Source organism: Trifolium pratense, linkage group LG4 (genome assembly GCF_020283565.1).
Source record: "Trifolium pratense cultivar HEN17-A07 linkage group LG4, ARS_RC_1.1, whole genome shotgun sequence".
Lineage (NCBI taxonomy): Eukaryota > Viridiplantae > Streptophyta > Magnoliopsida > Fabales > Fabaceae > Trifolium > Trifolium pratense.
This window is the reverse complement of record NC_060062.1, coordinates 17317099-17388266: the sequence shown is the minus strand read 5'-3', so window position 1 is coordinate 17388266 and position 71168 is coordinate 17317099. Positions and strand designations below refer to the sequence as shown.

Here is a 71168-nt window from a genome sequence, read left to right as displayed (position 1 = left end):
CAGCTGGTTGATTTGATAGGCATTACATCCATCATGGAGGTAAACATCTATCTAATAGCTATAATATAATTCAAAGATCTTGCTTATGTGCTTGAATGGGTTCTGAGGTCAGTTATTTGCACAGGTTTTGGTTCGATTAGTCGGTGCTGATGACCATGCATATCCCAACTTTATAGATGTCATGCAATGGTTGGCTGAGAGCAACCTGCTAGAGATGATTGTTGATAAATTAAGCCCCTCGGTAAGCAAAACATTTATATTCTGGGTTTATATTCCTCCAACCAGATATTCATGATTAGATATATGTTGTATATGCACCTAGCTGCATACAAAAACATCATAATGTTGATCACATTTTGTGGATGCTTAGTTTATTAACTTATGCGTAGATGATCCTCAGGATGGTTAATAAAATTTGATTGCACTGTTGTTCATTTAGCTCACATGAAGCCATACCCTTCCGTTGATGGAAACATATGGTGCAAAAAATCCTATGGGATACTGAAAAATGGAGTGTTTGAATTTTATGGGATCTTGGCTTTCATATTATATTTTTTTTTATAAATAATAATCTGACAGCTGCTTCCTTTTTGTTCGAACCAGAGTCCTCCTGAAGTTCATGTCAATGTAGCTGAAACATTATGTACAATAACTCGAATTCCATCATCCACTTTAGCAATTAAGCTTTCAAGTCCAAGGTTTGCGTTGCAAAGTCTTTACTTTCCGCTTTCTTAGTATATAACTGCAAATTGTTGGTAAGTTTTTAATTTTATTTACCTTGCAGTTTTGTTGCAAAAATTTTGGATTACGCATTGGAAGTTCATTCACAGTCGAAGTCTAGTCTTGTCAACTCACTTTGTGTGTGTATTTCTTTGCTGGATCCCAAAAAATCTGCTGTTTCATCTTCACTTTTTCATTCATTTCGAAGTCAAAACATGTATGAGCCAACAATTCCTGTAAACCCAGATACTATTGGTGCAATGCTCCCTAAACTTGGTAAGATAAAAATGGTGTTATCCCCATGTGCGGAATAGTTTATATGCCCAACAATAAGATTTTCCATTTATTTATGTTACATGTTCCTTGTTGAGAGAGAGAGAGAGAGAAAAGAGAGACATGTTTTTTTTTTTGATAAGCAGAGAGACATATGTTTAATACTGGGTGTTTAAGCTACACACTGGAGTCAATTTTATATAGGCTCAAGGAAATAAATACAAGATAAATATAGGAGATATCATTCGTGTTTACCTGATATGATACAGTATGATATGCCTACACAATAATCCTAAACAATAAATACAAAATCATACTATATTTTCAACATTTTTTAAGGAAATTATAGTTATTTACATGGTAGGTTTTTTCAATTATGTTATGAGATGCATAGTCGTTTTGATGAATAATAACATTTTGAAGAAAAAAACACTAAGAGGGTGAAGTCCCTCATATACATGAGGTGTATTAAGCGGATTCCTGAAGAACTTTCCTGCGTTTTTCTTGGTTTGAGACTGAAATTAAGATTTCCATTTACCATTTTTTGGTACTGGTAAATAAAATCACCGGAGAGGAGAGCAATGCTCTAAAAGAGTAAGAGAATAATCTGGAGTTTACCAATCGAAAGCTCTATAGCGAGTTAGGATCCTCTCCATTTTCTCTCCATTACCATAGTTTTAAAGAGTTTTATTCCCAAAACTTTATTAATGGCAAAAATGGAGAGGATCTTGACTCCTCTATAGCACCGACACATCTGATCGAAAGGCGTGTTAGGTGTCTGACACGTGTGATTACATTCTTTTAATTCTTATAATTAAGGCCGGAGGGAGTACCTTGTTTTGTACATTTGATTATTTTTGAAGAATGGTATGAAAACTTTTTACTTCTATTTTGTACTCAATCTGGCACATCTTGTTCGAGCAGCCTTGTCACATAAGGTTGTCTATTTTGTCTACAGGTGATTTGCTTGTGCTTTTGGATGTGTCATCTGACGACAAGGTCTTGCCTACAACTTACGGTGAATTGAGACCTCCACTTGGCAAGCATCGATTGAAGGTTTGTTATATTTTATCACAAATTTGACGTGGCTTCCCCTTTTGGAACTAGGTAGTTGTTGGTCGGTTGAAATTTAATTTTATTCCAACACATAACCTTCATTGTGTATCTCGAGGCTCGAGCACTCTTAAATTCCTAAGCAAAGTTAGCTCTAATATCATTTGTTAATACATTTTCTTTCTCTGATCAATTTCCTATTTATTTCAGATAGTGGAATTTATTGCAGAACTTTTAAAAACTAGAAATGAAGTAGCGGAAAAAGAATTAGTTAACTCAGGAACCATTGGACGAATTGTTGACCTTTTTTTTGAGTAAGCAACTTTTAAATTTCAGTTCTGCAGAGTTGCATAGATGTCTAAAGTAAACTTGATGCATTGTGCATAGTTATTTCTCACTCTTGACACATAATCTACTAATACAGGTATCCGTACCATAATTCATTACACCATCACATAGAAAGTATCATATTATCATGTTTGGAGAGCAAAGCTGATGCTATTGTTGATCATCTTCTCCAAGATTGCGATTTAATCAGGAGGTTTCTCCAAGTAGATAAACAATGCGTTCTATCTGCTGAAGGAAATCAGGTAAATGGATGTCTCGAAGTAATACATGAGAGATTGTATGTATTTGGTCACTGATATACATGATGCTGAGAAAAATGTTGTACTTGGAATTTTTTTGATAGTATGTGAAATTCAGTTATCTTGATTTTCTTCATGTTTTATTGAAGTAAAAGAGAAAAGAAAGATAGATCAAACACGAGTTCATGTGATATATCCTCTATGCACTGTTTTAGGTCTACAAGAACATCTTTTAACTGAATTTATGTGATCTTGCAGCGAACAGTACCTGCGGCGGGAAAACAGGCGACACGGGTAGGAAACATTGGACATATTACTCGAATTGCTAATAAACTCATTCACTTGGCGCATAACCAAAGCCACATTCTGGCACATCTTCAGGTTAGTTTTCTATACATTTGTGGAACAAGGTTCATGATCATCATTTACATAACAGTAGCATCAAAGGTGTTTAGGCTTTTAGATCTCTAAGCAAGGTCGTTTCTTCTAAAGAACTGTCATTATTTTGTACTTGTTTGTTCCTTTGGACTTCCTTGTTCTCTTACCTTCTCAGTTGAGTAGTTCTCTTGTGGCTTAAAACAATGAGGTTGAACTTACATCTGGAAATTATGTTTGGATGAACACTCTTTATATACTATAACTTCATTTATTCAACATTTGTAGGAGAACCATGAGTGGAATGAGTGGCAAGCTACAGTTCTTCAGGAGCGAAATGTGGTTGAGAATGTTAACCGCTGGGCTTGTGGGTAAGCTCTGATTTTAATTATCAAGCTCTAAGGTTCATATGATGACACATGCGATTATCTTGAGTAATAGGCGTTTCGTGGGCCCCAGTTTCTGTGTTTGACATTAAAAACATATGGTAGTGGATGTTGCGAATCCTTCATTATTTTGGTTGATATTTATTTTCCTTGTTATATGTACAGGCGTCCAACTGCATTACAGGATAGGATGAGGGATAGTGATGACGATGATATACATGACAGAGACTATGATGTTACAGCATTAGCAAATAATTTGAGCCAGGCTTTTGGATATAAAATTTATGGAAATGAGGAGAACGAAGAGGTTTGTTTGTAGTTGGTTGTCTCCCCCTCCCCCTTTATAGCTTCCTATTTTTGTCTTTCATGGACACTGCAACCTACATATGCCGAACTAATGTGATGATGATCTTACTTATAGGAACACGGTGGTGTTGAGCGAGATGATGAGGTAATAGTATTGTTTATTTATGGTATCTAAAGTAATTGTATTTGATTGATTTCACAGTTTTTGAGAACCACTTTGGCTCTTTAAAATGTCTTTCCTCACTTCAAAATTTTGGTGACTATTCCATGCTCAATATGGCCCTGTGTACTTCATACAAATATGAAGCAACCATTTGGCATGTTCTGTGGCTTCTAGTTTTAGCTTTACTAATTTGAACATTGATTGCTTTACTTTTTGCCTGTCTAATTGTCAAGCAGTAATCACCCAAACTATAATGAAGGAAAATATGGATAAACCCTAATTATAGAGATCAGAATTGTCTCATCACTCTGACACACCATTGAAACAGAAAACCAAAGACAAACATATCAGAGAACTTTGAGGTTTTAGAGACCTTTCTGCCTGAAGGCCCGAATATTCATAATAAATTGATTGGATGCCTTCTTCCCTAAATTTACTACTACCACTACCACTACCACTACTACCACCCCAATCTCTCGTTTGCCCTTATTCATGATTCCCATGCGGTTTGGTTTAGTGGTACCGATCATATAGTCTAAATTTGGGCTACGCCAAATTCAATCCAAAAGCTAGCTCAAGGGTTGAGGATTACCCAAGCATCAAAAGGACTACCCTGACAATACCATATTTCAAATTGACATGTGATATCATAGTTCACCATCGTAGTACGAAGCAGACAACTCAGGTAGTGAGGTGAGAAATGCTGAAGTAGTTCTAACATCTTACCAAGAGGTCTAGGGTTCAAATCCTGGAAACTAACTTGATCACTAATTTACCATCATTTGCCATAAAAAAGAATCCCTCTCACACCCAGTGTAATGAAGACAGCCCAAGATGGCTGCAATGAGAATGACTAGGGTTTCCAACACCGATGTCATGCCTAGGATTAGACATTTAAAGCATGGACAAATGATGATGGCCCAATAACAAATTTAAGATATGCTCTGATGGCATATTAGAATATGGGTTGAGTCTAACTAAAATCCCAAAGTTAGCTGCAATGAAGGCAACCCAAGGTGGCTTCAATGGAGGCGGCTAGCGTTTCCAACACATAGTAATCTTGTAGTTTTTGATAACTGATTTGATTGTATAAGCGTTCTATCATATAGTTATCTTACATTCTTAACTATATATTATTTTGGTTTGATCAAATGTAGGATGTCTACTTCGATGATGATTCTGCTGAGGTAGTCATATCATCACTTAGACTTGGTGATGATCAAGGGAGGTGAGTATTTATTTTGTCATATTCTTGTAGCCAGTAATTTTGTTAGGGGAAATATGATCTTGTTTTAACTTGCAGTATGATATTTTTATGCAAAATTATATACACTAAGAAATCACTTAGGTTTACACATAAAACATGCTATATATTGTCAGCTACTGTTATAAATTTTTTACCCCATTTCTTTTCTTCTGCTCTGGACATGTTTCTGCTTCATTTTTATGGTTGACTTGTCTGTGGTTTTGTATTATCCTTTCTCACATCCAGAAATTAGTACTAGAGGTGGCTAAGTGATAGAAGTGGGAAAAGTATGAAAGCTAAGTAGCATTTAACAGTTTGGACTGTGACCAGAAAATTACTGCAGTTTAGTTAATCTGAACAGTGTGCTTAAGTATATATTTCGAATTTGATAGATTTAAACAATTGATAACTATTGTTAATAAAAATCCTCCGAAGGAAACACGAATGATACTTAACCACAAATGATCGTCATATCATATATCTGTTTTTACAGTTTTAAACCCAATTTTCTACAAGTTCCTGCTTAATTTTTGTTTTCTCTTTTACCCTTTACTTGATTGCTGGATTTACATGATTGCGTTTGTGTTTTGATCTTCATTTTACCCAGTTAAGGTGCATTGCTATATGATTTTATTCCCCTTCATTTATATGGATGATTACTTAATATGGCAGCTAAGCTTTGGATGTCCAAGGTGTTTTCTATTTGACTCAATAGTAAATGTTGATATAAGTTGGCATTTTTTATTTTATGCAGCAGTCTGTTTACGAACTCCAACTGGTTTGCATTCCAAGATGACAGAATTGGTGATGCAAACGGGGGTACATCATCCTCTGAGATGATGGATGAGATAAACTTGAGCGGGGCCATAAATGGTGGTAGCAACAGTAGTACTGATGATGATGATGACGACGACGAGGTAGTTGTTGGAGAGGATGAAGAATTGACTGACAGCAGAAATACTGTGAATGGTACGTCCAGTTCAAGCACACACATACTTGGTGGATTAACTGGCAGTGATTCCATGAATGAAGGCACTTTAGATTTTGAAAGTGAGAAGGCAAGCACTTCGCACGACATGGGATTCTACAAGTTTGAGGCAACAGACAATGAGGACTTGTTTGGGGACAGGCCTTTACCAGATTGGGTGGGATGGAGTGAACCATCAGATATGCAAGTAGCTGGCTCAAGTATGAATCCTTTTCTGGATCATAGTGAATCAGGTAGTAATTTGTCTAGTAAGTCTCAATTAGGCGATCAGAATCCAAATTCTTCAAATGGGGAATGTGTACCATCAAATGGATCACCAACAACTAGAGGTTCGACTGATGCGGGTATCGGTTCAAGTCAAAGATCGGTAGCTGTACCCTCTTTATTTGAAGAGGATGTGGAGTTTGTAGGTGTAGAGTTAGAAGGTACGGGTAAGGCAATGGAACAGGCTCTCAAAGAAGGGATAGTTGGGGAAGCAGGGCCATTAAAAAGAAATGGATCCCCTAAAGTGCCAGAAAAGGAAAATTCTGAAGAGGGTAGTCCTGCTGTGAAGGAGTTCAATGATGCAAATTACTGGAGGGTTGACCAAGAGGTTGCTGTTCTAGATTGATGGACATGGTGGTAAATATTGATTTTATTGTCTGTATGAAAATTTTTACCAACACCGGTGGACCTTATTATCGGTTTACAAGGTTATGCAACATATTAGTGTACAGTATATTTTTGTCTCAATTAGGTTGTGATTGTTTCAGCTTATGAGATATTACATGTTTATCAATTTGAAGTTTCGACTTCTGCAAGTGATTTAAGGGAATTCCTGCATTTATTGAATACATGGTTTTCATTTTTTTTGTCCGTCTAATTTGGTATCCTTTGGCGCAATTGCAGAGAGACAAATCCTTCAAACTTTGTGAGACCCAAATGAGTGGCACCAAAGTCTTAGGATTTTGGTTAAACTAGAAGAGATTTGCGCCATCTCATTTAAGCACTCTCGGTTATCTGGTTTTCAATTTAGATTGCATGTTTGGCCAAATAATATATTTAAGCTGATATATTATTAAACACGGGGTTTTTAAACATTTATGTCAAATTTATTTTTTTTAATATTGTCAATTGACAATCTCAGTCACAATAAATTAATTAATAATGCACTTTAGCTTTGAAGAGTCTTATAAAAAAGGGACAATAATTTTTTTTAGAAAGGGTCTTTTGTATATATGGACATGGACAGAGGTAGTTCATTCACATAATATATATGTAAGAACAAATATAATATGTGTGGAAACCCTAAACCTTCTCTGCTCTGTTATTCCGATATTTTAAAGACTTTTTGTGTTTTTTTTTAAATAAGTTTCATGGGAAGATGTAAATATTTTTATTGATTATTGATTATAGGATAAGAAAAGAGAGAGTAAATTAAATGTAATTTACATTTAATTTAATGAAAATAAGTAAAAGTAAATTTTGATTTCAAGAAATCTGAACCATCCATTAAATTCAACGGTATTTTTTAAATGCCTCACCGGTGAGGGACTTGATAGAGCCCTCACCTTAGACGCCACCTTATAAAAATTGGTCTTGTTTGTTTATAATTTGAGACAAGAAAAAATAATTTTTTTTGCTTATAAATTGAAATGGAGGGAGTTCATTGTATGACATTTAAGGTGTCAAACTCATTAAGAATAAAAATTGTGTAGATTACATAAAAATGTTGTATAATGTATTATTATTTGTCTTGAAAAATTAGTTTATCAATTACTCAATGTACAAACTCACAAAAATATAAGGTTTTAATTGTAAAATAATGCTGCTTCATGATGTAAAATGATAATCAAATTGGGATAAATGAGTTTTGCTGCTTCATGATTTAAATTTTTAAAGTGTCGACTACGCAATTTTAAAATAATATTCAAAATTTAAATTTTTTATGAGGATCTTTGCTGGATAGGGGCGGAGCTCTTAAAGGGCTAGGGACGACCATGACCTGCCTCAATTTTTTGTTTTTTTTTATTATATATACATATTTTTAATTTAAGATTATATTATATATTTTCTCTGAAGAACCTATCTTATGAGTAGGATTGATATACCTTAACTTTCTCACAAATGATGATAAATGGTCCATTGACTTGACTCGTAGATTCGACTTATAGACTTATACGAATCTATGAAAAATAAAAAGTGACTTTTACATACACACGTGCGAACATGCACTCGCACACACGCACACGCGTGCATGCGCACAAACACACAATTGCTCATAAAATTTTATGCAAATTAAAAAAAAATGATGTTCATGTTAGATGTAAACAAAACAGGCCTTGCCTTGCCAAGCCTATAGGCGTGCGCACGCACGAGGCTTAAGACAAGAGATTGCTTGGAGCTTAAGCTAGTTGTGAACTCCCTTGTAACATGTCTATATAAGGCACATTGCCTTGTGTGAATAATAGAGAACACCATTTTTACCTAACAATTGGTATCAGTGAGCCCTCAAGGGTCCTGATAACTGCAAAACGCAGTTTTGCAACAAGATTCAGTTACAAACCGTTACAATCTGTTCTTCCCAAACTTCATCTTCCTCCTTGATTCATCTCTTTCATTCTTTCACCTCAATTACTTCTCTAATGGCTGATTCCTCCAATTACTTACATCCATCAATTCCAAAATTCGATGGACATTATGATCACTGGGCAATGCTTATGGAAAATTTGCTTCGATCAAAAGAATATTGGTCCCTAATTGAAGATGGCATCATCGTTGCTCCTGCAAACGCAACTCCAGAGCAAAGAAAGCTTGCAGAAGAAAGCAAACTCAAAGATCTGAAGGCCAAAAACTTTCTGTTTCAATCGATTGAAAGATCAATCTTGGAAACAATTCTTGATCGCAACACAGCTCGTGATATTTGGGAATCAATGCGCAAGAAATATCAAGGTTCCACCAAGGTTAAGAGAGCTCAACTTCAAGCTCTGCGAAAGGAATTTGAGATCTTGCAGATGAAAGATAATGAAACTGTAAGTGATTTCTTCTCAAGAACTTTAGCAATTGCGAACAAGATGACTGCATCAGGTGAAACTATGACTCAGACTATAGTTGTAGAAAAGGTTTTGAGGTCCATGAGTGAGAAATTCAATTACGTTGTGTGTTCCATAGAAGAGTCTAATGATGTAACTACTCTTACAATTGATGAATTGCAAAGTAGTTTATTAGTTCATGAGAAAAGAATGAAACCAACACAAGTAAAAGATGAAGAACAGGCCTTGAAAGTTTCATATGGCAGAGGTGGGGGAAGAGGGAGAGGAAGAAATAGTTCAAAAGGTGGAAGAGGCAGAGGTAGACAACAAAATAGAGATCTTGTTGAGTGCTATAGATGCCACAAGCTTGGGCACTATCAGAGTGAATGTCCAACATGGGAAGAAGCAAACTATGCAGAGTTTGATGAACATGGGGAAGTCTTGCTTATGGCGCATGAAAAGCTTAAAGAACTAGTCAAAAGTGAATTGAAAGATGAGATCTGGTTCCTTGATTCTGGTTGCAACAACCATATGGTTGTAAAGAAAGAATGGCTATTTGAATTTGATTCATAATTCAGAGAAACTGTGAAATTAGGTGACAATTCAAGAATGCAAGTCATGATAAAAGGCAATTTGAGATTGCAGATTGAAGGAATAGTACAGGTTATAACTAGTGTGTATTATCTTCCTGACTTGAAGAATAACTTGCTGAGTATTGGTCAATTACAACAGAAGAATTTGACAATTGTCTTTTCAAAGAACAATTGCAAGGTGTATCATGAAAGCAGGGGTTTGTTCATGTCTACAGAGATGTCAGCCAATAAAATGTACATGATACATGCTTCAGTAATCACTCCAATGTGTTTCAAAACTACAGGTTCAAATCAAACACAACTGTGGCACTGCAGATATGGCCACTTGAATCTTAAAGGTTTGAACATTATGGCAAAGAAATCCATGGTTAAGGGATTGCATGCTTTACAAGAAACTGCAGAAACTTGTGAAAGCTGCATCATAGGCAAGCAACACAGAGATTCTATCCCTAAAACCTCAAATTGGAGCTACAGAAAGACTCCAATTGATTCATTCAGACATATGTGGCCATATCAACCCTACATCAAATGGAGGGAGCAGGTACTTCATTACCTTCACTGATGATTTTAGCAGAAAAACATGGACCTATCCTCTCATAGAAAAATCTAGTGCTCTATCTACTTTCAAAAAATTCAAAGCAATTGTAGAAAAAGAGTCAAATTGTCAAATTGAATGCCTAAGAACTGATAGAGGAGGTGAATTCACTTCAAATGAATTTAATGATTTTTGCAGCCAACATGGAATCAAAAGGCAACTTACTGCAGCATATACTCCACAACAGAATGGAGTCTCTGAGAGAAAGAACAGGACAATTCTGAATATGGTTAGAAGTATGTTAACAGAGAAAAATGTACTTAAGAAATTCTGGCCAGAAGCAGTCATTTGGGCTACATATGTGTTTAATAGAAGCCCGACTATGTCAGTGAAAGAAGTAACACCAGAAGAGGCTTGGAGTAAAGTGAAACCAGCAGTTCACTACTTCAAAATCTTTGGATGTGTAGCCTATGCACATGTCTCTGACACTCAGAGGAAGAAACTAGATTCAAAAAGCATCAAGTGTATTCACCTTGGTGTAAGTGAAGAATCAAAAGCATATAAGCTTTATGATCCTGTCAACAAAAGGATAATAGTAAGCAGAGATGTAATCTTTGATGAGTCAAAAGGGTGGGAATTGAAACAAAATAAATCTACAAAGGCTCAGATAAGTGATCTAGATGATATTGAAGCATTAAGCAACAATGATGAAAATGATCAAGTGACTAATGATGAATCAATTGAAGTTGGAGAAAGCAGCCAACAGGCGCTTGGTGATGAACATGTTAGTGATACTGAAAGCTCTGATGAAGATCTACATGGTAATCCCATCATCTCTCCTAGACCAAGAAGACCACCTGGTTGGATGAGAGACTGTGTAACAGGACAAGAGCAAATTGAAAACAATGAATTGCACAATCTAGCTGTTTTCTGCAACAATGATCCAGACACATATGAAGAGGCTGCAAAACATGAGGTATGGAGAAAAGCAATGGATCAAGAAATTAAAGCCATAGAAAAGAATGGAACCTCGGAATTAACCGAGTTACCAGAAGGAAACAAAAGAATTGGAGTTAAATGGATCTTCAAAACCAAATACAATGAGAATGGAAAGTTGAGAAGTATAAAGCTAGACTAGTAGCTAAAGGTTACAGTCAACAGCATGGTGTTGATTACAGAGAAGTGTTTGCACCTGTTGCTAGATGGGGTACAATAAGATGCATATTGGCCTTATTTGCTAGCAAGGGATGAAATGTGTATCAGCTTGATGTAAAGAGTGCCTTCTTACATGGTGAATTGACTGAAGATGTATATGTTGAACAACCATGTGGCTATCAGACAAATGATAAAAATAAAGTATACAAGCTCAGAAAAGCTCTATATGGGTTGAAGCAAGCTCCCAGAGCTTGGTATAGCAAGATTGAATCATACTTTGTGCAGGATTCATTCACCAAGTGTCCATATGAACACACTCTCTTCATAAAGCATGACAAAGAAGGAAAAATTCTGATAGTAAGCCTATATGTTGATGATCTGATATACACAGGTAATGATGAAAATATGTTTGAAAGTTTCAAAAGATCAATGAAAAGCAAATTTGCCATGACAGGTTTAGGGAAGATGAGATACTTCTTAGGTGTTGAAATCAAACAAGCAGGCAAAGGCATATTCATATATCAACAAAAGTATGCTCAAGATATACTATCAAGGTTTGGTATGGAAGATTGTAAAAAGGTGTGTAGTCCAATTGTCACTGGCTGCAAATTGACAAAGAATGAAGGAGGAAAGCTTGTTGATGCTACTGAATACAGGCAAATGATAGGTTGTCTGATGTATCTCTTGGCTACAAGGCCTGATCTTGCCTTCTCTGTATGTTTAGTAGCAAGGTATATGGATAGACCTACTGAACTACATTTGGCTGCTGTGAAAAGAATTTTGAGGTATCTAAAGGGTACAATCAATTTAGGCATATTGTACCAGAGAAATCAAGGTGAATTGAAATTGCAAGGCTAGACAAATTCTGATTATGCAGGGTATCTAGATGACAGAAAATCCACATCTGGATATGTGTTCATGTATGGCAATGGACCAATCTCCTGGTCCTCAAAGAAGCAAGCTATAGTGACTCTTTCCACCACTGAAGCTGAGTTTGTAGCTGCAACATCTAGTGCATGTCAAGCAGTTTGGCTTAGAAGGATACTTGATCAACTTGGTCAGACACAGGTGGGAGAAACTGTGATACTATGTGACAACAGTTCCTCTATCAAATTGTCAAAGAATCCAGTGTTACATGGTAGGTGCAAGCATATAGATGTTAGATACCATTTTCTGAGAGATCTCACCAAGGAAAAGACTGCTGAATTGGAGCACTGCAACACTCAAGATCAAGTTGCAGATATCATGACCAAGGCATTAAAGCTTGAGAGCTTTTGCAAATTGAGAGACAAACTGAGCATATGTGATGCTACTACTATTTTTTAGTGTTCTGTAATTCTTACTTGTAGCATGTAAAAGGTGTCTTGTAATAGAAGTTTAGTTTAAGGGAGTGTTTGTTAGATGTAAACAAAACAGGCCTTGCCTTGCCAAGCCTATAGGCGTGCGCGCGCACGAGGCTTAAGCCAAGAGATTGCTTGGAGCTTAAGCTAGTTGTGAACTCCCTTATAACTTGTCTATATAAGGCACATTGCCTTGTGTGAATAATAGAGAATACCATTTTTACCTAACAGTTCACTCCTGACAAGTAATCATAATATGGAAAGGAGTCTGTTTTCGCTAAGATGTTGAATGTGTTGGATTAATAGCTTGCTTCCTTTGTGAAGGTGTTGAAGGTGTTGGATTAAGAGATAATGGCAAAAATCATAGCTACAATAATTATATTAGTTCTCCATTTTGTTGAACGTGTTGGATTAAGAGATAATATGTGATAGAGTGTTGAAGCTCTATCAAGCTACACTAAGCTAAACCTAGGAAAGCAATAAAGAAATGCAAATAAATAAAGATAAATAAAAGACTTCATTTTCATTCATTATGTTAAAATGCATAAGGCACTACATATATATAATACTCCTAATGGGCCTAAGGGCATAAAGCCCATTTAACAACCCAATAACATAAATGACCAACTAATAATATAAATAATATATATCATTAATATCTAAATTACTTAATTAAATACTACCTAATAATTAATTAATTAACTACTACCTAATCTTCTATCAATATGGAGGATGATGTGTCTGAAGCTACGCTTGGGACATATTGTAACATTTTGTTAGACTATGTGTGAATGTTAATATTAAAAATGCCATAGCCTTGACTCCATTCTCCGTTTCTTATTATTACTAATCGCTTTAATATAATTTTTTGTTCCTGTATATGCACTTTAAAATTTCAATGTATAAAATCAACACAAGTTAATCACTTTTTAAGAACCGCACATTCAAATCAGGCACATGACAATGAGGCGAGATGAGATGCTCTCTCAAATTTAAACCCATAAAGTTCGAGTATCCCCATATCCGGGCATGAAAAATATAATCCTAAACTCACATTAAATTGGAATATAATTTTAATATTTTTTATTAAAAAAAAATTGAAAGTCTAAGAATTTTTCTCTTCCCACCCTGACGTTTCTTTTCTACCCCAAAACACGCAGAAAAATTTGGAAAACGTTTTTTATTTTTTTTTTAGTTTAACATATGAATGTAATTTACGAGTTTGTTTAAGAGTTTTTAATTTAAGTGAGGTAAAATATGATTTTGATATATACAGAAACGAATTCAGGGTGAATATCAATGTCTCCAATATCCGCCTCATTCCCGTTTGAATTGAAACTCAGTCAACTCGAGTTTTTCCCGTTAAAATCAGACCAGGGCAGGCGGATACCCACGAATATGAGTATTATTGATATCCCTAATCCAAATAATATTTTTTATGAGAGAGAGTAATAAAAAAGGTAGGTCTAAAAGAAAAGAATATGTGAAATTAATGAGAGAAATTAAAATCACCTAAATTTTGTACTCCCTCCAGCCTTATTTATAAGCAAAAATCAACAAAATATTTTGGCCTCAAATATAAGCAAAAGTTACAAAAATCAACCTCATTTAATGCTATTCTTCCAAAAGTACCCTAATTAATTGTTCTACTTTTTAACATGATTGTAGAGTCTCGATGCATATTTAATATATTGTAAGGTCATTTTAGGAATTTCACTAGAAATATCACATAAAATCTAATCTATATAAGAAAGTTAATTGCTTAAACTTCTGCCATGTGTCCCAAATAAGGGTAATTGGTGTCCCAAAATTTAATAACTGGACTAAAAGTACACACCATTTCTAATGGAACCAAGCCATATGAGCTATTTTCTTAGTTTGTGAGTGAAAAAGTGTTTTATCAAACCAGTTTTTACATTGTAACTAAGCCACTTGAGCCATTTTACACTTTTTGAGTGAAAATTCAGTTTGGGAAACTAAACCATCTAAGAGCACCATTATCGGTGCTTTTTGAAAGTAAAGAAACGGCTTTTGTCAGATGTGGATGGATAATCCAAATAAATGAAACGTTGCTACAGTGCCCTTCATTGTTTTGTTTGCCAACGGTCTTTATCTGACACATGATAAATGCAAGTTATGCAACGGCTATATTGTGTGTATTTAAAAAATTTCAATTATTTTTTGTATAAATAGATATCTCACTTCATTATTTTTTTCATTCACATCTAGTCTTAACTATTTATTCTATCTCTTTTAAATTATTTTTTTCACATTTAATTTGACAATGAACCCCAATCACCATAATTCTTGGTCAAATTATATACAAAATAATGCCAATTCTTCTCATATTCCAAATCTACAAAATAGTGGCAATTCTTCTCATATCTCAAATCAACAAAACTCATATTTTGGAAATGCACCTTTTAACCCAAATCCAACTTTTAACCCGAATTTTCAAAATTCTCCTTTTATTCCAAATCTACAAATTAACCCACACTTTGGAAATTATCCATATCAATTAACTAACCCCACTATGTTTCATGGGATTCAAATGAGTAGTAGTGGCATGCAATCAAATGATCAAGTGCCTGAAACACCACAGTTTTGCACTCAAGGTGGGTTGGAAACTATTAACCTTGGTGAAGAAGTTGGATCAACGGTTGTTAAGACGCCAAAAACAAGATTCCAACCAAAGGAAGATGAAGTTCTCATTCAATCATGGCTCAACAGTTCAAAGAATGCAATTATTGGGATTGATCAAAAAGGAGAAAGTTTTTGGAAGAGGATTGGTGAAGCTTATAACAAGTATCGCGACAAAAAGTATATAGAAAGAAAACCAATGGCACTAAAAGGTCGATGGCACAAAATAAATCATGCAGTTCAAAAATTTGTTGGGTGCTACAAACAAGCTGTGACTACACAAAAAAGCGGGAGCTGTGAGAGCGACATTATTTCAGCCGCAAAAGAAATATATTACCAAGATGAACATGAAAAATTCATATTTGAAGATGCATGGAGACTATTAAAGAATGAAGACAAATGGCTTGGGGGTGAAACAGAACCTTCTACAAAACGAACGAAGAATTCAGCTTCAGGAGCATATTCATCATCTTCTAACCCACAGACACCAACGAGTAGCGAATATAATCCACCATCACCTACTTTGTTACGTCGTCCAATGGGTCAAAAGGCGGCCAAAAGGAAGGAGAAAGAAAAGCTTGTGGAAAAGTCTATGCCTTTGGAAAAAATTGATGATTTGCAAGATGACTTAAAAAAAAAAGTTGGCATAATGTCGGAGTTTTCGCGTAATTGGACACGTCTTGAGGAAGAAAGACTTGATATGGAGAGGGAAAGGTTGAAGATCAATGATTTGCAAATACTCTCAAAGGATACATCAAATATGAATCAAAGACAACTACAAGCGCATGAAATGTTGTGCGACATAATTTCAAAATAATATGGACTTAATTGATATGATTTTGTATTTTGAATATTTTTTAGATTCTCATAATTAATCGTTATTTAACTAGCCATTAAAATATGTACTTCATTTTTATTTTGTTAAAAAATATGGACTTAATTGATATAATTATGTATGTTGGATATTTTTTAAATTCTCATAATTAGTCGTTATATTTAATTAGTTATTACTATATTTAATTAAAAAATGAAACTAATTAGCCGTTAGAAGATAAAATTCTAAGATAAACTAATTATGAGATGAAATTAATTTTTTTTAGCCATTAAAAAGATTAGTCGTGAAACTAGCTAATTATGAGATGTTAAATTAATTTTTTTTAACAAAAAGCTTCACATTATATTTAATTAGCCATTAAAAAAATTAGTTGTTATTAAAACTAGCTGTTATTCAAACTAGCCGTTAGTCAAACTAGCCGTTAAAAACTAGCCGTTAGTCAAACTAGCCGTTATTCAAACTAGCCGTTAAAAACTAGCCGTTAGTCAAACTAGCCGTTATTCAAACTAGCCGTTATTCCAAAATCCCTATAAATAACATCTTATATTCAAAATAACCATCACATCCCCTCTCTACAATTTCTTAACCTCTTATATTCAATATCAAACTTCTCTTCACCATGGATCCTTCCAATCCTTCCCACATAGCAAAAATGTTCATGGAATTTATGAATGATGATACTGATGAACAAATTGTGAGGCTTTTGTATGAATATCAAGCGCAAGAAGAAGTTACAAGGTGATAAGAGAAAATTGTTTGCCCAACACCAAGAAGGCGCAAGAAAGGATATTGAACGAGCATTTGGAGTTCTCCAGTCCCGATTTGCAATCATACGTAACCCGGCTCGATCTTGGCACTTGGATGCACTTAAGCGTATAATGGATACATGCATCATACTACACAACATGATTGTTGAAGATGAACGCGCCACATACGGTGGCAATTTTGATTATTCTTATGATCAACTACAAGGCAATGACTCGAGTGCACCACCGAATAATTCTAATATTGATTTTCAAGAGTTCATGCGTAGAAGATTTGATGTTCGTGATAAGCAAATTCATCGACAACTTCAACAAGACTTGATAGAACATATATGGGAACGTTTTGGGCACGACAACAACAATTGAAAAACATTTTAAATCTATCTTTTTTCATGTATTTTATTTTTATGTTTATGAATTTCTTCTAATGTATTTTTTTATAATTAAGTTATTTGTATCATGTATTGTGTTATTTAATATATTTTTATATGTTTTTAATTTTACTTTGTTTCAAATTCATCAAAGAATTTTAATTCAAATACATTTTTATATATTATTGTAAAATACAAATGAGTAAAACATGTGGGACCCAATAGGACTCATTTAAGAGTTTTTGATGAGTTGTATGGATATTTGAGAAATGTGGTTGAGTTGCTTAAATAATTGAAAAGTGTAAAATAATATAAAGAATGAAATATAACCCACTTAAAGAACTCATATTGAGTTTTGGGATAATGGTGCTCTAAGCCATGTGAAGAAGTCACTTTTCAAATTTTTTTGGGTTCCCAATGTCTCAAATCAAATTTGAAATATTTTTTATTCAAATTTCTATTTTCCCTCTCAAACTCATATGGTGATAAGTAAAAAATATTTTACACGGATAAATTTTAACTATCGTATACGGGATAAATTATCACCGATAAAAAATTCAAAATAAATATCATTTGTGAGACAAGTTATAACTAATAAAAATTCCAAAAAAACTAATTGACACGGGATACATTTTAATTGATATATAAATTTAACTATCGTATACGAGATAAATTATCACTGATCAAAAATTCAAAATACTTATCATATGTGACACAAGTTATCACTAATAAATTTTTTTTAGAAAAAAAACTATTTTATATGGGATAATTAAGTTCTAACTAATATATGGGACAAATTGTACTATAACTCATAAAACTAATTAAATAATTTTTTTTTTCAATTTTAATTAGCAAAGTATAACTATTAAAAATATCGTCGTAACGTTACGACCTGTGCGATAGCACATATCTATTACTAGCTAGTTAAGATAAAAATTATACATTCCTTAATAAGTGTGAAAAAAAGAATTTTTGCTTACAAAAGAGGAGTATACGAAGGAGAGGCAAATCCCAAAAAAGCCCGAGCGTCAAAACGGCGACATAGGTGGCGTTTGCATGTGAATGAATGAATGGTGGAATTCAGCTCCTCCACGTAATACTATAATTTGGTCTTGTCTCCCTTCTCACGTGTGCTCAGCTTAGTTAGTTATGACTTGTTTGGTTCCTACTCAATAAAACAAAACAATATTTTAATTAAGGGTTATGTTAACGTGGCCCTAAGAGCACATGAGAATGTATCATAATATAGAAATATTGTATTTAATAATGTAAGAAATTTAATGCATAAAAGTAAAAATGCACAAATTTCCAAAAATAATTTTTATATTTGCTTCTTTAACATGTGCCTTTAAGGGCACAAGTTAACCTTCTTCTTTAATTAATTTGTTTGTGTAGTTAACTACTACGTCACATTATGGAGAATTGATAATTAAAGTGACAAAACCCAGGCATGCATGCAAAGTGATTACTCCTAATTAGAGTGTGGTTTGAACAACATAGTCATAGTCATAGATAATAATGGGGTGTATGTGTGTCCGTCAAACAAAAACAACTGCCCTCAACACCCATACCATGTTTTCTGGATTTGTAGATCCAAAACCTATATAGCTAATTAATTAATTAATCAAACACCCTCAATTTCAGGTATGTGCGCACGGGCTGTCTTCCGTATTTAATACAGTATTCATACTCCATCCTATCCCAAAAAGTCTCTCCCTAATAAAATACTTCCTTCAATATTTTAAAAGTATCTTACCAATCCTTAGAAATCGATAATTGGGTCTAACCGGCTTATAAGATGAGAATTGTTTCTGACTTATAAATTTTTGTTCAGACCAACTCCAATGCATGCTTTGTATTTATATTACTTATAAACTCGTTGAGACCAACTCAATTTGATGTATGCTTTGTATTTATATATAATATCATAATAAAAAAAAAAAATACTAGGTAATCAAATACTTTAATACTCATTTGATACAAAGTTGTGCAATATATTCTTTAAAAGTTTAAAAAAATGTTATTTTCAAAAGAAGTTATGTAGCATGACTAGACTAATATTTAAGACTAAGGTATGTGATGGAAAAATGTAATATCATATTAATTGGAATGGTTTTCATTAATATTTAATGATTTATTTAGTATATATAATAGCAATTTTAAAATTTTTATAAGTTATAATTTATTCTGTATGCGAAAGCATATTTTTTTACCAATGTATATATTTTGTACTTATAAATACTTTTTTTCGTATTTGAATCAATATTGTATTTTGTCTCGCGTATGATTTAATTAGTAAATATGATAATTATTTTGAATTTTTTATCAGTTATAATTTGTCCTGTATCTGATAGCATATTTTATCCAGTTTTTGATTTTTTTTTGGTACAACAGTGTTTGATTTATTTAGTACATTATAATTATTTAAGTATAGATTAATGTAAATTTTCATATTAAAGTTATCCAGTATATGGTAGTTAAAATTTATGTCAGTTATAACTTATCCCGTGTAAAATAGTTTTTTTTTTTTAAAAAAAAAATTAGTTAATATTTGTCTCACATATTTGTACCGTATATGATGGTTATATGGAAATTTATGTCAGTTATAACTTATCCCGTGTAAAATAGTTTTTTTGAAATTTTTATCAGTTATAACTTGTCTCACATTTGATAATTATTTTTAAATTTTTATCAGTGATGGTTTAAACCTTATATGATATATAAAATTTATGTCAGTTATAAGTTATCCCGTGTAAAATAGTTTTTTGAAAAAACAAATAGTTAAAATTAGTCTCATATATGACAATTTTTTTGAAATTTTTATCAGTGATAAATTTATATCAGTTAGAATTTATCCCATGTAAAATGTATAGATTATATTCCAAAAAAAGAAATGTATAAAATGAGAGAGAAATGAGAAGTAATAAAGAATATAATTCATGAAATTTGTTATTCAAATTTCAAATTATTCTTTGGTGGAAAAATAAAGAGTTGAATATGAGTATGATCCATTGGATAAATGTATGACAAAGTTGAAAAGATGACAATGACATGTGACAATTGCATTTCATTTTTGGCATAAAAATGGCTTTGTTGGCTTGGTTTCAAAAGCAACCAAATTTGTTTCCATGTAACCATGACTTGCCAAAAAGTAATTTTTTCTCTCACAGGTTTACAAAATGGCTTGGTTGGCTCACAATAGGGCTCGGTTTGCAGCAATATTAGCTTAGTTACACAAATTTTGGACACCAAATACTCTTACTTTAGACACATGTCAGCATTTGAAGCAAGATTATTTGTGAGTTTTCCAGAACAATCAACTTTTTTATATAGATTAGATAAGAATTGGGTCTTGCAAACATTATTAGAAAAGGAATGAATATTTTATTTTTATTTTTTATATTCTTTTTTGACAAATTTTTTTATTTTTATATTCTAAAGTGATTCTAAAGTGATAAATAATTGAAGAAAATTTCCAAATATACATATAGTATTAATTAGAGATATCCGATTGTAAGAGTAATGTGGTTTTTTTTTTCCTTTCATAAATATTTTTTGGCTAATAAAAATTTAGAGTAAAGGATTGATCTAGTCTAACAAGAAAACCTAAAGTTCAAAGAACACTTCTAAAAATATTTGTCTATTTTTTTTCATAAATATCACAACGAAACAAAGGTAAAAAAGAAATGGAAAGGACAAGCAACAAAAGAAATGGGGCAATGGCTAATCCTAATATGGTCCCCCACCACTATAGTGAGTCTATAGGTGATCCTCATAGGCCATAAATATTTTTGGTCCCCATTTGTATATCTTCACATGTCTAACCGATGTAACAGTGCACCTTCTATACCAAATCATCTCTCATTGTTGGTGTAAATAATAGATCATGAGTTGCCAATAAAGAGAAGCTCTCAAACAATTTAAAAAATGATTGCGCCAACGATTGTTCTGTAAGTATAATTCAGTTGGTAGCTAATAAGAACTAAGAATGTTGATATACAAGAGCCTAATTTCAAATACGAGATTCTTCACGTCTCCTCACCTAAAAATGTGACTCAGAATCCACTCACTAGGTTACTTCTAAGATCATAGGAAGAAACAAATGGAGGAAAAATATTACAAAATTTGTTGTGAATATGAATCTCATGATAATACGTTTGGTGTATTAGACCTAGTGACGTGGAGACAGCAAGCAGGCAGAAAGTGGGTGATTAAGTGCACAATGAAAAAAATAAGCAAATAAGCAAATGTGGGGTCCAAATCTTGGTTAACATTATTACAATAATAGTTGACCATGATATATGCATCATTATTTCTTCACTTAAAATAAACATAAACAATCCCATCCTACTTCATAAGAGAATCTTCTTTTTTTGGGGTACAAACAGTAACCTCTATAAAATATTCTCTTGATTTTTCAGAGGTAATTAATATTTAAAACTGTCCATTAATTTCACATATCATAATTAAAAATATCTCATATGTTACACCACATTAAGCAAATTACAATATCTCAAATGTTACACCACATTAAGCAAATATGCTTAGAGGACCTGTTTTGTTTGAGGCATTCAATCCATGTTCACCCTTGTGAGTTCCTGTAATCCAAGCCCTGCAAAACAGATTTCAAATAAATACTATCGCTGTTTGGTCATAAGGATACTAGTTCTTATCTTATTAGGTCAGGGGACAAAGACTAATAAGACGGAATTTGATACTCCCTCTGGCCATAATTATAAGCAAAACATCACTTTTCAGATATATTGAATAACTGATGTATGTATCTGGTCTATAATATAAGCCAGGTAGATCAGTTATTCAATGTATTTGAAAATTTGAGTTTTGCTTATAATTATGGCTAGAGGGAGTACACTTTAAGGACTAATATTATTTTTATATACTTTAAGGACTAAGTAGCAAAGAAAATAAAAAGAACTAAATTGGGAGTAAATAAAATGTGGTGATAAATTCTTGTGAACATAATCATTTACACAGATGAATAAAACAAGACACAGCGCAATTTCTCTTACCCTCTGACATTTTTGCTGCCTGAATCTGTCAGAATTGTCAATCTTTTTGCTGTCTTCATGAATTCACTGCAATGAGATCACAAAACCTCGCATAAATACAAGACTAGGACTTTTTTTTTTTGGCGATAATACAAGACTAGGACTGTAATATGCATCTGACAAAAAGGCATGGTAAAAATGGGAAAAAAACAAACCAGGGAAATAGTAGTCATTTTGGTCTTCGAATGTGTTTGCGGTGTCATTTTGGTCTCTGAATGTATTAAAACTTCAAAATCATACCTTATCGATTTCTCTATTAGTAATTTCATTGATCAAAACACTTTGACAAACATAAGACACATTCGAGGACCAAAAAAACTAACAAAAGATACATTAAAGGATGTTTTTGTAATTTTGAAACATTCAAGGACTACAGCAACACTGTTTGACATATTCAAGGACCAAGACACTTGTTTACTCAAAGACAAGCATACCTGAAGGGTTCTTCACCAGTTTGCTTCACAGCACCTGTTGCATCACGGTAGAACACACGATTCAACATCTCAGATTTTTCTAAATCAAACATGTTAGCCAGTTTCTTGTAGAGTTCTTCATAAGAACCAAGAAGTGATAAATCAAGTGTCCTTCCAACATCTTCTGACTCCATGAAAACCTTACAATGACCAATATCCAAACCAAGTTGCCAACTAAACTCGGTAGCATCAGAACCTTTTCCTGCTGAAAATGCATCCAAAAACCACTTCTCTTTGTCCTTACTCTCATCTACTAAATCTTTTTCAGAACAATTTCTAGAAATTTGTTGTTCGGTGAGTATTGGTTGACCAAAAAGACAAAACTGATGTTTCTTAACAACATCATCATCAGATTGAGATTTCTCCAAACTCTTATCAGACTTTTTCCCTATGGTCAACAAGCATGATAAGCTTTCTTTATTCTTATCGTTGTCGGTCATCATGTTGTTACCATTTGAAATCCTATTACGCACATCAAGGTGCTGTATATTAGTAGGAAACAACCCTAACTGAAGTTTATTGTTGTTAAGGTTGAGATCTGAAAGAGATATTCCTCCAAATTGAGCATGCCTGGCTCCCTGTATACATGCAGGAGCATTATCAGATAAACCAAACAAAGGGCTGTTTAGCCCGAGCTGGTTGCCTGAAAACGTCGGTGATGGAAAATGAACGTCGAGGGGGAAGTCTAGGTTTTGTGGAAACCGCAGCTTCTTCCTCGGTGGAGTAAACGGTGAGAAATGAATGACTGGTACGTTTGAAACTAATTCAACCAACCACGGACTAACGCGCTTCACGTTTTGTAGTAAATCTGGCTCGTCCCATGTAACCTGTAGTTGGGATCAGAAAGTGGTTGATAATCAAGAATGCATGATTATTTCATCAAGAACACAGATTATTGTAGAACTAAGATATGAATGCAATCAAATCAAGCATACAAAAGCTTCTCCCTACTCAACATTGACTATTTTGCCAACATAACCACAGGAATCCCACAGGGTTTTAAATAAAAGTCCACAACTGCAATCAGGGTTGATATTGGGGTTACAATATCAACGATTTAATATCTCTGCGATCATAATGGAGACATATTAGCCACATTTGACTATGATTCTCCATAATATCACTGCTCGCAATGCGACTGCGATTTAAGCAGTTCAACAATTTCACTTGAATTAGTGCGCACAAATAAAACCTACGATTTCAGCTCAACAACTTGTTTTAACAGATATTTACATTACACAACCACAAACATCAGAGATGACCATAAAACTGAACATTGATTGACAAAGCAAGTATAGATAGATATCCATAGAAACATAAATATACATTTTCTCCAAATAAGAACCCATAAAAAATACCTGAAGAAGGCGCCACGGTGAATTAGGCCAGCGAATAGGATCAACAACCTGAACAGAAGCAACTGTTCCCATAAACCAACTAATCCTAGAAGAGTCCTCAGTTTCAAAAGGCATCTTGAACCTCATTCCAGAACACCACTGAATCCTCATAGCAGCCCTCACAGATGAAGCCTTGACACAAAACTCAGGAGTGCTTGCTCTTGGATAGTAAACAACTTCAAATGGTTGGTTATTAGCAGCCAATTTCACAGCTTCCATAACATCTTCATGTCTCACTCTCACTCTTCCACTCAAATTACCATCAACACCGACAAAACCATTTCTCGATGTCTTATTCTCCTCTTTCAAGAAAAAAGAAAAGGCCCCAAAAGGTCCAATTCCACAATTTCCATTGTTAGAACCTGAACCAGAAGTCCAACCACAAGATGAACCATCAAAACCACTACCAATTCCCTTTTTCGCCCTTCGAATTCCAACACACAATTCACCATTCTCAGCCCTCAGAAACACAACAGAATCACCAGCAACAAGCTTCTTCTGGTTCACAAAACTACTCCATCCTGTTGTAAGCAAGTGCCTCCGCGGCGTCCCTCTATAAATATGCCTAAACTTCCAAAGCTCGCCGTGAACATCCTTCGCAACCACAGTCTGAACAGGCGGCTCAGCCGCATAATCAAGCCGAGGAAAGATCGTCTCAGCACAGTATCTCGGAACAGAAAACCCCCCACCATTATTTGCATCAGACTGAGTCAAAGTCTTTGCAAAAGATGCAGGCTTTTCTGAATTTTCCAAACCATCACCACCACCACCACAACTTTCTTCACCATAACCAAATTCTGAATTTCTTAAAGGAAGAAGCTTTATGATAGCAAAAACTTCATCACTTTCTGGGTCAGCCAAGAATTTAACAGCAACAACTTTACAAAGAATCAGTGGTGGAACTGAAACCCTTAGATCAATGTTTGTGTTAGCATGTTCAGCATGACCTTGTGGAAAGTAGTAAACTTTGGAATTCACTTGTGGAATCTGAACCATTCCACCAGCACAAGCATGCCATAGTTGTGGATCCAAGTACCCTTTTTCAGTTTCCTTCATTGAAACACTTGTTCAGCTTTTTCAGATTGAATCTACACACCCCAACAAAGAAAGATACAAACTTTAGCACTCTTTCTTCTAGAATTAGAAACCCATATTCTTCCCTAAGAAGAAAAATAAGATTTTGAGTAAAGAGTGTGTTAGAAATGTTGAGTTTAATTTTTATTTTGGTTTTCTTGTGGTTTACTCAATAGAAAGAAAAAGGGTATTTTTAATTATTTTTATAATTTTTTTACAGAATCTGAAAATGGAAATAAGAATCAAAATGGAATCATCACAGTTGTTACTATTATTATATGGTGAAAAAGCTACATCAAGAAAATTGCAAAAACTTCACTAACCTGATTTTGTTGTTTTCTTCTATCTTTATCAGATCTCAACAAAAGAAAATGAAATGAAAAAACTCATTTTTCTCTCTCTGTGTGTGTCTCTGTCTATTTCTCTGTGTTCCAACAACAACAAAGACAGACACTCTCCGGAATCTATGTAGAAAACAAACGACCGAGCCAAGTTGTCATCAATTTTAATGAATATATTGAATTTATTTGTTTTTAAAATTGTAAATAAATAAGAATAAGAATAAAAAGAATGAGAAAGTAATTTTAATTTTTGTCTTATAATGATGATGATCATATGATGTGATAAAGATAGTAAAGCAATTAAAGTTTTGTGATGATATTCAATATGTCAGAATAATATCACGAGTCTTACTCTTGACTTCATTCAAAATACTACACTATTGACTTTATTCAACTGAGAATAAATTAAAGAAAGACTAGGAAATGTGAAGAGGTAGAATTAATTTTGACATCTTTGATTTTAGTTAAATATAAACTATTGGTAGTATGTTAGTCCGTTTCGTGCATCAGATTAATTTTTTTTTAAATATTATTTATGTGTTTATTTTAATATGTTATTTGAGTAATTTTGTTAAAAATTTTAAGATAAAATTGAGATAGATTTTGCATGATATATGTTTAACGATGTTATAGGATATAGCGAGATGAAGAATATTATTTCGCTTCTCGTTCTACATTATTAAAAGATAGTTTCTTTCTCTTATCTTTGTCTTCGAAACTATATAGTAATCCTATAAATATAAAATAATTATGAACTTCATTCTCAAATGAAAATTTAATTAGTCAAGGTGCATTTTTAATTGTGGGGTCGAAAGTGTTCCGCGTTTCTCATTCTACACCCGTGAGAGATTCTATCTCTCTCTCTCTCTCTCTCACTATTTCTACATCTCTCGCACAAGATAATTTTCATTTTTTTAATAATATTTATTTGCTTATGTTCTTTTTTCCAGTGTCATTATTTTTCTTTCAATTGTTTATGATTATGAGATTGATTTTATTTAATTTACTTTATGAAAATACGATATATGTTTTAAGATGTTACAGAGGCAAGTGGGGTAGAAAGTACTCCCTTATTCCCCGTTCAACAACACTAAGTGATTCTCTCACCCTCCCTCTCTCTCACGTCTCTATCTCTCAAAACTCTATAGAGACTCCATCAACAAAAATTAATTGTAAATTTTATACTATTTTTCAAGGGACGGCCTAATATGCACCCCTTTTTTAAGGTGCACCGGTGCACCCTGTATTTTACCTGCTTATAGCAGGTTGCCCTCTTTTATTGATGAGTGGGCCCCACAAAATCTGTAAATAAAGGAAAACAAATCTTAACCATTAAATATAATATTAATCAAGGGTCATCATTAATTACTAACAATCCTTATGGTGAGGTTATTGTGCTTAAAAAATACTCACGCTTGCATAAACATACCACTTTTTCTCATTCTGAATCTCCCAATGATACCAAAGAATCATGCTTTCAATTACTACAAGAGTTCTTTTAACAAAAATATATCAGTACAAGTTAATTGATAGGTTCATCTGTTGTTTTTCAATACTACCTTATATATTACTGCCTATGCCCATAACTTTGAAATAAAAAAGGATTTGAAGACATTTGCAATTCTCTACTACCCACTGTATTTGACATAATAAAAATGGGTTTAAGATTATTCATCGGGATGTGAAGGCAGTTAATGTATTCCTAGACGACAGTTGTGGGAGATTTTGGTTTAGCAAAGTTAGTAGTAATTGGAAAGACTCATGTGACAACTGCTTTTAAACCAAAGTCTACTAACTTTGCCAATTTCTACTAACTTTGCCAAACCAAAGTCTCCGACAACTGCTTTTAAACTGTCATCTAGGAATACATTAGCCGCCTTCACATCCCCATGAATAATCTTAGGATCACAATGCTCGTGAAGTTATTCTAAGCCCTGTGCAGTTTCCAGAGCTACTCGTTTTCTAGTAGGTCAATCCAAAAAAAATTCCCCAGGTTTGAGTTCAGCATCAACATTCACACAGTAAACATAAGCAACATTATTATCCTAATAGGCCCAATAGCATAAGCCTAATAATTTATTATCTAATAGGGATGGGTATAGGGATACATGAACTTTATGGGATTAGGTTTGGAGAGGGCAAAATCGGTCTCCGCCCTGCCCCATTGCCATGCTTAACTTCACGCTTATTGCCCTTCCACCAATATAACAGAAGACTGCCGATAACAAAGACAGTCACAAATGCTATGCCAACTCCAATTATGAGGACAGTTGGTTTATCTGATGAACCTGCCAAGAGAAGCAAAACTAGTATTCAGCTTGTAGCAAAGGGAATGGAGAAAATTGTCGATATTTCAAAATATTCACATCAAATTACCTTGTTCTACATTATTAGGTTCACAAGGTTGACTATAATTCACACCACAATTCAAATTATTTCCGCCAAAACTGCAATAATGAGCACAGTTAAAAAAAGTGGAATGTAATTGGGGGTTGCTGCAGACAAGGAAAAACATTTTGTTCACCCTGACATAAATTAATCTATCCAAGGACTCTGTAGGCATATATGTTAGTAACACTGTAACATACACCTAATTCTTTGGGAACATGATAGAAAGATATGTTTTAATAGTGCTTTAAATAATCGTTTAAATACTAATCTACCAATACCATCCATACTTGTATTTAAAAACATCGAATAACTTGTGCGGAATTTGGCCGGTAAGATTATTTGAATCTAGCATACTGCAAAAGAAAAGTTTTGACAATCAGTCAGATACTAAATTGGTGGAATATAATTAGAAGTAGCCTGTAAACTTCCAGAAACCATTATTTCACATACATTTCATTCAAGCTTGAAATATTGGCAAGTGATTCAGGAATAGTCCCAGTGAGATTGTTTCGACTCAATTCCCTGTTAGAAGACAAAAGATAACACTTTTAAAATGTAAGACGCATTATATATATGTGTGAAACCTATGAAAAGAAAATGAAAATGCCATACTTACAAGAATTTGAGCTTTTTAAGATTACCAAGGGAAAACGTTATTTCACCAATTAATCTATTGTTTCTCAAATCCAACGAGACCAAACTAGTCAGGTTTCCAAACTCTTTTGGTATGTCACCAGTGATGAAATTACCATGCAAAAGAACTGCAATATAATAGCATAACATGCATCAATGGTTACACTTAAAACAACTGTAGTGCATCAAATGCAGTGCACACAATTGTAAAAAATCATAATTCCTAAAATAAGTAATACAGTTTGAAATATAGAGATTTTACACATACAACTTACCATCATAACACTAGAATGCACAAATCAAGAATTCATAAGGCTATTCACCGAACAGAAAAAGAAAAAATAGGAAAAGCAGGCTGTAAGAACAATGTAAGCAATTGGTTTTTTATGATTAACAACTGAAGTTAACTCATAACTTCCCAATGTAAAATTGAGTGTGTTAGAGCTATTATACTTACAGAGTTTCGAGGTATCTTAGAGCTATTATACTTCGGGTCAATTGTCCTGTGAATCCCATCACCCCTAGTGAACTGCAATGAAGTAGCAATTCACATAATTAAACGGCGCATGCACAAACTGAATATATAAGCAGAAATGTGAGCTACTGAGGAACAACAGACTTAAACGTAGTTACCATCAACGCCATTAGGGGCGCTAAAATAAGAACAGATAACACAGCTTGAAGATGAAAAGATCACAGGAAATGTTTAAATAGAAATCTCAAATCAGTACCTTTTTTTTTTTTGCAGAAGAATCAGTACCTTATGTTGGAGTGGTTGTCTATTTCTATAGGCGTCAGGCTTATAGACTTTCATTTCTCATCTCTGAGTGAATGGCTTACTGCTGCGGAATTAGAAGTGATGATCTCATGGTCATGGAGATAGACCATAGGTCTTGACTAATAACTCATAACCTTGTGGGAGAGGAAGAGTGAGGAAAACGACCAATCTCCTTCCCATAAGGTTGAAACTGTTGTGCCAAGTGTGAGTTAAAGTCCCATAAACCTAACACCTTAAACCCAATGTGGATGATCCACTTCCCCTTCGACCCTCGTGATACCAACACAAACAAACAACAATGAGAATACAAATGAAAAATTTATAAATTTTGACAGACTTAAAAAACAGAAATAAAGGAAGAACCGATTGTGTCATCCATGAATGCATCTTTTCAAAGATCAGAAGAAAACAACTTGACAATGAGGAAGAGTTGACAGCCATCTTTTCACTATATTTTTTTTTCTTCTCGGTGTCGGGTCTCGAACTGAGTATCTATAGGTTGAAGAATAAATCCTAACCAAGTGGCCTCTCAGAAGTGAAATTATAGAAGTCATGTTTGATTTTAAAATTATTCTTGAGACTGAAGTCATTGAATAAGTTGTTTACGATACCAAAATAATCTTTTATCCACCAAATATCATAAAAAAAATGTTGTTCAATATTTTAAATTTTTGTTTATTCTATGTTATTTTGTCCGATACTTATCTTTCACAAATCAAATAACCGAACTCTAACCATTTAACATAACTAGAACATCGACCCGTGCGGTGCACGGGTCTGATTAGCGGTAAGATATATAATGATTAAATAAGATATGATAATTCCAATAATGTAAAATATATGAAAAAAGTTAAGTAACATTAAACGATAGTTCAACAATAATTTTGGATAAATATTCATACAAAGAAAACTATGTTATATTACGGAAGACTTCCTTATAGACCACATTCGAAGTCTTAGTCGTATCATCACCGTCGTCATCGATGATCAATATTTTTAATCTTTTTCTAGAAGTAACTCTTGAAATTGCAACATACAACTGATCATGTGAAAACACTGGCGACGGAAGATATATCCCAACATGCTTTAAAGATTGTCCCCGACTCTTATTAATAGTCATCGCAAAAGAAATCATTATAGGAAATTGTCTCCGTTGAAATTTAAAAGGAATTCTCACGTCAGATGGTGTCAGAGAAAATCTAGGTATGAAAACCTGATCACCAATATTACTTCCTGAAATATTTTTTCCTTCAAGAGCATGTTTTCCCAATCTCGTAATAATAAGTCTTGTTCCATTGCATAATCCTAATTTTTTATTCAAATTCCTTAATAGCATAACTGGAACTCCAACTTTAAGTCTCAACTTGTGATTTGGAAGTCCCGACGTAGAAATCGTGTTCAAAAATTCGGGAGTATGAACATCATCCACTGTTTGACCGTCTACATTTTGTGTGAGTGGAGTATCATAACTCAAATATGTTTTTTCTTCACCAGGAATTAAATCCAACATATAATCATTTATTGTGCCGACTATTGAATTTTTAGGAGCTAGTATAGCTCTATTTTGGAAATACACGTTATATCGTTCATGTTTTGGAAAAGTTGGGGATAAGTGCTTTCAACGATAGACGCAAGAGGATCACCTGAATTTGGAATCAATAAACTGATGAATGTCAAGTTCTAAATCATCTCGTTGTCATCTTCAATTTCTCCATCGCCAACACCCAAAACCCATTCAGGAAACAATCTTCTTTGTTCAACGTCTGCACTTGAAGCACCACCGAGAAGCCTCATGTTTTTACTCAATGTTAAAACTTCACAAAAATTCCAAAGAACCGAAGAATTAATAGTAGCATGAACAACTTCTGGCCTTGTACCTTTGGGTATTACTGGTAGAATTTGTCTAACATCTCCGCCAAAAACAACAATTTTTTCACCGAAGGGAATGTGTTTATTTTTTTCATCAAGAGACTTGAGAATATCTTTTAAAGTTCGATCAAAAGCTTCAAAACAATGTTTGTGCATCATTGGTGTTTCATCCCATATAATGAGTTTTGCTTTTTGTATTAATAGCACCAAAGGGCTTTTAGGAACTATGGTACATGTTGAAAACTCGTCAACATTTAGAGGAATACAAAACTTTGAATGTGTTGTTCTATCTCCAGGTATAAGCAATGCAGCGATCCCCACTTGAGGCAACTGTTAAAACTATCTCACCTTTTGAGCGTAATGCGGCTGACATGACCCTCCAGATAAATGTCTTCCCTGTACTGCCATAACCATGAAGAAAAAACACACCAGGTTTGTTTTCGTTAACTCTTGTAATGATTGTGTCATATACTTTACGTTGCTCTGAAGTCATAGTTGACATCAATCTAACATGTTCCTCAGCTAATGATTGTCTGTTATAATTCAATTCGTCGTGTATTAAACTATTTCGTATATCAGGAACTAATGATGTGTCTGCTCTAGGCATTTGAGGATAATCTTTTAAACTCTTCCCACAACTACGTAACATCATCTCAATATCTGCTAGTGCATATTGTATCAATTGATCATCGGTTAATATTAAATCTGCAATGTTAAAATCAAAATAATGAATGTGATTAGTGACATGTCTATGGTTGTGTTTGGTTGTATTGCAAAAAAAAATTGATTTAGCAGAATTGAGTTTGATAGATTTGATTTTGGTTAAAAGTGAGTTAAACAAAATTGATTTATGTTTGGATACATTAACGTAAAAATAAAGGGTATTTATAAAAAATATCAATTCTTTTTCCTTTTTTTTTGACAAAATTCTTTTTCCAATTTTAAAAAACTGCAATTTAATAAACTGCATAATAAATAATTTAAAAAGTGATATAAGCAAGGTTACATGAGACATTGAAATGTGAAAGGTTTTTTTTTTAATAGATTTCAATATTGTTGAAGGTGTTATAGTATGAGAATATATATATATATATATATATATATATATATATATATATATATATATATATATATATATATATATATATATATATATATAACCTTCCAAATCACACGTGATAATAACTTTCTAAATCTCACATGATAATTATTCTCTAAATTTATGATCCGGTAGAAAAAAAATCATTGATCAGGAAAGACATAAAAATATTTCGTGATGAATAATATAGTCAACAATAATTTTGATATGATATACCTTTCAAATTGATGGTGCTTATCAATTATTGCACATAATTTTAATCACAATTGATATACTTGTCATAGTGGTTGGAAATATTGTCTTACATCGAAGGGTTGCGAGTTCGAATCCTAGACAAGACAAAATTGTATTGTTTTTTAATAAAAATTGCAAGATAAAATGGAGGGAAAACTGGGAAAACAAATTAGGGTTTAGGGTTTGCTTGTGTATACAAGCTTATAATATAAAAGATTATTACGCTTATCAAGCTTCATCCAAGAGATGGGTCCAATCCAATAATTTATTTTGGATTTCTGAATTAATCTTTATTTTAAAAACTTCAAACTTTGTTAAGCCATAGTTTTATTAATTAATAATTTTAATTCGATCACATCTAAATTAACATATAAATATTTTTTGAGATATCTTAGAAACTATAGTAATAGCATCATATCGTGATTTATTTGGATGAATGTGTACAATACCAGTATTTAAGAATTCTTCTAAAATTATTGGCCATGGTCAAGATAGGCTTCTTGAATATCTGTTAAGTGTGAGTAAAGTCGTACATTAGTTGGAAGATTTGAGATTGAACAACATATAAGTGAGAGGATCCATAAACCTAATGCTTTTAAATTTTGGGGGAAAGTGTGGTGTTAGAGTCACTTGTGTGGTTGCTCAATGCTCAATGTGTCGATTGAATCCAGTGAGGCTCCCCCCTCACGGCCCAACAATGGTATCAGAGCCCGGTTGGGGGAGCAATGAGTGAGTGACGAAGGATTGTGGTCTTGGAGAGATTCACACTTGAGGAGAGATGTTGAGAGTTATCAAGTATGAGTTAAGTCTCACTTTGGTTGGAAGAGTTGAGGTTGAGTACTTTATAAGTGAAAGACCCATAACCTAATGCTTTAAGGTTTTGGATGAAAATGTGACATAAAAATGGATGTTTTCTCTCCCCACCCCCCGTGATTCTTTTATACCCCCCAATATTCCGATTTTGCCCTTGCAAAAAACTTCGGTTCGCAGAAACCGAATTTTTTCTAGTACAAATTCAAAGTAAATTTCGGTTTTCAAGGCAAAAAAACTTCGGTTTCTATAAACAGAAGTTTTTTGCAAGGGTAAAATTAGAAATTCAGAGGGTATAAAAGAATCACGGGGGGTGGGGAGAGAAAACATCATAAAAATGACTTATAAGATTGCTCAATGTCTAATGTGTTGATCCAAATCGGTGAAGCTCCCTCCTCAGAGCCCATCAATCTTGAACCAGTACGTTACAGGTAGGGTTTGCCCATACAAAAATATGTCAATGATTGATGCTCAAGTAATTGTGATCAATAGCAAATATTAGCATGCACTTTTTTTTTGTAGTGTTTGCTCTTTGGATGAATTCAGCTTGAATTTACTATGAAATCATGTTTATCCAAGTCATGGAAATGGTAAGCCTGAAATGTCCACAAAGATAACAATATGGGACTGTTACTACTATGCTTCGAGGTTTCCACAACCATTCAGGCTTACTATGTAAATCTTAGTGATTCATTTGTTAGGAGAAAGAAGAATTTGCTACTAACAGAGAAATCTAAACCACATTCATAATACATCTTTAGTGTCCCAAATCCTAACCCATACTATTGAGCTACATCTTCTGAGACAATTGTGCATGTTCTTTCACTATAGGATGTGTCTTCTCCTCATTCATATTCCACGCGAGGGATATCATTGTCCTTCGACATTTTATTCCTTCATGTCCTTGAACTTGTGACACATCCACCAAGCAATTGCAAGAACTCTTTCGCCTCTTTGCTTCAAGTTCAACTTCACTTTCTTCATCTCATAATATTCAGCATAATGTCTCATGAATAACTTTTACTCCAATCAATTTGCATAAAACAAATAATGCTAACAAAAGTAAGATTATCCCAAAAATAATATTTAACAATAAACAAATAAAATCCTGCCTAGGACTAACATTTGTTCTTTCTCAATAGTATCACTAACATAATATTATCCTAGAGAATATTCGGAAAGGTTTGATGATAAATACAACATGGAAGAACCTTTTAACAGTCTCCTAGCTAACCTTGTTCCTGATTTCTAAGACCTTCTTGTGAGAATTTGAGTGCAATGATGCTTCAAAAGTTGGGCTAGCTGCAGGCCGGTATTCTGGAAAGAGGCGACCAGACCTGTATCGAACTCCACAAGCGTTGCATAGGGTCCTTGAACCCTTAGGCCCCTCTCTCCATTGTGGTGTCTCAGTTACCTCACAATGCATACATTTTGTGGGGGTAGCTGAATCTTGTAATGCGGATCTCTTCATCTCAATACCGTTAGAGAGTGAGGAGATATCCTTTTTGCTCGGCTTTCTCTGGACTTTGCTTGATGATTTGCCAGCACACTGTTTCGCCAATTGATGTTTTTGAAAAGCACTTGAGAGATGCTGGAGTTTATTGCGAGGACGCTTTGCCGGGATCACTGGTAACTCAAAGTTGAAGTTCTCAACTGAGGAGTAACTACTGCTTTCAAAAACTGAAACTGGGCTATAGGTTTGGCATTTTCGCAAATTTGTTCCATTGAAAGAGACCATTTGGATAACCATAGTTTTGGTAGCGGCCTTTCGCAAAATATAAAACAATCAGAAACACAAATGATGGATATGCCTAGCCTACATATCTGACTATAGAAATGAAAGAAATTTTCAATAGGACATCTATGTAGAACCAACACTTCAGATTGAAAGTATGTTAGATGTCTGTCACGTGTCGATGTTAGATGATATTAGATACTAACATGACACCGAATCATGTGATTACATTCAATAATGCTATTTTCTCAAATTATTTAACGTGTCAGTCTATGTTAGATGTCAGTGTCGTGTCTAGTGTTCATGTATGTGTCAGTCTATGTTGCATGAATACTGATACCAGAAATACGGTACCAGTACCGGGTATGTGATACGAGTTTTTTAGAAAAACTAAGGTACGACAACATTAAGAATTTACAAAGAAAAGTACTTCAATCTTAATCCTTGCTATGAGACAGTGTCTACTTATTTTGTGATCATAGATCAATCTTAGCCTAGTTGTAATGTCAGCCACATATAAATTCATGAATTTTACTCTAGTTAAATTTATGCCAACAGCCCAACACGAAAGTCTTTGACAAAGGAATGCCATTACCATGTTACCTATCCATAAACCAATTTCTTGAGGAATCAAGGAAGCCAACTTTACATTATTTTTGTATAGATACCATCTATCCATCATCACATTATAACGAAAACTATTTCACTTTTTGAGGACAATACCCTAAAAGGGTTAAGGCATGAGTACTATTTATGAAGATAATAAGACAGATTTTCAGCATCAACTATCATATTTTAAAAATCATCTGCAAATTAATCATATGTAAGAAAATTGTACCTTTTAAGACAGATTTTTTAGCATAGCTTTTAGTCTTTTATACTCAATAAATGCTACCGAAACCTTGATTTGAGCTTACAACAAAAAATGTACCCCAATGACAAGAGACATAACAGCACATTTCAATAATCAAGCTCATAAACTAATTGCATGAAAACTGAATATTTAGCCTTATAGGGTATATAGCATCTGATTTTTCTCATGTTATCTCTCGTATCTACAAAGAAGTTTGATAACACATCTATCTCTAACAGAGCTAGAAGACATTTCAAAAAGAGCTAGAAGACATTAAAATCATCACATTCTCCCCTTTCACTTACCAGTGCTTGTTGATCTTTTAAGCTTGCATTAACATTATTTTTTCTGTCAATATGAGAAAGTTCCTGCATAACATCATTGTAGTAATTCTCAATTCCCGCTAAAAATCCTGACCAACAAAATGTCATATAGTCATCAAAAGCAAGCATACAAACTATTCCAATTAAAGAGGTGGAAATCCTATCAAACGACTTAGCCTTTGCAAGTTAACATAGAAAACATGACCCAAATAATGGAAATATGTGGTTCAATGTTGATGTATTTATGTAATTTTGGTTTCACATATTCAAACGATGCACATCATATTAATGATTTATCAAATATAATCATTAAGAAGATAAAGACATTCATCCAAACTGCAATGATGGGAGCAGAAAACTCACAGCAGCAGCAAAATTGTTGATAGAATTTGGTTTCTCATTTTGAGTTTCGCCATACAGCTCAGATGATGGTACCGAAAAAATCCCAAGAGATGGCTCTTCAAGGTGTTTGAATTGATCATTCAAATCATGTTCCACGGCATCAGTTTCCACATCTTCATGTGGGAAATCAAAAAACTCAACAACATCTTCAAGAATCTCATCCGACACACCGTTAAAATTGTTGTCAAAAAACCAATTGCTCTTCATATTAGCATTATCCTGAAAAAGAGTTAAGAGAAAACCATCCATCAGCAGTTGAGAATTCAACCAGAACATATGTTGAGAAGAGTTGAGATTGAACAACATATAAGTGAGAGGATCCATAAACCTAATTGCTTCAAATTTTGGGTGAAAGTGTGGTGTTAGAGTCACTTGTGTGGTTGCTCAATGCTCAATTTGCCGATTGAATCCAGTGAGGCTCCCCCCTCACGGCCCAACAATGGTTTCAGAGCCCGATTGGGAGAGCATTAAGTGAGTGACGAAGGATTGTGGACTCGGAGAGACTCACTTGAGGGGAGATGTTGGGAGTTATCAAGTGTAAGCTAAGTCCCACATTGGTTGCAAGAGTTGAGGTTGAGTACTTTATAAGTGAAAGACCCATAAACCTAATACCTTAAGGTTTTGGATGAATTCAGCTAGAATTTACTAAGAAATCATGTTTATCCAAGTCATGGAAATGGTAAGCCTGAAATGTCCACAAAGATAACAATATGGGACTGTTACTACTATGCTTCGAGGTTTCCACAACCATTCAGGCTTACTATGTAAATGTTAGTTACTCATTTGTTAGGAGAAAGAAGAAATTTGCTACTAACATCGAAATCTAAACCTCGTTCTTAATACATCATTAGCGTCCCAAATCCTAACTCATACTATTGAGCTACATCTTCTGAGACAATTGTGCATGTTCTTTCACTATAGGATGTGTCTACTCCTCATTTATGTTCCACGCAAGGGATATCATTGTCCTTCGACATTTTATTCCTTCATGTCCTTGAACATGAGACACATCCACCAAGCAATTGCAAGAACTCTTTCGCCTCTTTGCTTCAAGTTCAACTTCACTTTATTCATCTCATAATATTCAGCATAATGTCTCATGAAAAACTTTTGCTCCAATAAATTTGCATAAAACAAATAATGCTAACAAAAGTAAGATTATCCCAAAAATAATATTTAACAATAAACAAATAAATCTTGCCTAGGACTAACATTTGTTCTTTCTCAATAGTATCACTAACATAATATTATCCTAGAAAATATTCGGAAAGGTTTGATGATAAATACAACATGGAAGAACCTTTTAACAGTCTCCTAGCTAACCTTGTTCCTGATTTCTAAGACCTTCTTGTGAGAATTTGAGTGCAATGATGCTTCAAAAGTTGGGCTAGCTGCAGGCCGGTATTCTGGAAAGAGGCGACCAGACCTGTATCGAACTCCACAAGCGTTGCATAGGGTCCTTGGACCCTTAGGCCCCTCTCTCCATTGTGGTGTCTCAGTTACCTCGCAATGCATACATTTTGTGGGGGTAGCTGAATCTTGTAATGCGGATCTCTTCATCTCAATACCGTCAGAGAGTGAGGAGATATCCTTTTTGCCCAGCTTTCTTTGTACTTTGCTTGATGATTTGCCAGCACACTGTTTCGCCAATTGATATTTTTGAAAAGCAGGTGGAGTAGAGATAAATGGAATTGTGAAGAGCTTGTCAAAGCTTGAGAGACGCTGGCGTTTACTGCGAGGACGCTTTGCCGGGATCACTGGTAACTCAAAGTTGAAGTTCTCAACTGAGGAGTAACTACTGCTTTCAAAAACTGAAACTGGGCTGTAGGTTTGGCATTTTCGCAAATTTGTTCCATTGAAAGAGACCATTTGGATAGGAAGAGTTTTGGTATATGCTGGTCTAGCGGCCTTTCTTAGCTGTTTTATTGGGGAAACATACAAAATATAAAACAATCAGAAACACAAATGATGGATATGCCTAGCCTACACATCTGACTATAGAAATGAAAATAAATTTTCAATAGGACATCTATGTAGAACCAACACTTCAGATTGAAAGTATGTTGGATGTCCGTCACATGTCGGTGTTAGACACTGACATGGCACCAAAACATGTGATTACTCTCAATAAGGCTATTTTCTCAAATTATCACAAGTGTTTGACATGTCAGTGTTGTGTGTAGCGTTCATGTATGTGTCAGTCTATGTTTGCATGAAACTGAGTACGGTACCAATGCCGGGTACGTGATACAAGTTTAGAAAAACTAAGGTACAGGTACGTTAAGAATTTACAAAGAAAAGTACTTCAATCTTAATCCTTGTTATGAGACAGTGTCTACTTATTCATGAATTTTACTCTAGTTAAATTTATGCCGACACAAAAGTCTTTGACCAAAGGAATGCCATTACCATGTTACCTATCCATAAACCAACTTCTTAAGGAATCAATGAAGCAAACTTTACATTATTTTTGTATAGATACCATCTATTCATCATAACATTATAACCAGAACTATTTCACTTTCTGAGGGAAATACCCCAAAAAGGTTAAGGCATAAGTACTATTTGTGAAGATAACTGAGACAGATGTTCGGTGCCAACTATCATATTTTAAAACTTATCTGCAAATTAATCATATGTAAGAAAATTGTACCTTTTAAGACAGATTTTTTAGCATAGCTTTTAGTCTTTTATACTCAATAAATGCTACCGGAACCTTGATTTGAGCTTGGAACCAAATGTACCCCAAAAACAATAGACATAACAGCACATTTCAATAATCAAGCTTATCAACTAATTGCACGAAAACTGAATATTTAGTATTATAGCGTATAGCATCTGATTTTTCTCGTGTTTTCTCACGTATCTATAAAGAAGTTTGATAACACATCTATCTCTAACAGAGCTAGAAGACATTTCAAAAAGAGTTGAGTCAAAGGAATGTTACACATTAAAATCATCACATTCTCCCCTTTCACTTACTAGTGCTTGTTGACCTTTTAAGCTTGGATTAACAATATTTCTTCTGTCAATATGAGAAAGTTCCTGCATAACATCATTGTAGTAATTCTCAATTCCCGCTAAAAATCCTGACCAACAAAATGTCATATAGTCATCAAAGCAAGCATACAAACTTTTCGAATTTAAAAGGTAGAAATCCTATCCAACAACTTAGCCTTGGCAAGTGAACATAGATAACATGACCCGGATAATCAAAATATGTGGTTCAATGTTGATGTATTCATTTAATTTTGGTTTCACGTAATCAAACCATGCACATAATTGATTTATCATATATAATTATTAAGAAGATAAAGTCATTCATCCAAACTGCAATGATGGGAGCAGAAAACTCACAGCAGCAGCAAAATTGTTCACAGGTTTTGTTTTGCCATGCAGCTCAGTTGATGATACCGAAAAAATCCCAAGAGATGGCTCTTCAAGGTGTTTGAATTTATCATTCCAATCATGTTCCCCATCATCAGTTTCCACATCTTCATCTGGGAAATCAAAAAAATCAACAACATCTTCAAGAATCTCATCCGACACACCATTACAATTGCTGTCAAAAAACCAATTGTTCTTCATATTAGCATTATCCTGTAAAAGAGTCAAGAGAAAACCATCCATTAGCGGTTGACAATTCAACCATCAATGTAGTCCTTAAAGTATCACTCTCTTCAGTTTAATCCTAAAAGTATATAATAAATATAATATAAGTATATGAAATCCATCACTTTGCTTTTAGTCCCTAAAAATATGAAAATCAGGTGAGTCCCAAATATCTTAATAGCACGGGCTAAAGTGACGGATTTTTGTTCCATTAGGATAGCTCAGTTGATAGCTACTAGGGACATTATTCGAGAGGTCAGGGTTTAAACCCCGGATTCCGCACTTCACCACACTTATAGTGTGTGAGTCTAGTCGTTAGGCTACTGAACCAAAAATAAAATGAAGGATTTTGTATACTTTAGGGACTAAATTAATGGTTTATTCTTTGTCTTCCATTATACCTAGTTACAATGTGTAAAAATAAATGTTTATGATAAAATCCAACAAGACATGTTAAACCTAGTAATCAACTGCATGTGTTAAATTAACCTAGTAACAATGTTAAAGTTGCAAATTGAAGACCCACAAGCTTAATATTGAACATTATGAACATTACATTACATATATATTAAAATAAATAAAAAATGAAAATGCAAGGAAAAAGTGCAAAAATTAAGTGAGTGTGTCTGGAAAAAAAAAAAGAAAGAAAGAAAATAGACATTTGAAGACAGTAACTAAGTAACTAACCGGAAGTGAACGGAAGTTGGGGGGTGTTTATATGAAAGGGGGGGTATGGCGGTAGGATGAGAGGAGAAGAGAAGAAGAAGCCCTTCCTTATCTTGTGAGTGATTGTATGCTGCTGCTGTTTCTGCGCTAGCTGTCCTAACTGTAACATATAAATGAATCTTTGCTTCTTTTTCCTTTTTCCCCATGTGACATGTCCAAACTCTTTTTTTTTTTTACTAAATAAAAGATATTCATTCATTCAAATTGATAAGAATACATCGATGCAATACAAATTAAAATCGCTAAAAACAAAAAGGATGAATCTGCGAACAAACTCACAGCATCCGTGTTAATAGCATCAAACGGCATATTGCAAAAGCCTACATATTTGACTATATTGAAGTTTCCGGAACATTCATTTCGCCGGATCTGTAGCGTTGATGGTACAAAAGTCATTGATTGGATCTGCACTGGATCAACCTTAATCTTCAAACCTGAAACAAATGAACACCGCACAAAGACGGGACAACAATACTCCGCACTAAGACGGGACAACAATACTCTGCACTAAGACGGGACAACAATACTGAAAATCAAAACAAAGGATAAAATCGCAAAGATGAAAACAAAACTATAAGACTTAAACTATGTGAAAATCACTTATTTGTATTAAAAAGCAAGAAGAAAAAAATGTAAAGGGGTGATTTTAGGCCAAAAATTGACCTAAAACCACCCCTCTATGGGTGAGAGAAGAAGACATGTCCAAACTCTTATTCCACGTTACTATTTGTCTTTTTTTTATTGTTTCTTTATCGTCCGGTACTCAATATTGTATGAATGTGGATATTTCATGACACATATTATGTGGATATGTATCGGTACATGATTTACGTGGATGATTGTGATTGGTCTACAAATAGTGTTAATATAGAAAAATCAATAAATACTAGACGAATCAGAATCATCCACTTCAACAAATATACCGGTATATATCCAAATAAAATGTGTACCAAATAATTCACCTTATGAGAATATGTATTGGTACACAACTTAAGTGGATGATTATAATTGGTTTACAAATAACATTAATATAGAAAAATAAAAAAATAATATTTGTAAACCAATCAGAATCATTCATCTCAAAAAATGTAAAATAGAAGCGTTAACTATTTAGAGTCTCTTGTGATGGTGCAATTACATTGTATCTCTTAAGCCTTACTGGCTGATGTGTTAAGACTTAAGAGTATGTGGACATAGGTTTTAGTTTTTTTTTTCCCTCATGTAACAAAAAAAATACTTTTTTTTTGACTAAAAAAAATAACATTTAATTTTCAGATTTATTGAAATATTCATTTTAGAATGAGTATTATCTTCCACTCCTTGACTCTCATTTGATTATTTTACTTTAGATTATGTTACTGTAAAATGAGTAATTCATTGTTTTTTTAAGACAAATTCACCCCAATGTACATGCCCTGTATCTCAGTGTGGAGGGCAACACACAAGCCAATTTTATGGGCAGAACTACTCAAACAGATGTCATTGTTGTTAGTATATATTATATTTAAATGACAGAATTATTCTTGTGAAATAATTATATTTTTTCAAAATATTTTGTAATATTTATATAAATTAATAAAAAAATTAAATAGTTGTACATAAATTAATAAAGAAATTAGTTTTTGGTTACTTTTAAGAAAATTATTCAAACTATTGAATAAACATAGTCAATTATTTTTTTAAAAAAATCCATACGAAGCAGAGGCATGGGGGTTGAAAGCGGCTATTTCTTGGTTACGAAATTTAGGTTGTGCTAATGTTGTTATAGAACTAGATTGCAAACTAGTGGTAGATGACATTAGAGGTAAACTAAATCTACGTACGGAATTTGGTGTTAAATTAGCCGTGTGCAAAGCTTCTTTACGTTTATTACAAAACTTTAGGATAAGTTTTTTTTTTGGTACAACTTTAGGATAAGTTTTATCAAGAGACAACCTAACAATGTTGCTTACTTGTTAGCAAGAGCGGCATTGCCTTTGCTGGTCGCCAAGATTTTGATATATTTATTTTAATCAAATGTCAAATCGTGAAATTACTATTTTTTTACTCATTTCATGGATTAGTGTCATTAGTTCATGTCACACATTAAAATAAATATATTATTATGCATTGATACCTTATTATTATTTTTTGAAGCAATACCTTGTTATTTTTGGTAATTAAAAAATTTGAAAGCAAAATTGAAATGATTAACTACCTTCAATTTTAGAGACTAATAGAACAAATTGACTAATCCATAGAAGAACTTCCAACAAAACTGTAAATAAAAAGGAAATGCCTAACAGAACCCGGCCCATCAACAGACATAAAATGGAACAAAATCATTTGCTTATAAGACCAAGGATGGAGATAAATATATTTGTTCTCTAAAACCTGTGTTAGAACTTAGATCCCCCCAAATTATGGTTCAACTAATTTACTTCTTAACCTTCAACGTTCTTCTTCTCACATTTACAATTAGTAAGAATAAGAAAAGGATGAAGAAGAAAGTTATTGTTAATGTAAGAACCTTCCAAAGGATGATGCTATATGCACTACTTGATATGTTGTCCAATTTCTCCTGCAATTTAATTTAACACAGTAAAAGCAATCAAAATTCAAATTCAAGACATAAGATTTCAGTGCAAGACATGAATGATAGCATCAACGAGTAGATATCTAACTATTACCAATTTTGGTAATATATCTTTCATTTCTTATCTATTTTATGCATAAGATATGAACTCTAGCTCATCATGGACAACAAATGCATATAAATACTTAACACAAACTACATTTTCTTTTTAAGCAAAAGACAAAATCCGGGTGCAAAGACATCGTTCGGTGGAAATGACATCCCAACTATTTTTGCACCCACAACCACCACCTATCATTTGCAGAACCCCGATAATTATTATTAAATAAATAAGGATAAAGATACTTGGAGGGACTAGGAAAAAATCCAAGGGAACAAATCAAAGGACCAACAACATCTGCCTTAGGAAAAACCTTACTAGTAAAATCTAAAAGGGATAAAACCTGATGAAGGAAAAACTATATCAAGTTTTCAAAATTAAATTAGTTATGGTTTTCATTAAAATCTAAGACAAGATGAATGATAATAAAGAATTCCTTCAAAAAAAAAATGAATGATAATAAAGTTGTCCCCTGTCAATATTTTTGGATCCCCTGTCAATATTTTTGACTATACCTTTTGCACCAATTTGTTATTTTTGTATTAAGATAAAATTTACATAAATAATATGCATATAATAAATAACTAACTCGATACTGTGACCATATTTTTTGTTTTAAGCTGTTTAAAATTTAGACTTCCAATCTTTTGCAGACATAGATAAGATTATCCTACCATTTAGGTGCTTAAAGCATAAACGCTCGGCATAAAATAAAGTCAAATTGTTTTCATATAAGCTATGATGCAGATCTTATGAGAATAAGCTGAAAACAGCTGATAGACATGTTATAAGTTGTTTCTAATTTCTATAAGTTCTCTCAAACAGTCTCGCAGGTAGATAAGCTCAAAAAAGCTAATTGAAACAGGCCCTAAGGGAAGAGAGACAAAATCAAACCTAACAGTTATACCTCAGTAATCAGCAATGAGGTTTTATGTTGATTATTGAAAATGGCTCTCGCATATTCATAGAGCTCCAAGTCAAGATCGTTAAGAGATCGTAGCTGCTGGAGAACCTCTTCAGGAACTCGAAGCCGTGCCTGCAAAGTCATAAAAAATCATTAGAAAGGGATAACACAGAAAGACAAGCTGACAGAAGGCTATAGGATAAAGTCCTATCCAACACTTGTCAAATAGTACCATTAACTCAATGTCTTTGATAAGAGATACGAAATAAAACAAAGTAATAGACGTTGAAACAATATGCAAATGTAAAACACGTTCATCATTCATGCCATGATATTCCAATATGTATATCCATGCAATTTGATTTGCATACATCTGCACTACCGAAACCCCAATCAAAAAGGATATGCAATAAGTTAGTTAGCTTGCACAAACTTCTGAAATATTAAAAAGAATGTTCAGCATGCCATGGATATGTTTTAATCTTGTGAAGAGAAACTATTATATTACAGAATCATGAAATTTCCAGCTAAAATGAAAGCGGATGTCCATGTTGTTTTGAAAGCCCACGAAATAATTTTAGTAATGCAAAGTTATCATCCTAGAGCGAATACCATAAATTCAAAACCGTAAGATTAAGTAACTTGAAATACTGGCACAATTAAGAAATACATATCCCAGGCAGTTGTAGATGTCTACACTAAAAGAGTGAGTCAATAAAGAATAAATATCCACGGCACATAATGATAGTGAAAGAATTATAGAATCATATCATGTTAGCATTAGATCTGTTAAACTTGCCTCCTTTGTAAAGTTCACCGGAATCCTCTTCAAAGAGGCGGAGCGTCGGCCTGACTGGGTCTTGCGTAACTTAGAAATACAGACTTCATAAGAATTCATGAGTTTCCCAACAGTCATCTGAAATCAATGAAAGATCAGCAAGCTGATAAGAAATGGATAATATCTGGCAAGTCCGTAAAACAAACAGATTTGCTAAGCAAACAAGCTTACAGCTGATTTTGCCGCTTCTCCATTTTCACTTGAAGTAACCTCAATTGCTCCCCTGTCCGAGGTGCTATTCTGTCTCACAGTCAGAAACTTTGTAAGAATGCTTTCCATATTCAATAACTAAGTTCCTCCATCGAAGAGATGCTTCTTACCTGATGTTCACTGCTATCAGGATCGGCATCTGAAAATGAACTCTGTTCTGTTGTACAAGTACATGACAATTGCCAAATGTTAATTAAAATACAACACAATGGAAGAACTACAAATGTCAACAGCAAAACACACCCAAAGATCATTTCAAAACATGATATTTGACACACCCACCCATAGATTCTGAAAATATTACATGTCCAGGGTAATGCAAGAATATGAGCGCCAACTTCATGCTCCAAATTCTGTACCATTCTCAACGGCTTTTCAGCCCTTCTAACTTGAGAAAAAAGTTTGAGAGAAACAAAAAAGTGCTTAAACCACACTAACCTGTATTTTCAATAATATCCAGGCTGCTGTTTGGTGCAATAAGCTGTGATATAACCTGAGAACCAACCACGTTTGCAAACATCGTTGCAGATTCTCTGTGCTCCTCGGTAAGACCAACATATAACATATCGTCCAATCTCTTCTGCAAAATGTACAAGTACATACTGTAAAAGGATTGAGGAAAATAGCAGTTGGGAGAAGCAAACAACTATGAGTGCACTATCAAAACTTCAAAATTACCTTTGCAACTTGTAGCACATATTTACCAAGAACCTTATATTTCTGTACACAATGACGCACTTCATGTGCTTCTGCTATATAAGAATTGTTTGTCAAACCTGCAACCTGATGATTGAACAATTCACCAAACTTCATTAGATATATTAGACATCATTACCAAAGAAACTCAATAAATTCACGATCTGAGTTTGTCATTTGCAATTAAGGATTTCATTTGCAGGAAACAACTATAATGAACATGCCCATCTTGCTTGCAAATTAATATTCAAATGGGAAACCTGTGGAATTTTTCACTGAGATATAAGTTAAGATTGAATCATCCAACAATAAAATGGGTGATTATAAGGGATCTTGCAGATTAAAAAAATGCATCCATATTTTTTTAGGTGATAATCTGTGGCATCAGAACAGAAAACAGATTCCAACCAACATATTCTAATTGAATCATGATTTCAGAAAACAATTAAACATTCATAACATTTATAGAAATTGATGAAGCATAAGAATCTCAACACTACTAAAGAAACACATTACCTGAAATGTGGCTCCATTATGTACAATATCCCAAGCCGCAGGATGATTGATGTATTCTTGTAAAGGCATTGCAAAATCTTCCATATCATAAGGATCACTGCCCTCAACAGTATTCAGTCCCTTACTATACCTAGCTTCTCTCTGTAGATTAAGGTCTATATCAATCACAGGTACATCAGTAGGAAATATGGAAGAACATATTTTAAAAGTATGAAGGCCAGATAGTATCACCCAGCATGTGGTAATGCTACAAAAATTAGCCAACAAAATGGCATTATGAAGTAAGGATATCCAATCACATTCTTTTTGGAAACTTAGCTATTTATGTCGAAGATTAATCTTCACATAAGAATTGGGCTTCATGCTCTTTGTTAGGGTTACATGGTATCAGAAAAATTATCCTTTTACAACCTAACATGAATTTAGAAGAATTGAAATAAAATGCACAAACAGACAAATCTCAAACAGCGAATAAATAATATATATACCCTAGCAAATAGATCTTCTCTCATCCATGGAACCAGATATTTCCACGGCCAGATATCCAATGTGCTTACTCCTTTAGACTTAGAGCGCAAGCGAGAAGCCATCTTTGTTGCAGATGTCAAGTTTGGATGCACCAAAAATCTAGCCGCAACCTCCATTGAAAATTCGTAAGTACTAAAGACACGGTCAACCGGATCCCTGAGTATGGTAACCACAGAAGTTCTATCCTTTGGAAGTTTAGATGTCATGCTATAGTCATCATGGGTAGTTAACAGTCTACATTTTTCTTTGCTGCAAATATATGTAAACAACAGAAAATAAGCAAAATATATGATGGATTTCATAATAGATTTAAATATGCAGAAATGGCTTTTCAATAATGGAGTAAGAGTAAGTGTGACCTAATACAAGTTGTTATGCTTTACACTTGAACAAAAAACAAACAACTGCAAATATCTGTCATTATCTTGTTGTGTACAAATCTTATAAAAGCAGCTGTGATTTTATGCAAATCAGTGTATTAAAAAACTAATAGGCAAAGCTGCAGAATGCATCTGCATTTACAGAGAAATACTCCAGCTACAAGAAATGATAGATTGTAATCGTAATGATAGACCAGCTACAAGAAACTAAACCCAGACAACTTATGAAATGCTAAAGGCCTTTTTAGGTGTTAAAAGATTTTTCAACAATCACAGCAGGTTAGAAAAGAGTTATCTAAGGCGGTTATTAATCTCAGATAGTGGCGTGTAGCGCTAACCCCCAAAAATGCTACTCCCTCTGTCCCAAAACTTTGGTCCTTTTAGCATTTTACCTTTGTCCCAAAACTTTGGTTCTTTTAAGAAATCAAGTTACAATTAATGATGTTTTACCATTTATACCCTTACAAAAATAAAAGCATTCATTAAAAGAATTTTCTCTTTTCTAATAAAGTAGGGGTAAGAATGACTTAACTTATTAACATTTATTATTTCTTAATCTATGTGCAAAACTCTAAAGCACCAGAGATTTCGGACGGAAGGAGTATAGCGGGATCACCGCTATTGTGAAGACTAAAAAACCATGTAACAAAGTAAACATAAATTCCAACAGCATACATAAATACTAAAACATAGAAAGAAAAAAAAAAACAAAATTAAAGGGACATATACTTAATAATTATAATAAACTTTGCATTTCCCATCAAGATAGGCTTTAATGTTTGGTATCATGGTGGGTATGTCAGAATCAACGCGATCCAGCGTGATTTTTCAAAAGCTACAAAGTGTAGCTTCTGTGAAATCATGGTGGATCACCGTGATTCTGACGTATCCACCGTGATACCAATATAAGCAAAGACTAAATAACATTCCATCAAGTTCTCCCCTTATCCTCAATTGCTACATCGCCGCTATTCACCCGCATAGCAGCCCAAAAACACTACGAAATTGCTACGTCGCCGCTATTCACCTACTATGGCTGCTTCTCTCAATAGCGGTTTGCAACCCTCTGGCATAGCGGAGAGGGGGGTCACCAACTCATTGCTATGCTATATTGGCGCTATGGTGCACTATTAACATCATAGATCTAAGGTACTCCTCAAAAGCTATTTTGTTGTCAAAAAGCCATAAGCCAACGACTGTGCCAGTTAAAGCTACTCAAAGGAATCACTACCAACTTCACTCTCCTTTTTTTTTTTGGTCAAGTGACCTAGTGGCCAGAATTTCACCCCAAGGTGAATAAGTAGGGAATCTCGGATTTGAACCCCGACCCCTGCATATTGCAGTGTCCCTACCAACTGAGCTATGTTCATGGAAACCACTACCAACATTACTATGAACAGCCAAAACAATCAATTTAGACTATTTTTATTTATTTTAAAAAGGTGCCAAAAAGAGCAGCATAGTCGTAATGCACGGAAAATCCAGGCGTTACCTTGGATCGAAGCGCAACTTATCATAAGATCGAGGACATTCCAAATAGCCTGGATACAATTTCCTCAAAAAGCTGCATATAATAAACACACCAACATAATCAAACAAACATGTCAATGAATTTCATTTAACATAAAAAACTCCAAAAAACAAACTTACCAATGAAAATAAGTGCGTCCTCCCGTTCTAGGAACATGTAAGAAAAACAACAAATTCTTAAGCGTAAGCTTATCTTTTTGTCTAATTTCTCTATCAAGCGAAGAACTCGCCCAAGTCTTAACAACTCTTTCACAACGTCCATAATCATCTTCAGCAAAACATGCATTCACTAACACACAAAAACAAAAAATCAAAATCAAACAACAATTAATCCAAAAACACAAAAATAAAAAATAAAAACATCTTTAATTGAAATACCTAATCCAAAGAGAATGAGGAACAAGAAGAACTTGATAATATGATCCATACATACACGAAATCCCTAAAAAAAAAAACATGAATTGATGAAGAGTGTTAAAGTAAAGAGAAACAGGAACAAGAATGGTTGGTAATGGACCTACCTGTATTGAATTTCGGGATCTCGTGTTCATAAATTCTTACAACAGTGTTGGGATTTGGTGAGACAGAAATTGCGATCGAGCTGGAAACAAAAACCCTTTGTTTTGGTTTTTGTTTTTCTCGAGAAATAAATAGAAATTTTCCCGGGAAAATTAACGCGAGTGAAGTTGAAATGAAAACGTTTTAGTTGAAAATGGTTATGAGTGCAGAAATGAAAGCGCACTTTTAATTTCTGTTTGTTTCTTTGTTTTTGGACTCAATTTGTGTGTTTCCGTGCATAGATAGATCATAGCATTTCACACACACTTTCAAAAATCAATTCATTAAAATGAAGGGCAAAATGGTCAAAGCAAAAAAATGGTGGTATGGTATGAAATGAATCACCTCCTCCACAACAATATATATGTGTGAGGAGAGTCAATTAATTAAAAATAAAAAGGTGATTATGAGGTACCCGTGAAATGCTAAATAAAATATTTTTATATCTTCAAAATTTTGGTTTGTGGTTTTATATAATGCAAAATCAATCATTTTACATAAAAAATGACATTACGGTAAATTTTGTATTATTTTGTCCAGTACTGAGCGTATCAAATAAGATACAGTACAAAATTGATTGTCTTGTGCAATGATCATCAAACAGAGTACTGTACAAAAAATTGCCCTGTAACTCAGTCACTTGTCAAGTATTGTTCTATCTAGTAACCATTGTTTTGCAAATCAAACGCAACCTATATGTGTAGGAGTCGGAGTTCAAATTCTAGACACTTCACTTATTCACATTTAAGGTGGATTTTTTAGCCACTAAACTACTTTACCGAAAAAAGTGATTATGAGACAGAAAAAATACGAAGAGAGTTATAGACACATAATAGGGTAGCAGCGAGGGTAGAAAGAAAGAGGACAATAAATGATTCAGATTTGGCGTATAAGAAAAATTAAAATCAATGCACCCAGTAAGTTTTAGTGGCGCGTTGGCACGTAATGCACTTAGGTACTGTTTGACCTAGTTTTTTTTTCTTCTTCTTTTGAGTTTATGCAAACAACTTATGCAATATAAATTATGTTTTATGTTATTTTATAAGTTCATACTAGTCAAAATTATATTTTTATAAGCTATTTTATCATAAACTACATTGAAAAACTTATAATAATACATAAAAATTGCATAAGTTGTTTGCATAAGTTCAAAAGAAGAGGAAAAAAGCTAGGCCAAATGGTACCTTAGTAAAGTTAATGTTAAAAAGATAAATTTTTTTACGGTATATTTTAAGATATTAAATGCACAAGTTTCAAATTAAAATTTTCTTATTAGTATATTCCCTCCGGACACAAATATAAACAAAAATGCATGTTTTAGGTTCATTGAATAATAGATGTATCTAGTCTGTATTATAGTCCAGACACATCTGTTATTCAATGAATCTAAAAAATACATTTTTTTTTTATATTTGTGTCCGGAGGGAAGTACTTTTTCTTTTTTTGTTACAACCCGGAGCAGAGTACTTAACTAGTGCTCTAGAGACAGTGTTTAACATTTTTCTCTAAAAAATTCATTTTGGATAGCTTATAACTCATGGTTACGTTTAGCTTACACAAACGCTTAAATTTATGTATCATACTCCAGAATAATTTACATGTCATCTATTGTGGAAATCTAGAAGAGTAAAACTATTTTCAATGGTAATATCGGGAATGGATTCTCTCAAGTGTAATTTATACTTGGGAGAATAAAGTGTGATTTGTTACCATTGATCAAGAGAGAGAAACATATAAAAGCTTGAGAAAATGAATTTAGATGATGTTAGATTGCACTTTATTCTCTCAAGTGTAAATCACACTTGAGAGAATCCATTCCCGGTAATAGCTAACCCAATGAGCATTGGTTGCACATAATATTTCTATTGGGGAATGAATTGTCTGAAGTGTAAAGTTTATGTGATTGAATCCTAGTCATTGATCTACCATTTTTTTTAATTAGTCAAACATGATTAAAAGTGAGGATCAACAATAGACACTCTCTATTGATAAACCCACCGAAGAGCATATGTTCTCCTTTATTGGAGAGAAAATGCAAATGATACTTACTTATGAAGAAGATATGTTACATTAAGCGCACTCTTTTCATGAGTCCACCATTTTTTTAATGTTGAAATATAATAATTTAGAATTATTGATATGAAATATTTAGAATTGGAGAAATCAAATATTTATTATGTATTATTATTAAAAATTTATAAATAAATAAATAATGTGTATACTTAAAAATTCAAATATTATCTTATGTTCTAACTATTCTTATTTTAAATGTGGAAAATTAGAAAGTGGGACACATTTGGTCAAGTATCTTATGGGAGGCATGTGAATGTTGGACATGTTGAACGTGGTGTGGTTTCTACTAAAGTTGAAGTTGATTCAACTTTTCAGTATGATTGTGGGGTTGTGATGCTTCACTTATGGTGAGTCAACAAAATTTAATACTCCAATTTATAAGTTGAAGTTTCTCCTAAAGTTTCGTGCATGTTTGGTTTTAATTCTGGAGCGGTCAGAATTAATTATAGATGTGTATAATTGATTCTGACTTGTTTGGTTTTTTAAAAGTAGAATTGATTTTATCTTCAGAATTGATTCTATTTAAGCTAGAAATCTTAGCTTCTGATTCTATAATTGAATTTTACACTCAAATTCTTTGTTCAACTCACTTTTGTATGAATATATCCAAACATAAATCAATTCTGTCAAATTTAATTCTATTAAAATCAATTTTGTCAAATTCAATTCTGTCAAAATCAATTATGTCCACCGCAAAACCAAACAGATACAAAGTTATTTTCTTCATCTTCACATATTTTTGTGTGAGGTTCTTCTCCAATAAAATTTTAATCGGAGAGTTTCAACTTTCAAGTGTACATCGACACGACACCTTCCATAATGTATTAATAATAGAAAGTATTAATAATAGAAATTAAGTGTAACAAAGAAAAAAGGGATGGACATGAGAGAAATGTTATGGAAGAGAAATCCCTCCCCATATTCAGGGATGACAATTTCACCCGTATTTAGAGGGTACCCGCAAAAATTACTCACAAATGATAGGATAAAAACCCGCATTTTGGGTATGGGCATGAGTATAGTAATTACCCGCAAAAATGAACGGGTACGGGTGCGGGTACGAGTACCTTAGTACCCACCCCGTCCTATACCCACATAATATTTATTTATTTATTTATTTTATTTATATTATTAAATAATAATATATGTAAATCAATTTAAAACAATACAACACTATTAAACTATTACATATTTTTAATAAAAATATTTTTTATAACAAAATTATACAAAAATAATGTGAATATTTAACACAAATATGAACTTTAACATAAGGTCGGTAATAATTTTGTTTATAATTTTCATTGGTCAATATTAAAATTTTTGAAATTTTTTAATTATGTTAAAATGATATGATATTTTATAATTGATCAATTTAATTTTAGTAAAAATGCGGGTAACGGGTAAGGGTATGTGTACTTAGGTACCCACAGGGTATGGGGATGGGGGTGAAAGTTGTTACCCACGCGGGTATGGGGATAGATACAAATATTTTTTAAATCCGTGGGTATGGGGTTGGGTACTATAGTACCCTACCCATACCCTACTCATTGTCATCCCTACCCATATTTTTATAATGTGAATTCTTCGATACATTTATTTAAATATGTATCGGTGTGGACAATTGTGATAGATTCACAACAACTTAAGTTTCTCCTAAATTTAATACTCCAATTTTTAAGTTGAAGTTTACCCTCTTTAAATATAAAAATCATCTGAGTTTTTTCCTTACATTTTTATAAATTTTTTTTTGTCATGCAGTCTAATAACTATAAATTCCACTTTAAAAGGGAATATATGAAGCGACTCGTATTTAAATCTCAACTCCTGCATATATAATGTGATATCCTTACTCACATAAAGTTTCTATAAAAGCGTCTTTATATTAATTTGTTTATAAACATATACATCTAATTAATTAACATTTTTTTATATAATATATAATAAATACACTAATATAAATAATTTTTTTTAAAGGATAAATTTGTAAAATTCATATAATTATCAATAAACTTAATAAACATCTGAATTCATTTTTTATGGGTTTCCTCAGCATCTCTTACTTTATGCTTAGATGAAATTCTTGTGTTGGAGTTGGAGATTTTTTGGATGTTGATGGATTTCTGATACATGATTTAAGGTTTGTTAGTTTTTATTTTTTTTATTGTTCATGTCTTCTATAGTTTGGTATGGTTATTGGTTTTAGCATTAGATTATAAACCTTGCGAATCTTTAGGTTATTCAATAGTCACCAAACATTAGTTGCCCTTTTAGGATTTTTGATGTAGATGTTTTATTCCTCTTTGAATAACTTAAGCAATAAAAAAGTATAATTAGGAATTGAGAGCCATCTACCTAAATAAATTTAATATTTGAATAATGTTGTAAATCTGGTAAAAAAAAAAATCAATCTATAGGGGATTGCAAGTAAAATCATTAAGTCTTATTGCATGTTCAAATAACGATTACACTTGCGAACTGATTTTTAACGCACAAATCTTTATGAGATGATATCGATCTTATACGATTTTTAATACTTGCAACGATCTTGTAATCTTCTTGTGATCCCATCAACTATTAGTGTTGGGAGGCAAAGTTGTAAGACTTGGTGTGCTTCCTTCTGCACACTCTATCGATGTCAAAATTGCAATCTACGTACTTTTTAGTACTCCGTTGTTTTTGTTTTCGATATCTTAGTCGTTGGATTAATTCGTTTTCAATTAATAAGATTTCTAGTAAAGAGAAAATGACAAAAAAAAATTAGCAAGATTTAGAATATCCATATGTTAACATTTCTTGGATTTGTCACATGATGAATGCTAATTAAGAATATGTGCTGATTGAATAAAATAGTTTGGAATCATCATTCAAAGGTACATTGACACATGATGGAGTTTAATATATAAAACATGAATTTGTCAAAATCATAAAATGATATGACATTATGTAAAGGGTAAACAAGTTCTTTTACATTAAGAGAGTGCATCAAAATGAATCTCTAAACAAAATTTGATTTACACTAGACAATGTGCCATGATTAAACATTGAAATAACCCTCAAAATATAAAAGATCTTAAAAATAACACAAATAATGTTTTTTTTAAACAAGAGAATCCTTGCTTAATTTCTCATGGCTCTCTTTTTCTTTATTGTCCATGTTTTTGCCATTCAAAAGTGGTGAATCATCTTTATCTTTAACCTGAAAATATAATCAAAGATAAATAAATAACAAAATTCTTATTAACATGCGAAACAATGAGAGAAAAATGGCGAAGAAAATTATACCTGAGACGATAAAGGAGGATCAACTGATTGTTTCTTTTTGTTCTCTTGAGTGCAGAAATAAGAATACAATCCCATTCCAAAAACTGCTACTAATATTCCAATGATATTCCTTTCAGTGAAAGGGTCATGGAGCAATGTGTAACCAAATCCTAGAACAAGACATGTCTTGAGATGGCCTAACACTTGATATGTTACAGGAGATGTTTTTCCTATAACTAGGAAGGTGCTGAAGTTCACAGAAACAGCTATCACACAGGACATGATGATGAAAGTCTGAAAAAATAATGAGTCATATAGTCAAATTCTATATTCTAAGCTAATATAAACTAGAATTTTGGTTGAACCGAATTCCACCCTACAAAACAGGATTTTAAGGTGCGGAATGTTACTGTTTATAAACTCATTTAGGCATTATCTCTATTTAGAGTATGACCCAAGTTGTCTGATAGTGAATGCCCCAATAGATAGGCTCGAAATAAAAATTTAAGATCGATTGGGCCACCTGCTATCAGGCCACTCGAGTCACGCTCCAAATGTCAAGTTCTGGACGTGACGAGAATGAGTATGACACGAAAAATGATTTTATAAATGGGAGGTACTTTACAAACTAATTTTGTACGGCAGAGTTAAGTCCAACTCAAATTTTAGGAATAAGAAATGGTGAGAGAATTGATGATTTAATATTACTTACCAAGACTATAGAAGAATATTTGTATGCAAAGACATTTTGCTTGGTTAGCATCTGATCCACAAAAGGGCCTGAAACAAAAAGAATTGCTGCTTGGAATGGAGCAGATTGGTAGAGAAGTTGTGTTGAAGTCACATTAAGCTTCTTCTGTATTGTGTTGGTAAGCTGAATTTTTCAATAAGTTAAGAATCAACAACCTCTTCATTTTTAAGCCTATTTTGTTAAACAACTTAATCAAGTACTTATAACATACGCGCTTATCATATAAGGGATTACATATAAATTATTTTTATAACAAAATATAAAATAAATAGTCAAACTATTTTCATAAGTTATTCTGAAGAGCTTATGAAAATAAGTTTTTGAAGAGTTTTTTTTTTTTTTTTGAAGAGGCTTATGAAAATAAGTTAAAAATAGTTTATGGACATGTAAAGGATACAATTTGGCCAACACATGTTGTAATGATAGCTAGAAGTGAAAGAATGGTTCCAACAAAATTGAGCTGAAGATCTGTGATAGAGGCAATGCCAACTCCAATAAGTAAGAAGAATAGAGATAGTTTTATGTTCCGGCTGCACATGGTAGCAAAATAATTCAAAGTCATGATCATGTTTAATTTCAATATTAGTATAGATTTTCATAAATAATTTGTTACCTGAATTGCTTCTTTAGGAAAATAGTTTCTAGCATAACTGTGAATGGTATGATTGCAAGTTTTGTCATCTACAAAATAAGCATTAAAATCAGTATATCTAATGAGTACTTCAATTTCAATGAATTATGTATGCATACTATATTTTAAAAATCCGACGTAGATCGAACCAGTAAGACCTTTAGGTCATGATTTAGTTGGTTTAGTCTGTTGAACCAACTATGCGGTCAAACTGGTTCAACCCTCTGACTCAGGTCGTGTCAGCATTATAACCGGAAGTAAAACAATTGACCAACTGATTGATTCTCGGTTCAATCGGTTTAACCAACCGAGTTCAATTTGATTTTCAAAACATTGATACAATCATTTAGAATACCAATGGAATTGAAGTAAACCTGATAGAATCCAATGGAATTGAAGCCAAGACTCAAGTTGAGAAATCCAATGGAGACACCATTTAGAATACCAAAAAGCATGACTGTCTTCATGTCAACAGGTTTGGCCTCAAATAGATTGAAACGTAGAGCCACATGTAGGGTGCAAAAAGTAACCATCAAATGCCAACTTGTAAGTGTTGTAGCTGTTCCAAATTAATGTAACAAAAAAAGTTAAATAAATTCATTTTTTATCATCATGAAGAGTATATAATATCATATGATTCATATCATATTGTAACATTTAAAGGGTGACAAATACTCCTTCTGTCCCAAAATATAAACAAAAGTTGGTCAACAAAAGTGAATGTATTTGATCTAAATTTTGAACCAAATACATCAAGTTTGTTTGACTCATTTTTACTTATATTTTGGGACGAATAAAGTATAATAATTACCAAATGGGAAGCCAAGATTGCTCATTAAGGCTTTGTTGCATATGACAATGGAGACAGATGAAGCAACAGATAGAAATAGTGCACCAATAACCCCCAATTGAACTTTTGACATCTCTCCCATCTTTGCCACCAATATATTTTTCAAGATTCTTCTATAAACATAAATATAAGTAATTAATACATAATATGCAAAGAGTACTAATCACTTTTTATGAACACCCAAAAAATATTGAAACTAAAGAAATATCATTAAATGATACACAAAGTTGATCATAAATTCATGGTTTGGAAATACATTTATTTGATAATTTGGTTAATCCAAAGTTAGGTATGGTTGCTACCAAAATGAAATTAATGAAATAATACCTACCGAATGTAGTCTTAATTATATAGAACAAATTTTATATTCAAAGTATATGTATGTTAGGAGACCTCTAAAAGTGTGTGAGTGTTGTAAATCTCGGGATATCAAGTTCGATTCATACTAATAAAAAAAATGTGTCCCGGAAGAGAATTGTCATCACCAGATAAAAGAACGAAGAACTAACTCGTTATCATTAGAACACATACCTTAATTTGAAGAAAGGAAAACTAAAACTCCAAAAGAAATCACACTTCAAATTCTTAGCATGTACAAGAGAGATAGAGATAGAGAGAGATGAGTACTAGTGAATGAAATTTTTGGTGTGCCTTTTTATTTTTGATATATAAGAAGCTCAATTCATAGAGTTTATGTTTGTTGGTTTGGTTGAGTTATGGTCATGTGTGGCCACTAGCCGGTGGTTCAAATTAACCAAACCCAAGTTAACGGCCATTTGAAGCAAAAAGAATAATAAGAACATAATATATTAACATAAGATATAGACATTAAGCTATCATGGTTAATTTTGAAAGGCTAAAGTATGCATTAAAAAAAATATATAGATGAGATGTTAAAATCATGAGAGTGATATAGTCCAATTAGATGCATCATAATTCTACTAAGAATTTTCTACCAAACACTTTTTGTAACATGTAGCTTTCAAAAACTGTATAGTAATTGAGTCTTAACTCACAAGTTTGGAAGGTGAGAATGAAACTAACATTATTTTTTAAACAAGGTGTCTCCCACTTCAAGCAAGACTACTCAACCCAATTCAACATAAACTTCAATCCTACTCCTAATTCTTGAATAAGACTTAAAAAAATAATTGTTTTGTTCAAGCCACTACTTATTTTTGTTTATCTTTGCCAAAAATATAATACAGAAATTTAGAAAATAGCTAAGAAAATATATATACTTAAAAATATACCTGTGGATATTGTGGTACGTAGCTCACGTTGAAATTAAAGGCTTAAGACAAATGATGCATAGTTCATTCATAGGTTTCTTTTATATTGTTTTATTTCAGATATATAATAACTGGAATAGCATAGTTCATAGGTCATATTAGCTTTTTAATTTGATAAAATTAAATAGTATAGAGTGTCATTGACTATATTTTGAATATGTGCTATTTATTAGTTGTATTAACCAAAAAAAAACTTTGACTTTTAAAAATTATAGTATTAAAAGTCTTTTTTTTTTTTTTTTTTGAAAACTTGGTATCCGGTCTTAGGACCGACTAATCCAAGGGGACCAATTCCACCGTCCACTTGCGGGGGGCCCCATTTAAAGCCAGAGTTTTTTTTTTTTGCTCTGTATGGACTTAGCCCACCGAAATTGACTCCAGTGGGAATCGAACCTGAGTTTTTTTTTTTTTATATTAAAAGTCTTATAATAGTTAATTGTTGATCCAATTTAGTAAAAAAAAATGTCTATGTAATTGTTAGTAAAAAATCATTGAATATATTTAAATTTTTTATTCAATGAAAACTAGTAGACATAAAATTGCAACTACCAATTTAAGATAAATAGAACATTGCTTATATATAAAAAAAAGAAGAAGATGATAAATAGAACATTATTAGTCAAATGTAATTTAATTGACATTTTTAGTTGAATAAAATCATTTTTAGTCAATAAAATCGCTGAATATATTTTAATTGACATTTGAATAATAATTTCCTATATATCTAAAATTGGTAAGTTGCAATTTTATATTACTTTAATTATGTGTAATAAGTTTTATATTTTTCCAAAGAAGTTTTAAATAATGATGTAATTTCTTATATAATATTTTATCCAATATTTAATGTAATTTTTCCGTCTAATGTTTATGTAATTTGCTTTTATGTTATAATATATGTATTTAATTGTAATTTTTCTTTTTGATGTAATTTTGCATTATATAAAACATTCGTTCATACCACCTCTAGTCCTAATTATAAGAAAATATTCACTTTTTAGATACATCAAATTTTCAATGTATCTAAAAAGTGAATCATTTCTTATAATTAGAATCGGATGGAGTATTAAGTAAAATATACTTCACATTCTGGACTCTGACCAGTTTGAGATTTTAATATCAGCCCAATCCTTTTGAAGAGGCCCATCATCATTCATTACAAAGAAGAAGAAAAAAAAACATACTGCATTAAAAGTTATGTTTTAATTAAGATGTTTTCTCTTCCGACCGGTCATTCTTTTATACTCATCAATATTCTAATTTTATCCTTGCAGAAAAATTCGGTTCGCAAAAAACCAAATTTTTTCTAGTGCAAATTAAGAGTAAATTTCGGTTTCTAGAAACAGCATTTTTTTTCAAGGCAAAAAAAAAAATCGGTTCCTAGAAACCGAATTTTTTGCAAGTGCAAAATTTTAAATTCAAGGGGTATAAAAGAAACACGGGGTCGGAAGAGAAAACATCTTTAATTAATGGTCTCTCTAGTTTTACTCACTTACGAAATTGGTCCCCCCCGCCCCCCCTTTTTTTTTAACAAAAATCAAATTAACTCATTTCATTCATAACAATATATTTAATACAAGATGACATATGATCATGACAATGAGAACTAGCATATGCCAATGAAGCATTTGCTAACGAATGAGCCACATTGTTTACTTGTCGCCGAACATAACTTATCTTAAAGTTTGGAAGAAAAAAAAAAGTGAAGCTTTACAAGAATTTAAAATAGCTCATAATTCTGAATTGATACCATTATTGTTGGAAATGTCGTCAACTACTTGCTTACAATCAAGTTCTATGAACACTTCCGCTAAACCTCAGTTACCAAGCCAAAGTATCAACTCTTCGAGCCCCCTTGCTTCCGCTTCTTGAGGTTGTGCTAAGCCATGAAACCATGTTGTCTCCGCTGCTATAAAATGACCATTTTTCATCTCTTAGACACATAAAAATACTATATCTTTAGACAATTAAAAATACTATATCTTTTTTTTTCTTTCTAGATTACTATGTTATGTGAAATTTTGGATTCAAATCAGAGTCACTATATTTCTTGTTTATTTGAGTATGTGTGATTATTAGACGAAATTGGATCATCTCCGGTGAAGCAGCACTACTTTTGTTATTATGTGAGCGTAGGAAGAGATAAATAAAAAATAAAAAATGAAGAGATGATGATCCACATCTCTTAGACACATACCGACGCCATAACATCCTTAATGCTAGAGCTATCGAAATGGGCACCCGGCCTATTTTGGGCCGACTCGGTCGGACTTCATCAGATCGGGTTAAAAAACCCGAATAAAAAATGGACCGTCAAAATTAGTGCCCGAGCCCGATCTAGTACGGGTTGTCGGGCTTTCGGGCCGGCCCGGTTTATTTTTTTATTTTTTATTTTACTTTTAGTACTAAAACTCAACATTATAAATATGATCAATTATTCTCGCGCGTCCTATTTTTAGTCATCCGCTACGTATATTATTCATTTATATTATATATAATTTTTTTTTCTTCTTTTGTTCACCTGTTCACTCCAAAATTTAACCGCTCCACTTCTCCATCAGGTCACCGTTATAATAATTCTCGCGCGCCGTATTTTTACTCATCCGCTATCTACAAGTTTCTTGCACGCCCTATTTTTACTCATCTGTTGCCTACGAGTTTCTCGCGCCCTTTTTTTTACTCATCCGCTACTTAAGAGTTTCTCGCGCATCGTATTTTTACTCATCTGCTACCTACGACTTTCTCGCGCACCCTATTTTTACTCATCCGCTACTTACGAGTTTCTCGTGCGCCCTATTTTTACTCATTCGCTACGTACGAGCTTCTCGCGCATCTTATTTTTACTCATCCGCTACCTACGAGTTTCTCAGGTGCCCTATTTTTACTCATCCGACACTTAAGTAGTAAAAATGAGAAATTTGAGGAAAAAACACCGTCCGCTACTTAAGTAGCGGATGATATTTGAGAAACTCGTAGGGAGCAAAAGAAACTCTTATAATACAAACTTAGTTCAAATCATCCAAAAAAAATTATTTATATTTAATTTTTTTTATTTTTTTTAATTATAATTTATTCGGACTTGCGGGCCGCCTGTGGCCCATTCGGGCTAGTCCATTTTTTAATCAGGCTTTATTGGGCCGGGCTAAAAAGCCCGGAAACAATTTGGGCTAGAATTTTCAAGGCTTAAGCCCGGAAAAAAATCGGGCTTGACGGGTCAACCCATTAGGGCTAGCCCGTTTTGACAGCTCTACTTAATGCAGTCAGATTATGTTCATAACAGTGTTGTCCTCTCATTTTAAAATCATTCTGTTTTGATCCTCCGTCAAAATTTTTACTTAAAAATGATGTAATATATATATTTTTTTTTGTCAAGAAATGATGTAATATATTTTAAATTAAATGATATATGACCTGATGATGTGGGCGAAAAAACGCACGAAAAAAATGAAAATGTATGCGTCTCTATACCATTCATTCTTGGCAAAATTGTTCATCAAATGTTTCAAATCAAACTTCTCTTTCATTTTACTAAGACATGATCAATGTTTTATAATCTTTTCATAACTTGGAGGCCAATGTTGAACCATTGAAAAATTTCGAGGTCCTTTATTTTTTACAAGCTAAAGAGTGTGGGCCGCGATAGGAAACCTCACTAGGTTGGATCGATACATTGGACAACCACACAAGTGACTTTTATACCACATTTTCACCCAAAATCGTAAGACATTAAATTTATGGATCATCTCACTTATAAAGTATTCAGCCTCAACTCTTCCAACCAATGTGAGAATTAACTCACACTCGATAGACCTCAACATCTCTCCTCAAGTGTAAGTCTCTCTTGTCCACGATCTTTCGCCACTCACTTATTGCTCCCCCATCAACCGGGTTCTCATACCACTGTTGGACTGTGAGGGGGAGCCTCATTGAGTTGAATCGGCACATTGGACATTGAACAATCACACAAGTGACTTTGACACCACAATTTCGCACAAAACCATAACATTAGGTTTATGTCTCATTCTCATATCATTTATAAAGTGTTCAACCTTAACTCTTCCAACCAATGTAGAACTTAAGTTACACTTGATAGATCTTAACACTTCAAATGATCCGACAAAAACAAGTACTATTCCGAAAACAAGGATTGTTAATTCGTGATTATAGTTTTTGCCATTTGATTGTTTTGATGTTTTACAAGTTTATTTATCATTATTTGCTAAATGGTTATTTCCGTTACCAAACAAGGGATTATGTGAATGAATTTTTCATAGGTATTCAACAATATGAAGTAGTTCAATTATTTCCAGTAATTATCAAAACTATGTTCTTTCATAATCTCATTTATGTAGTAATCTGTTGGTTGCAATATTAGCTTACATTCATTATCTGCAATATGTTTTCTATATGTGTAGATTAGTAACCATGAGAACACCATAACGGATTTAGATCTCCAATAACTGCCACACGTAGTAGACAATCACAGCCATACAAAACATATCAGACGGTTCTGATCTATATAATTAATTTAATTAGTTTTATATAAATTTTAAACCAAATTTCAATGATCATAATTTTAGACATTGCACAATGTATGATATCATATCATATCATGTCATGTATTAATTCATAATGAAGAATAAATAGGCACGCCGGGTAAGGTAGCACCAGCATCAGCAATAAAAATATTTCCAGTGACATATTCAGAAGAATCATGAATTAAGTAGCGAACAATTGCTGTTAATCCTGGATTTGAAGTGCCAAATGTTCTCAATGGTACTGTTTTTTCAGCCACATTGTTTAACCAATCTTTCTTCATCAAATTTTCAGTAATTTCAGATTTGAATAGTCCTGGTGATATTGAATTCACTCTTATTTTGTATGCTCCCAATTCCAATGCCATCACCTGTCAATTATCATTAGAAAAAGCCCAAACGATATCAATAAGTATTTCTTTTAAACTATTACTTAAATTCTGACACATTTTATTTTTAAAGAAATTGGTAACGGTGTCTCCGAGACCCTCTTTAAATATTTCATCTATACCTATATATAAAAAGATACAAAAGTTTTGGTGTCGACTTTTTATAATACCAACAATACCAACAACACATAAGGGCATAAGACACATTTTTTTTAACAACAAAAATCTTTTATTAACAAATTCATCATAACACAAACATAAGTTAGACACATGCGTCGCGGAACGCCCCTGTCTGACCCACTAGTTTGAATAAATCATTTATTCAAAAAAGTTAGATATTTTAATTGTGACTAACTATCAAATGAGCATAATAATAATATAAAATTAGAGCACAAAGACCCTAGAAAATTCAGTATTTTTTTAACATTAATAGCATGTGTATCGATCAATGTCAGTGTTTCAACTCTACACTAAACAACAATATAATTTTTTATAGTTTTTTTAAAATATAATAGTAATTATTTTGTGTTTGATTACAATAATTAAAATATTTTTTTAAAAAAAAATCAAATTAGATTTTGAAGCCCTATCTTCTCTTTTTAACTAGACAGGTAGGTAAACCTGGGTTTAGAGCCACATCGATTCGGGATGTCGGAACACCAATCGAATCCTAAACTGACTTCGGAACAGGTTCGAGAGCTTCTCGATCGAAAGCCTTTCCTATCTAATGTCAGCTGATCCTTCAGCATCTGCATTGTAAAAGTTCATTTTCTCAAGAAGCTATTTAAAACAGCTTCTCATTTGAAATGGTTTTTAATTTATTTTTTGAAATTTTCCTTATTTTTATAAATTCAAGCACATTAAAAGAATTTAAAGCAAGACGTTCAAATTTAAGCTTTGAAATCTAACATAATCACAACTTATTTTTGTCATTTTTATCCATGTAATGATAATTTAGTGGTAAGAGTTTCACTTTTTAATATCAGGATAGAGATGAAAGTTCAGACTCAAGATAGTTAAATGGTTATTAATTTCACTTTCTTAATAATTTATTTTATTTCTCAATTTTTATAAAACAACTAAAATAATTTGTACTTTAACTATGATATTAATACATGTTGCAACTTCTTGATTCGAGCAAAGTCTTTTATTGTTACAGTATAAGAGAACATTAAGGAATCAAAGAAATAAAATATTAGAGATAAAAGGAAAGAGACAAAGACTAAATTTAAAATAAGTTGACTAGTAGTTTATAAAATTGATTAATTTTTTATTAGAAGACTAATTAATTACCTTTGTTAGCATATTGACACCTGCCTTTGAACATGCATATGCAGTAGCACCAGGCAATTGGCCTCTCTCTAAGCCAGCAATTGAAGATATATTGATAATTGATCCTTTTCTCTTTGCATCACACATGAGTTTGCATACATATTTTGACACTAACCATGTACCGGTTATGTTTGTTTTAAATACTTTGTTCCATTCTTCTTCAGACAATTCCAAGGGTGAACTCACATTTCCTACACAACATAGCAATTAATTAATTAACCAAAAGACCATGAGAATTTATTAATCAATTTTTTTTCACCACAAGCATTCGGCTCACTGCCGCCTAATTTGGTTCGGAAGTCGGTGTTGATATTAAATAATTCTAACCTCCTTTCGATCACAATTGTGAGGGATCAAACCGTGATTTTCTCTGCCAAATCCAACACCAATCACCACCGAACTAATTAAGCATGTGGTCATTAGTAGGATTCAAATCAGTATCACTAATTTCTTTATGTGTTTATTTGAGTATGTGCGTGTTGGGTTTCAAGTGTGATTGTTTAAGTCCCACATCGACTATGTGTGGGAAGAATGTTGGAATTTATAAGAGAGGTGACTCATTAACCTAACACCTTAAGGCTTTTGGTTGGGATGTGGCGTCTCACTCTCTTGTGTGGTCCTGGAGCATTGACCCATTGTTTCTCCCGAGCTCCCCCGGACTCCCCAACAGTGGTATCAGAGCCTAGGTTCGGTTTTGCGTGGGAGCAGGAGGGGATCCTGGTTTGGATCAACTATAGTATGTGGGGGAACACACACTTGGGAGAGAATGTTGGATTTATAAGAGAGGTGACTCATTAACCTAACACCTTAAGGTTTTGGGTTGGGATGTGGCGTCTCCTTCTCTTCTGTGGTCCTGGAGCATTGACCCATTGTTTCTCCTGAGCTCCCCCGAACTCCCCAATAGTGCGACTATTAGTTGAAATTGGATCACCTCATGTGGGGCAGAAGAGTGCATGAAAGAAAGTGTTGAAGATGATCCACATCCAAGGCTCAACAAGGCTCAAGTCAAAGAAGTACACATTTGGAAATAAGATAGATGTTGACGTTTAAGACTAAATTTTCAACTTCTTCACGTTTAAGACTCGAATTTTCAACTAATTAAGCATGTTGACGTTTAAGAGGCTCAAGTTCTTATGAGCATAAAGCACATCTTTTTTGTGTGTGTCACACGTTTTCCCTTGTTATTCACGTTTGAAGGTTGCACTTTACAAATATCTCACCCAATATTCCTTCACACACAATAAATGAGAGACATCATCATTAACTCTTCTTTTTGTTTTTGTACTACTTTCATCATAAATGGAGTATACAGTACTTATAAACGGAAAAAATAAAAGAAAAAAAAAATGGAGTCACTTTTTTATTCACCTTGAAGACAACAATATTTTTTGTACCAAAGAAAAAAACAAAATTTAATACACAAACTAATATTTAAATATAAATTGAGGTAGTTTAAGTATCTGGATTAGTATATTTTTAGTAGCAGTTAAGTGACTTTAACATCATTAACCTTTCGTGACGGTTTTAATCTATTATGATTATGAAACGAAAAATCAACATCAGCGTTATTATGATTATGACTTTAACACCATTAACCTTTTGTGACGGTTTCCAAATGCAAACAAAATTTCTAAAACAAGCACTAAAATATCTTAATTGAATTTGAAATTATTACCTCTAACACCAGCGTTATTGATCAACGCATCAATACATCCAAAAGCCTCCCACGCCTTCTGCACATACTTCTCAATGGCGGAGCCATCAGCGGCAACATCAAGTTCCACCGCAACAGCACGGAGGCTTTGTTTCTCCGGTGACAATAACCGTCCATTGATTTCATCACAGAGAGATTGAAGACGATCAACTCGACGAGCTGCGACAATGACACGACAGCCTGCTCGAGCGAGATCAAGAGATAAATCACGGCCGATTCCGGCAGAAGCGCCGGTTACGAGAACGACTTTTCCGGTGAGACTGTGCCATGGCTCTAATTGGCGGTTAGAAAGGTGCTGATGTTGCATTGTGTTTGTTGTATTGAAATGAAGTGAATGTGTGAAATGATGGATGTGTTTTTAAAATGGGGTTTGGGTATTATTGAAATGGAAATGGGAAATTTCGGAGAATGAAAAGTTTAGAAAAAATGGTTGGGTGACAACTACCATGAAATTGTTGGGGAAGAATTAGTTGACAGAAAAAAAATAAATAGACGTTAAGTCAATGACTTATACCTTCATTAACATTGACGGATCACAACTCTCTCTAGCCTATAAAAACAAAAATACTACTACTACTACCTCCTCTCCTTAATATAAAATGAGTTTAAAGATGATAAACGGTCGGCCTAATAAAAATTTATACAAATATCTAAAGAGAAACAACAAATTGCATAAACAATTGTTCAGTCAGTCAATCGTAGAAATATAAGAGAGATTCAAAACAATTGCATAAACATGTATCGGTGTTGCTCGAAGAGATTGGAAAGAAAATGAACGGCTGCTTTGTGTTTCGGCAGATAACAATATTGTGGCTATTTATATAATTAGGGTTAAAGTAAGAGGTACTATTGGGCTTATTTGGTTTTATGGTATGTTGTTGGGCCATGTGAAAAAAAAAATGTATTACTTTTTTATTGTGCTTATTCATATTTATTTTATGCATCTAATTATTAGCATGAATTATGATGTTTTTATATTTTATGTCTATTATCAATTTATGTATAAGTATTTTTCATAAAAAAAAAATTATGTATAAGTATTTTGTTAGTTTGTTAATTTATGTCTAAGTATTTGTTATTTTGTGACTGGTAATTTGTTTATTTGCTATGAAATACGAAAAGATGTGAACGGTTCAATATAAACGGTTCTATAATGGTTGAACCGGTCCGACCGGTTGACCCTTGAACAGGTAACCACACCGGTTCGACCTTCAGTCCAGTTCTTAAAACATTGGTATTTATTGTAAAATTAGAAAAAGAAACGGAATATCCAGGGGTATATGATTGGTAAAGTAATAATTAATGTTATTGAAAATTCAAAAAGGGTCTTATGTAAGGGGTCGACAATAAAATTTCTCAAAAGAGTCTTATAATTAGGGAGGGAGGAATAATATAGTATTGTATCACATACATTTCCAACAAATTTATTATGTGTATGTATAATATCATGAGAATCAAGATGACACAGTGATGATACACCGTAATTTTCAAAAGCTTACATTCTATATTTTTTTTTTTACAAAAGCAAAATCAAGCAATATCATTAATAATCCACCGTAATTTTCAAAAGCTTACATTCTATATATTTTTTTTTTACAAAAGCAAAATCAAGCAATATCATTAATAATCCTGTTTGTGGTACGGAAAATGCTATTTAGTAAGAATTTTTGTATGTAAGAAAGTATAATCACACCCTCTCTCTCTCTCTCTCTCTCTCTCTCTCTCTCTCTCTCTCCTATGTGTGGTTATTCAATTTTTGATTGGTCAAATTCTCTATTTTTGTGAATTCTTCTCTTTCTTGTATAAATATTTCTTACTAAATAGCAATGTTTTTGTGGTACATATCGGAATTTCATTACAATTTTGGAGAATGGTAATAGATGTAGTCACCCCTACTAAAGTGTGAGCCATTACACAGACTTTCCTCCTTAATAACTCTACCGACGGGTTGTGAAAAAAAGATAAAACACTCCTATAATTTGACATATAACAAGTCCATATTCAAATTTTGTGTCATCTTGGATATATTTGAATCCAACTTGAATATCATCTTAGTTGGCTTAAGCTCGGCTTTGTGATGAATATCATATTATATGAAAACGAAAACGGGTGAAATTGTGAGATATAAAGCGAGACTAGTTGCTCAAGGATTTTCGCAAATACCCGGTATCGATTTTGACGAGACATATTCACCAGTAGTTGATGCAACTACTTTTAGGTACTTAATTAGCCTTATAGCACACAAAGGGCTAAATATGCACATGATGGATATTGTTACAACATATTTGTATGGCTCACTTGATAGTGACATTCATATGAAACTCTCTGAAGGATTTCATTTTCCTAATGCCAATAATTTAAAGTCTCGAGAAGATACTCCATCAAATTGAATAAGTCTCTCTATGGACTAAAACAGTCTGGACGCATGTGGTATAACCGTCTCAGTGAATATTTGCTAAGAGAGGGTTATAAAAATGACTCCATTTGTCCATGTATTTTTATAAAAGGATCAGGAACTAATTTTGCTATAATTGCTGTCTATGTTGATGACATAAATATTATTGGAACTCCTGAAGAGCTTTCAAAAGCCATAACTTGCTTAAAGAAAGAGTTTGAGATGAAAGACTTGGGAAAAGACAAAATTTTGTCTTGGATTACAAATTGAGCATATGAAGAATGGAATTTTTGTGCATCAAGAAGCTTATATAACAAAAATGTTAAAACGTTTTTACATGGACAAATCTCATCTGTTATCTACTCCAATGGTTGTTAGATCATTGGACGTGAAGAAAGATCCTTTCAGACCTAAAGAAGAGGATGAAGAACTAATTGGTCCTGAAGTACCATATTTGAGTGCGATAGGAGCACTAATGTATCTTGCTAAATTATACACGTTCTGATATAGCATTTTCTGTCAATCTACTATCAAGGTATAGTTCTTCACCTACAAAAAGACATTGGAATGAAGTCAAACATATATTTCGTTATCTTAGAGGTACAATGGATATGGGATTAATTTATCCTAAAGTATCCAAACTAGAATTAATAGGTTATGCAGATGTAGGTTATTTTTCAGATCCTCATAAAGGAAGATCACAAACAGGTTACTTGATCACAAGTGGAGATACAGCCATCTCATGGAGATCTGTCAAACAGACCTTAACAGCAACATCATCAAATCATGCGGAACTTTTAGCACTACACGAGGCAAGTAGAGAATGTGTATGGTTGAGGTTCGTAATTCAACACATACAAAAGAATTGCGGTTTATCTTCCGAAAGAATGAATACAACAATCATTTTTGAAGACAACACTGCATGCATTGCTCAGTTAAAGGAAGGCTACATTAAAGGAGACAGAACAAAACATATCTCTCCAAAATTCTTTTTCACTCATGATCTTCAAAAGAATGGTGAAGTAAGCATACAACAAATTCGTTCGTGTGATAATCTCGCAGACCTCTTTACAAAGTCACTCCCGAGCAGAATCTTTGAGGGGGAGAAATAAATATATTGTGAAAGGATTGTACTCTTTTTCCTTCACTAGAATTTTTTCCCACTGAGTTTTTTTCTAGTAAGGTTTTAATGAGACATATTCTTGATGGACATCCAAGGGAGAGTGTTCTGAATATTTAGTGGATGTCCATATAGGTTCTGGCCCATGTTATTGGCCCATTACATTTGCCTATAAATTGAACCTAAGACTCATGTAAACTACTCACTTGGTCAATCAGACTAATTCTATTCTTTCTCTCTTCTCTTCTTCTCTCCTCTATACTTATATATTATTACTATTACTTATATTTCATAATAATTGTTTTAAACTTCAATACAACATTATATTGGGATGAGATTTGAATATATATAATTTTCAACTTATTTATTCTAAGGAGTAAAATTTTACTCACCGAACTATTTGATCCGAAGGAAGGAGAAAAACAGCACCAAAATTAAACAAGGTATAATGATACCTAACATATCCGTAATCATCAAGTGGCTTTATCTGAGGAGGAGGATACTCCTCAAAAAACATAAAAACTTCACCCAAGGTTCAAAATGTAACAGCTGACGAATCCTCAAAATGCTTACTTTCCATGTAAGCATGCTTCACCACCACTATCCAGTCAAAATGTAACAGCTGACGAATCCTCATAAGCAACGAGCCACCCATGTCACTCCCCAAATTTTTACCATTCAGAAACTCCACCACACTCAGAAAAACAACATTAATCTCAATAGCTCGAAACCCCGATCATTGAACATAAGCTAAACCTTGATATACACCTAGAGGTGGGAATAGGCCAGGCCGGCCTACCGGGCCTTAAGGCCTAGCCTACATAGGCTCAGGC

The 71168-nt window shown here is 33.2% G+C and overlaps 7 protein-coding genes and 2 pseudogenes across 10 annotated transcripts in view; 3 read left to right on the top strand and 6 right to left on the bottom strand.

Annotated features, from left to right (window-relative positions):
- Positions 1–6930, top strand: part of LOC123919947 (serine/threonine-protein phosphatase 6 regulatory subunit 3-B-like) — a 9777-nt gene extending 2847 nt beyond the window's left edge. Inside the window, exons 7-19 of one of the 2 annotated variants that reach the window (XM_045972004.1) lie at positions 1–39; positions 125–241; positions 604–698; positions 785–996; positions 1952–2049; positions 2257–2360; positions 2471–2636; positions 2892–3014; positions 3297–3379; positions 3560–3701; positions 3816–3845; positions 5021–5091; positions 5864–6930. The exon at positions 1–39 is cut by the window's left edge and continues 21 nt beyond it. In XM_045972004.1, coding sequence (XP_045827960.1) covers positions 1–39; positions 125–241; positions 604–698; positions 785–996; positions 1952–2049; positions 2257–2360; positions 2471–2636; positions 2892–3014; positions 3297–3379; positions 3560–3701; positions 3816–3845; positions 5021–5091; positions 5864–6707 — 2124 coding nt within the window. In that variant the 3' untranslated portion in view covers positions 6708–6930. The remainder of the gene's footprint in view (positions 40–124; positions 242–603; positions 699–784; positions 997–1951; positions 2050–2256; positions 2361–2470; positions 2637–2891; positions 3015–3296; positions 3380–3559; positions 3702–3815; positions 3846–5020; positions 5092–5863) is intronic. The other variant, XM_045972005.1, reaches the window with a different exon arrangement.
- Positions 6931–15015: 8085 nt separating this feature from the next.
- Positions 15016–16203, top strand: LOC123922190 (annotated as a pseudogene).
- A 598-nt stretch (positions 16204–16801) lies between these two features.
- LOC123919946 lies at positions 16802–17355 on the top strand. Its single transcript, XM_045972002.1, has one exon. The coding sequence runs from the start codon at positions 16914–16916 to the stop codon at positions 17334–17336; it is 423 nt and encodes a 140-aa protein (XP_045827958.1). The 5' UTR covers positions 16802–16913; the 3' UTR covers positions 17337–17355.
- Positions 17356–21668: 4313 nt separating this feature from the next.
- On the bottom strand, positions 21669–26051 carry LOC123919944 (auxin response factor 10-like). Of its 2 annotated transcripts, none has more exons than XM_045972000.1 (5): positions 25678–26051; positions 24242–25368; positions 22845–23710; positions 22372–22437; positions 21669–21953 (listed from the first exon to the last, which is right to left on the bottom strand). In XM_045972000.1, the coding sequence occupies exons 2-5, from the start codon at positions 25334–25336 to the stop codon at positions 21872–21874; spliced, it is 2109 nt and encodes a 702-aa protein (XP_045827956.1). In that variant the 5' UTR covers positions 25337–25368; positions 25678–26051; the 3' UTR covers positions 21669–21871. The 2 variants fall into 2 exon arrangements, with proteins under 2 accessions (XP_045827956.1, XP_045827957.1); XM_045972001.1 differs by having other exon boundaries at positions 24242–25440; positions 25678–26010.
- A 4368-nt stretch (positions 26052–30419) lies between these two features.
- LOC123919945 lies at positions 30420–32063 on the bottom strand (annotated as a pseudogene).
- A 1925-nt stretch (positions 32064–33988) lies between these two features.
- LOC123919943 (GATA transcription factor 11-like) lies at positions 33989–41324 on the bottom strand. 2 transcript variants are annotated; one of them, XM_045971998.1, is made up of 7 exons: positions 41122–41324; positions 40180–40422; positions 39805–39867; positions 38146–38739; positions 36784–37041; positions 36403–36465; positions 33989–35274 (listed from the first exon to the last, which is right to left on the bottom strand). In XM_045971998.1, exons 2-7 carry the CDS (start codon positions 40408–40410, stop codon positions 34735–34737), a joined length of 1749 nt encoding a protein of 582 aa, XP_045827954.1. In that variant the 5' UTR covers positions 40411–40422; positions 41122–41324; the 3' UTR covers positions 33989–34734. The 2 variants fall into 2 exon arrangements, with proteins under 2 accessions (XP_045827954.1, XP_045827955.1); XM_045971999.1 differs by lacking the exon at positions 41122–41324 and having other exon boundaries at positions 39805–39911; positions 40180–40321.
- A 2003-nt stretch (positions 41325–43327) lies between these two features.
- On the bottom strand, positions 43328–50323 carry LOC123919942 (protein-tyrosine sulfotransferase). The gene is made up of 13 exons (XM_045971997.1): positions 49959–50323; positions 49816–49879; positions 49558–49726; positions 49400–49471; positions 47488–47776; positions 47000–47140; positions 46466–46570; positions 46226–46367; positions 45898–45944; positions 45749–45817; positions 45539–45655; positions 44743–44871; positions 43328–43720 (listed from the first exon to the last, which is right to left on the bottom strand). Exons 1-13 carry the CDS (start codon positions 49986–49988, stop codon positions 43577–43579), a joined length of 1518 nt encoding a protein of 505 aa, XP_045827953.1. The 5' UTR covers positions 49989–50323; the 3' UTR covers positions 43328–43576.
- Positions 50324–54959: 4636 nt separating this feature from the next.
- On the bottom strand, positions 54960–58439 carry LOC123919941 (UDP-xylose transporter 1). Its single transcript, XM_045971996.1, has 8 exons — positions 58093–58439; positions 57523–57674; positions 57086–57270; positions 56694–56761; positions 56478–56610; positions 56042–56203; positions 55351–55623; positions 54960–55264 (listed from the first exon to the last, which is right to left on the bottom strand). Exons 2-8 carry the CDS (start codon positions 57641–57643, stop codon positions 55166–55168), a joined length of 1041 nt encoding a protein of 346 aa, XP_045827952.1. The 5' UTR covers positions 57644–57674; positions 58093–58439; the 3' UTR covers positions 54960–55165.
- A 4724-nt stretch (positions 58440–63163) lies between these two features.
- On the bottom strand, positions 63164–67438 carry LOC123919940 (3-oxoacyl-[acyl-carrier-protein] reductase FabG-like). The gene is made up of 3 exons (XM_045971994.1): positions 66782–67438; positions 65068–65297; positions 63164–63756 (listed from the first exon to the last, which is right to left on the bottom strand). The coding sequence occupies exons 1-3, from the start codon at positions 67125–67127 to the stop codon at positions 63478–63480; spliced, it is 855 nt and encodes a 284-aa protein (XP_045827950.1). The 5' UTR covers positions 67128–67438; the 3' UTR covers positions 63164–63477.
- Between the last annotated feature and the right edge of the window lie 3730 nt (positions 67439–71168).

Excerpts from the sequence above, each read along its gene's own strand:
- LOC123919946 (XM_045972002.1), top strand. The coding sequence starts at position 16,914 with ATGAATATCAAGCGCAAGAAGAAGTTACAAGGTGATAAGAGAAAATTG.
- LOC123919944 (XM_045972000.1), bottom strand. The coding sequence starts at position 25,336 with ATGAAGGAAACTGAAAAAGGGTACTTGGATCCACAACTATGGCATGCT. Across the intron at positions 22,438-22,844 it reads ACTGGTGAAGAACCCTTCAG|TGAATTCATGAAGACAGCAA; the intron begins GTATGCTTGTCT and ends ATCTCATTGCAG. Across the intron at positions 21,954-22,371 it reads GGCAGCAAAAATGTCAGAGG|GGCTTGGATTACAGGAACTC; the intron begins GTAAGAGAAATT and ends TCTGTTTTGCAG.
- LOC123919943 (XM_045971998.1), bottom strand. The coding sequence starts at position 40,410 with ATGAAGAACAATTGGTTTTTTGACAGCAATTGTAATGGTGTGTCGGAT. Across the intron at positions 37,042-38,145 it reads TCTTAGAAATCAGGAACAAG|GATAATGCTAATATGAAGAG; the intron begins GTTAGCTAGGAG and ends ACTCTTTTTCAG. Across the intron at positions 35,275-36,402 it reads TAAAAGATCAACAAGCACTG|GCCGCTACCAAAACTATGGT; the intron begins GTAAGTGAAAGG and ends ATTTTGCGAAAG.
- LOC123919942 (XM_045971997.1), bottom strand. The coding sequence starts at position 49,988 with ATGAACACGAGATCCCGAAATTCAATACAG. Across the intron at positions 49,727-49,815 it reads CCTCATTCTCTTTGGATTAG|TGAATGCATGTTTTGCTGAA; the intron begins GTATTTCAATTA and ends TTTGTGTGTTAG. Across the intron at positions 44,872-45,538 it reads CGGTGAACTTTACAAAGGAG|GCACGGCTTCGAGTTCCTGA; the intron begins GCAAGTTTAACA and ends ATGACTTTGCAG.
- LOC123919941 (XM_045971996.1), bottom strand. The coding sequence starts at position 57,643 with ATGGGAGAGATGTCAAAAGTTCAATTGGGGGTTATTGGTGCACTATTT. Across the intron at positions 56,762-57,085 it reads ATTCCATTGGATTCTATCAG|ATGACAAAACTTGCAATCAT; the intron begins GTTTACTTCAAT and ends CTTATTTTGTAG. Across the intron at positions 55,265-55,350 it reads ATCCTCCTTTATCGTCTCAG|GTTAAAGATAAAGATGATTC; the intron begins GTATAATTTTCT and ends TTATATTTTCAG.
- LOC123919940 (XM_045971994.1), bottom strand. The coding sequence starts at position 67,127 with ATGCAACATCAGCACCTTTCTAACCGCCAATTAGAGCCATGGCACAGT. Across the intron at positions 65,298-66,781 it reads CAATAACGCTGGTGTTAGAG|GAAATGTGAGTTCACCCTTG; the intron begins GTAATAATTTCA and ends TATGTTGTGTAG. Across the intron at positions 63,757-65,067 it reads GTGTCAATATGCTAACAAAG|GTGATGGCATTGGAATTGGG; the intron begins GTAATTAATTAG and ends GATAATTGACAG.